The 72,089-nt window shown below is 42.3% G+C and overlaps 3 protein-coding genes across 5 annotated transcripts; all 3 read left to right on the top strand.

Annotated features, from left to right (window-relative positions):
- The first annotated feature begins 24,315 nt into the window (after positions 1 to 24,315).
- On the top strand, positions 24,316 to 29,346 carry LOC121574450 (hepatitis A virus cellular receptor 1 homolog). 3 transcript variants are annotated; one of them, XM_041887072.1, is made up of 6 exons: positions 24,316 to 24,401; positions 24,558 to 24,902; positions 27,671 to 27,811; positions 28,171 to 28,241; positions 28,442 to 28,538; positions 28,804 to 29,346. In XM_041887072.1, exons 1-6 carry the CDS (start codon positions 24,341 to 24,343, stop codon positions 28,944 to 28,946), a joined length of 858 nt encoding a protein of 285 aa, XP_041743006.1. In that variant the 5' UTR covers positions 24,316 to 24,340; the 3' UTR covers positions 28,947 to 29,346. The 3 variants fall into 3 exon arrangements, with proteins under 3 accessions (XP_041743006.1, XP_041743005.1, XP_041743007.1); XM_041887071.1 differs by having other exon boundaries at positions 28,439 to 28,538; XM_041887073.2 differs by having other exon boundaries at positions 28,171 to 28,221; positions 28,439 to 28,538; positions 28,804 to 28,893.
- Positions 29,347 to 29,940: 594 nt separating this feature from the next.
- On the top strand, positions 29,941 to 32,500 carry LOC121574449 (T-cell immunoglobulin and mucin domain-containing protein 4). Its single transcript, XM_041887070.2, has 7 exons — positions 29,941 to 30,086; positions 30,189 to 30,530; positions 30,676 to 30,750; positions 30,862 to 30,905; positions 31,015 to 31,108; positions 31,263 to 31,299; positions 31,821 to 32,500. The coding sequence occupies exons 1-7, from the start codon at positions 30,038 to 30,040 to the stop codon at positions 31,954 to 31,956; spliced, it is 777 nt and encodes a 258-aa protein (XP_041743004.1). The 5' UTR covers positions 29,941 to 30,037; the 3' UTR covers positions 31,957 to 32,500.
- Positions 32,501 to 33,491: 991 nt separating this feature from the next.
- LOC121574248 (hepatitis A virus cellular receptor 2 homolog) lies at positions 33,492 to 42,048 on the top strand. Its single transcript, XM_041886874.1, has 5 exons — positions 33,492 to 33,894; positions 34,091 to 34,150; positions 41,436 to 41,512; positions 41,662 to 41,773; positions 42,011 to 42,048. The coding sequence occupies exons 1-5, from the start codon at positions 33,492 to 33,494 to the stop codon at positions 42,046 to 42,048; spliced, it is 690 nt and encodes a 229-aa protein (XP_041742808.1).
- Positions 42,049 to 72,089: the final 30,041 nt, after the last annotated feature.

The following is a 72,089-nucleotide window of genomic DNA, read 5'->3' as shown; positions in this document are numbered from 1 at the left end:
AGTTGGGCGGCCACTGTGGTGTAATTTGGGATGAATCGCCGGTAGTAACCTGTCAACCCTAGGAAGGCTCGAACCTGCTTCTTATTTAGTGGTCTCGGCCATCCTCTAGGGTTTGATTAACCCTCTTCTCACGGTGTATCCCAGATACTCGGTTTCCTCTAACCCCACGTAACACTTGGCAGGGTTCGCCGTGAGCCCTGCCTTCCTAAGGGCGTCTAGCACTGCTTGTACACGGGGCAAGTGGGATTTCCAATCTGGGCTGTAGATCCCCACGTCATCTACAGTGCCTTGCGAAAGTATTCATTCCCCTTGGCGTTTTTCCTATTTTGTTGCATTACAACCTGTAATTTAAATTGATTTTTATTTGGATTTAATGTAATGGACATACACAAAATAGTCCAAATTGGTGAAGTGAAATGAAAAAACGTGTTTCAAAAAATTCAAAAATAATAATAATGGAAAAGTGGTGCGTGCATATGTATTCACCCCCTTTGCTATGAAGCCCCTAAATAAGATCTGGTGCAACCAATTACCTTCAGAAGTCACATAATTAGTTAAATAAAGTCCACATGTGTGCAATCTAAGTGTCACATGATCTGTCACATGATCTCAGTATATGTATACCTGTTCTGAAAGGCCCCAGAGTCTGCAACACCACTAAGCAAGGGGCATCACCAAGCAAGCGGCACCATGAAGACCAAGGAGCTCTCCAAACAGGTCAGGGACAAAGTTGTGGAGAAGTACAGATCAGGGTTGGGTTATAAAATGTTTTTCCGAAACTTTGAACATCCCATAGAGCACCATTAAATCCATTATAAAAAAATTGAAAGAATATGGCACCACAACAAACCTGATAACACTGAAGGAGCTGAAAAGCTCCACAGGGAGATTGGAGTATCTGTCCATAGGACCACTTTAAGCCGTACACTCCACAGAGCTGGGCTTTACGGAAGAGTGGCCAGAAAAAAGCCATTGCTTAAAGAAAAAAATAAGCAAACACGTTTGGTGTTCGCCAAAAGGCATGTGGGAGACTCCCCAAACATATGGAAGAAGGTACTCTGGTCAGATGAGACTAAAATTGAGCTTTTTGGCCATCAAGGAAAACTCTATGTCTGGCGCAAACACAACACCTCTCATCACCCCGAGAACACCATCCCCACAGTGAAGCATGGTGGTGACAGCATCATGCTGTGGGGATGTTTTTCATTGGCAGGGACTGGGAAACTGGTCAGAATTGAAGGAATGATGGATGGCGCTAAATACAGGGAAATTCTTGAGGGAAACCTGTTTCAGTCTTCCAGAGATTTGAGACTGGGACGGACGTTCACCTTCCAGCAGGACAATGACCCTAAGCATACTGCTAAAGCAACACTCGAGTGGTTTAAGGGGAAACATTTAAATGTTTTGGAATGGCCTAGTCAAAGCCTAGACCTCAATCCAATTGAGAAGCTGTGGTATGACTTAAAGATTGCTGTACACCAGCGGAACCCATCCAACTTGAAGGAGCTGGAGCAGTTTTGCCTTGAAGAATGGCCAAAAATCCCAGTGGCTAGATGTGCCAAGCTTATAGAGACATACCCCAAGAGACTTGCAGCTGTAATTGCTGCAAAAGGTGGCTCTACAAAGTATTGACTTTGGGGGGGGTGAATAGTTATGCATGCTCAAGTTTCCAGTTTTTTGGTCTTATTTCTTGTTTGTTTCACAATAAAAAATATTTTGCATCTTCAAAGTGGTAGGCATGTTGTGTAAATCAAATGATACAAACCCCCAAAAATCCATTTTAATTCCAGGTTGTAAGGCAACAAAATATGAAAAATGCCAAGGGGGGTGAATACTTTCACAAGCCACTGTACATAAGGGTACCCCAAACAAATGTTTGAAAACAGTTGTTTGGGGAATCCTGAGATGATCGGGGGGCATTCAAGGATGGAATGTAAGGTGTATGTCTCAGTCAATCACACCCTCCTCTTTGAAAGGGTAATTGTAAATATGGGCCTCTTTTAATGCTGACTTAAACAGATCATTTTACCCCTTAACAACCTTTTACTGCAATGGGCTAAATCAGGGGCAAACATAGTGTTTCTTGGTAGTCTTAAACAAATCTACTGTGAAACAAAAGTATACACCTCACACACATGGTTATGGGCTTAAAAAGAAGACACCAGTAACATGTCAGATAAAGTGTCCAAAAATCTCTCAAATGTCACATTTTCTAAGCATCTTTATTTTCATGCATATAACTTATCAAAAAGCATTTTTATGACCAAATTCATATTCTTTAGTGTAGAGAATCATTTTTCATGTTTTCATGAGTGTTTGAGATTAAGTCCCTGAATGGTCAAAAACCTCTTCAAATAGAAGTATGTTTGTAGCACAAAATATCACAAAATATCTTTCACTCTTTCATCATGTCACAAGCTGACAGGTAGCCCAGGTGGCACAAAATAATCAAAGGTCTGATCGCATGGAGATGCTTGGGAAAATGGTTAAAACAGGGGATCAGAGTGTTTGTGTCTCAGGTGAAGAGGGTGGATCTGATCTCCATCACCTAGGACTTGACATGGATTAAGTAGATTAATCAAATCTCACATTGTTATCAATTTCTACTCAATCTGCATGCTTTCTCAGTCAGCTTTAACTGTATCTGCACTCGTAGATCAAGTTATTTCTCGAGTTGGGCTCTGGGATATAACAGCTGTTGAGTATCTGCTTTTATGGTGGACTGTGGAGGGGAGGGGTTGAGTGTGTTGGAGTATGTGAGTATGTGCGTGTGTGCTTGTCTGACGTCTGTTGTGGGGGGTGGGGATGTTGGGGGGAGGGTATGGGATGGACCGCAGGGAATTATTTGCTGGGATAATGATTACTTGTCAAGGAATTAAATGTAATACAATGGCAATCCGGGTTATATGTTAGAATCCTACGCGTGAACTGCCGACATTATTACGCATATTAATTGATAATGATGAAAAATAGGATATGCATAATTAAAAAATAAATAAATAGATATATATATATAGAGGTGAAAGCATTGGAAATGCTTTTGGCGGTTGACCTGCTTTTGTTTTGTGGGTGGCACTATGTGCTGTTTTCGATGGATGGGTCCTGGCCTCTCGGGGCCTTAGGGATACGGAGGGACGTGGGTGGGATGCTGATCACGGCGATGACGGCTCAACTTGGGATGGGAAGGGGCTTTAGCGGGGGAATTAGTGGAGAACAATTGAAGGGCTACTCCGTAGCAATGCAAATATCACGGTACAGCTATATGGACACTCAATCATTACGCTATTTTTTATTGGTAAATTTACAAACATATATAATGATAAATAGACTTGAAACTTGTATCTCATTATGGTGTATGGTGAAATAAGTATAGCCAGTTATAATTGTAATGGCTTAGCTGATAATAACAAAAGAAGAACAATATTTACATGGCTCAAAGAGAAGGAATATAATATCTATTGTATACAGGAAACTCATTCAACAATTCGAGATGAAGTAGCGTGGAAAAAAGAATGGGGGGAAATATACTTCTCCCATGGGCAAAGAAATTCAAAAGGGGTGATGATATTAATTAATAGTAATTTCGATCCAAATGTGCAAATTGTACAAATAGATACACAAGGTAGATGGATTATTTTAAATATGTTATTGGACCATAAACAGATATGGCTCATTAACCTTTATGGACCAAATAATGATGATCCACAATTCTTTGACAATATATATAATAAATTATCAAGCCTGCAAGCAACTCAAGACAATATTATTATGGTGGGGGATTATAATACTGTTTTAAATAGCTCAATGGACCGTAAAGGAAATCACACCACAAACAATCACCCACATGCTCTTAAGGAAATTGTGAATGTCATGGATACATTAGAACTAGTAGATATATGGAGGCTTAAATATACTGATCTAGTGAGATATACATGGCGGAGACTGAATCAAGCTAGTCGTCTTGACTTCTTTCTTATCTCATTCTCGTTGGCACCAAAAGTAAAAAAAGTGTTGATAGGGGACAGAATGCGGTCAGACCATCATGTAATAGGCATATATATTACTCTTACTGAATTTCCACGTGGGCGAGGATATTGGAAATTTAATCAAAGCCTATTGGATGATAATTTATTTATAATTAGAACAAAGGAATTTATAACTGATTTTTTCCAACATAACAGAGGTACAGCGAATCCCCTTATTGTATGGGACACCTTTAAATGTGCCTTTAGAGGCCATGCAATTCAGTACTCATCTCGAAAACAAAAGCAATTTAGGTCAAAAGAGTTTATACTAAGAAAGGAAATAGAAAGTCTAACAGAACAGATAGATGGCAATAAAAACTGTAACATAGAGGCTCAGAATAAATTAGAGGAAAAACAAAAAGAAATGGAGAAACTTATTCAAGAAAGATCAAGTGTAACATATTATAAAAATAAAGCAAACTGGATGGAATATGGGGAAAAATGCACAAAATTCTTTTTTAATCTTCAACATAGGAATGCTACCAAAAAGAACTTAATGAAACTGGTTACAATTGACGGAGTCACCCATGATTCACCAAATGACATTTTGAAGGAAGAAACAAAGTACTTTAAGCATATGTTTTCTTTTCAGTCACCTCCATCTCCTCTAACTGAAGCTAATTGTAGAGATTTTTTTTCTATTGATAATGTCAAATTAACAGCCACACAGAAAGACTCATGTGAAGGTGAAATTACAGAGGAGGAACTTCTGGATGCAATTAAAGACTTTAAGTCTGGGAAAACTCCAGGGTTGGATGGCATACCAGTCGAGGTATACCAAACCTTTTTTGATATACTAAGAGGACCGTTATTAGCATGTTTTAACCACTCCTATGTAAATGGTAGATTATCTGACACTCAAGAAGAAGGACTGATCTCATTATTACTGAAACAGGATACAAGTGGAAAATATAAAGATCCAGTCCATTTACAAAATTGGAGGCCCCTTACACTTCAGTGTTGTGATGCAAAAATCCTAGCAAAATGTATAGCGCATAGAATTAAAAAGGTATTGCCGGATATTATTCATTCTAATCAGACAGGTTTTTTACATGGAAGATACATTGGAGATAATATAAGGCAAGTATTGGAAACATTAGAACACTATGGAAAATATGGGAAACCAGGCCTGCTATTCATAGCAGACTTCGAAAAGGCATTTGATAAAGTTCGACTGGGGTTTATATATAAATGCCTGGAGCATTTCAATTTTGGAGAATCTCTTATAAAATGGGTCAAAATCATGTATAGTAACCCTAGGTGTAAAATAGTAAATAATGGCTATTTCTCAGAAAGTTTTAAACTGTCAAGAGGAGTGAAACAAGGTTGTCCACTATCGGCATATCTATTTATTGTGGCCATCGAGATGTTAGCGATTAAAATCAGATCTAATAATAATATCAGAGGATTAGAAATAAAGACCTTAAAAACAAAGGTGGCATTGTACGCTGATGATTCATGTTTTTTTTAAATCCACAACTAGAATCCCTCCACAGCCTCATAGAGGATCTAGATACATTTTCTAACCTCTCTGGATTACAACCAAATTATGACAAATGTACTATATTACGTATTGGATCACTAAAAAATACAATTTTTACATTACCATGTAGTTTACCAATAAAATGGTCTGATGGTGATGTGGATATACTCGGAATACATATCCCAAAGGAAATAAATGATCTCACTTCAATAAATTTTAATAGAAAATTAGCAAAAATAGATAAGATCTTACTACCATGGAAAGGAAAATACCTGTCAATTTGTGGAAAAATCACCCTGATTAACTCATTAGTATTATCACAGTTTACCTATTTGCTTATGGTCTTGCCTACGCCTAGCGAACAGTTTTTTAAATTATATGAGAAAAAAATATTCAATTTTATTTGGAACGGCAAGCCAGACAAAATTAAAAGAGCATATTTATATAATGAATATGAATTCGGAGGACAGAAATTATTAAATATTAAAGCATTAGACCTATCACTAAAAGCTTCAGTCTTACAAAAGTTATACTTAAATCCGAACTGGTTCTCAAGCAAATTAGTAAGATTGTCTCACCCAATGTTCAAGAAAGGCCTTTTTCCCTTTATTCAGATTACAACCTCACACTTTCAGTTATTTGAAAAGGAAATAATCTCCCAAATGTCACTATTTCTAAAACAAGCCATAGAAAGTTGGTTGCAATTTCAATTTAATCCTCCAGAAACGACAGAACAAATAATGCAACAAATATTGTGGTTAAATTCAAATATACTAATTGACAAAAAACCTTTATTTTTTGACAGAATGTTTAAAAAAGGTATAATCTTTGTAAATGATATCATCGGTAGGACTGGTGGAGTTATGACGCACATGCAGCTAACAAAAACATATGGAAATGTCTGCTCTACCCAAAATTACAACCAAATAATGGCAGCATTACCGCAAAAATGGAAGAGGAAAGTGGAAGGGGGGAGAAAGTAAGGAACTTGTCTGTCGGCCTTGCATTAAAGAACATAATTGGTTAAGGAAAACTGTGATAAATAAAAAAATATATCAGTTTCACTTAAGGACCAAAGGATTGACAGCCGTCCCATATAGATTGCAAAATAGTTGGGAAGAGATCTTTGATGTACCGATCCCATGGCATAGTGTTTATGAACTGACACGCAAAACGACACCGGATTCAAAAATTAGAATCTTTCAATTTAAATTACTATATAAAATCCTTGCTACCAATAGAATGTTATTTATATGGGGGATACAATCTTCCCAGCTCTGCAGATTTTGCTGTGAAGAGACGGAATCATTGGACCATTTGTTTTGGTTCTGTCCATTTGTAGCTTGTTTTTGGACACTGGTCCAGGAATGGCTAAAGGATTGCAATATTTACCTGGAACTAACCTTGCAGATAGCATTACTGGGTGATCTGAAAAGTCATAGTCAATCAATCAATAATATAATAATACTTTTAGCAAAGCTGTTTATTTTTAACTCTCAATCTGTAGAAGCAATGAGAATAGAAAGGTTCAGAATTATTGTAAAACATCACAGCACGGTTGAAATATATATGGCAAATAGAAATCCGATATGGATGGTGTTAAGAGATAGATGGGAGGTATTGAATAGAGTTGAAGGATGGGACTAATAACAAATAACAACAAATAATAACAAAGATAGCTAATAATGTAAAGCATACTGTGTCCATAATAAGTATATAGGCTGTATGTTGGGAGCTTTTGGGAAAGAGCACAGTTAGAAAGATATGGCATATAGAAGCAAACCGGATGGACATCATGAAAACGATCGGAGAGGTTGAGAGTAGAAGTAGTTCAGGAGCAAAAAATTAATAAATAATAATAATAATAATAATGATATATATGTATGTATGTATATGTATATATATATGTATATATATAATAGAATTATTGTAAAATTAACTGTGTCCATAAGGTGTAGATAGTAAGTATAGACCGGAAGTAGAGACCTGGGCATTGTTGTTCACTAATTTACTCCAAGTAGGGAAAGGATGGTGGGGTTGAAAAGTAATAAAGGGGAGTATATATAAATAAAAAAAAAAAAAAAAAAAAAATGGGGGATTGGAAGTGATGCAGACAATTACATTGATAGAAGATACAATCTATCTGCAATATTAAGCTGATCCATTTCCCCAAAACAAAAAAAAAAAAAAAAAAGAAAGAAAAAAAAAAAAAAAAATACAGGGAAATTCTTGAGGGAAACCTGTTTCAGTCTTCCAGAGATTTGAGACTGGGACGGACGTTCACCTTCCAGCAGGACAATGACCCTAAGCATACTGCTAAAGCAACACTCGAGTGGTTTAAGGGGAAACATTTAAATGTTTTGGAATGGCCTAGTCAAAGCCTAGACCTCAATCCAATTGAGAAGCTGTGGTATGACTTAAAGATTGCTGTACACCAGCGGAACCCATCCAACTTGAAGGAGCTGGAGCAGTTTTGCCTTGAAGAATGGCCAAAAATCCCAGTGGCTAGATGTGCCAAGCTTATAGAGACATACCCCAAGAGACTTGCAGCTGTAATTGCTGCAAAAGGTGGCTCTACAAAGTATTGACTTTGGGGGGGGGGTGAATAGTTATGCATGCTCAAGTTTCCAGTTTTTTGGTCTTATTTCTTGTTTGTTTCACAATAAAAAATATTTTGCATCTTCAAAGTGGTAGGCATGTTGTGTAAATCAAATGATACAAACCCCCAAAAATCCATTTTAATTCCAGGTTGTAAGGCAACAAAATATGAAAAATGCCAAGGGGGGTGAATACTTTCACAAGCCACTGTACATAAGGGTACCCCAAACAAATGTTTGAAAACAGTTGTTTGGGGAATCCTGAGATGATCGGGGGGCATTCAAGGATGGAATGTAAGGTGTATGTCTCAGTCAATCACACCCTCCTCTTTGAAAGGGTAATTGTAAATATGGGCCTCTTTTAATGCTGACTTAAACAGATCATTTTACCCCTTAACAACCTTTTACTGCAATGGGCTAAATCAGGGGCAAACATAGTGTTTCTTGGTAGTCTTAAACAAATCTACTGTGAAACAAAAGTATACACCTCACACACATGGTTATGGGCTTAAAAAAGAAGACACCAGTAACATGTCAGATAAAGTGTCCAAAAATCTCTCAAATGTCACATTTTCTAAGCATCTTTATTTTCATGCATATAACTTATCAAAAAGCATTTTTATGACCAAATTCATATTCTTTAGTGTAGAGAATCATTTTTCATGTTTTCATGAGTGTTTGAGATTAGGTCCCTGAATGGTCAAAAACCTCTTCAAATAGAAGTATGTTTGTAGCACAAAATATCACAAAATATCTTTCACTCTTTCATCATGTCACAAGCTGACAGGCTCCCAGAGGCAGGGCCATAAAAGGCCCCAGCTCACTCAACTCCCCCTCCCTACTCCAACAGCCATCAGCCCAGAACAGCATGAAGACAGAACAGCTAAAATATCATCTGGGAATCCTTTCTTCATCATGGAGCTTTTTGAAGGTGAGTTGAATATTCAATGTGATGTTAGTATATAGATACAGTGGGGGAAAAAAGTATTTAGTCAGCCACCAATTGTGCAAGTTCTCCCACTTTAAAGATGAGAGAGGCCTGTAATTTTCATCATAGGTACACGTCAACTATGACAGACAAAATGAGAAAAAAAATCTAGAAAATCACATTGTAGGATTTTTTATGAATTTATTTGCAAATTATGGTGGAAAATAAGTATTTGGTCAATAACAAAAGTTTCTCAATACTTTGTTATATACCCTTTGTTGGCAATGACACAGGTCAAACGTTTTCTGTAAGTCTTCACAAGGTTTTCACACACTGTTGCTGGTATTTTGGCCCATTCCTCCATGCAGATCTCCTCTAGAGCAGTGATGTTTTGAGGCTGTGGCTGGGCAACACAGACTTTCAACTCCCTCCAAAGATTTTCTATGGGGTTGAGATCTGGAGACTGGCTAGGCCACTCCAGGACCTTGAAATGCTTCTTACGAAGCCACTCCTTCGCTACCCGGGCGGTGTGTTTGGGATCATTGTCATGCTGAAAGACCCAGCCACGTTTCATCTTCAATGCCCTTGCTGATGGAAGGAGGTTTTCACTCAAAATCTCACGATACATGGCCCCATTCATTCTTTCCTTTACACGGATCAGTCGTCCTGGTTCCTTTGCAGAAAAACAGCCCCAAAGCATGATGTTTCCACCCCCATGCTTCACAGTAGGTATGGTGTTCTTTGGGTGCAACTCAGCATTCTTTGTCCTCCAAACAGGACGAGTTGAGTTTTTACCAAAAAGTTATATTTTGGTTTCATCTGACCATATGACATTCTCCCAATCCTCTTCTGGATCATCCAAATGCACTCTAGCAAACTTCAGATGGGCCTGGACATGTACTGGCTTAAGCAGGGGGACATGTCTGGCACTGCAGGATTTGAGTCCCTGGCAGCGTAGTGTGTTACTGATGGTAGGCTTTGTTACTTTGGTCCCAGCTCTCTGCAGGTCATTCACTAGGTCCCCCCGTGTGGTTCTGGGATTTTTGCTCACCGTTCTTGTGATCATTTTGACCCCACGGGGTGAGATCTTGCGTGGAGCCCCAGATCGAGGGAGATTATCAGTGGTCTTGTATGTCTTCCATTTCCTAATAATTGCTCCCACAGTTGATTTCTTCAAACCAAGCTGCTTACCTATTGCAGATTCAGTCTTCCCAGCCTGGTGCAGGTCTACAATTTTGTTTCTGGTGTCCTTTGACAGCTCTTTGGTCTTGGCCATAGTGGAGTTTGGAGTGTGACTGTTTGAGGTTGTGGACAGGTGTCTTTTATACTGATAACAAGTTCAAACAGGTGCCATTAATACAGGTAACGAGTGGAGGACAGAGGAGCCTCTTAAAGAAGAAGTTACAGGTCTGTGAGAGCCAGAAATCTTGCTTGTTTGTAGGTGACCAAATACTTATTTTCCACCATAATTTGAAAATAAATACATTAAAAATCCTACAATGTGATTTTCTGGAGAAAAAAAATCTCAATTTGTCTATTATAGTTGACATGTACCTATGATGAAAATTACAGGCCTCTCTCATCTTTTTAAGTGGGAGAACATGCACAATTGGTGGCTGACTAAATACTTTTTTTCCCCACTGTATATATTATTGAAGAATTACCCCTTTTTGCATCAGCAGTTGTCACAAAGTGTTTTACAGATACCCAGTCTAAAAACCTAAGACCAATCAATGCATATGCCGAAGCACAGCATCTAGGAAAACAATCCCTAGAAGTCATAAACCTAGGACTAAAACTATAGAGGAACCATGCTCCGAGGGCTGAACTGAGTGCACATTTAAGAGTACATGTGCACCTTATTGTTATTCAAGATGTTCCAACATTCGTAGATGACCAGCAGTGTCAGATAATAACCAGGGTGGCTATTTATTTAGCCTTTATTTAACTAGGCAAGTCAGTTAAGAACAAATTCTTATTTACAATGACAGCCTACACCGGCCAAACCTGGGCCAATTGTGCGCCGCCCTATGGGACTCCCAATCACGGCCGGTTGTGATACAGCCTGGAATTGAACCAGGGGGTCTGTAGTGACGCCTCAAGCACTGAAATGCAGTGCCTTAGACCGTTGCGCCACTCGGGAGCTACAAAGTAGGCAAAAGTTTAACACTCAGGAGTCAATGTCATGTCATTTGTATTTTTCAGAGAGAGAGAGAGAGAGAGAGAGAGAGAGAGAGAGAGAGAGAGAGAGAGAGAGAGAGAGAGAGAGAGAGAGAGAGAGAGAGAGAGAGAGAGAGAGAGAGAGAGAGAGAGAGAGAGAGAGAGAGAGAGAGAGAGAGAGATGCTCTACGACTTCTCTGTACAGCAGCCCCAGACAATCATGTACAGTAACTTACAAGAATGGGTTTACAGGGCAGTGATGAAACAGTTTATATGAGCGCTAATTCAAACATACAATGATATGTTTGATACAATGACCCATTCAAAACTGTCATTACATGCAGTTCTCCCAGGATGGACAACTTGTTTACCATTCATATATGGATTTGCTGAGAACTCTAAAAGTTTAAAGGTTAGGCAGGTTTATTACATTCCACCCTCGGACGCCCCCGGACACAACTGTTTTCAGACAGTTGTTTCAAAGACACACATTTGGTGGCATTTGCGCTACTGAATTCAGAACAACCTAAAATTGTCACTTTGGAGTCTGGACTATATGCCACTGAAGAGATTCTTATGGCTTTCAAATCATCTCGCCCGCAGACTTCCTCTTCCAATGTGTACCCAGGTAGGGATGTTCCACTCAGGGCGTGTTCGATCTGACATAGAGCAAGTCTTATCTTAAGCCATTTTCTCATGCGAAACTCAGGAGAAAAACTCCCGGTTTTTGGCTGAAAAGGGTGTTGAGGCAGCTGTGCGTGAAAATCTTCGCTGTTGACTCGTCCGGTTGGAAAATGTAACCCATATGGCCTTCACTCATATCAATCACACCATTAAAACAATCAGGTGCATCACAAAGAATGGCATCGGTGGTTTTGTCATTGTGGCCCAGACATGAAGGGCACAATACACCTAGAATTGGTCTAGGAGACATGTTTTCTGTAGTTTTCTGTGGTTTATCTGTGTTAGACTTGTCACAGGACAAGTCTAACACTTACTTATACTCAGTCATACCTGCCCAGAAATTACTTTTTAATTCTACAAGGGGTCACAAGCTCACTACACAGCAGCTTCAAACACTTCAAATTCAGGCCTCCCCATTCACTACAAGAATTCCGAACTGTTTCGACTGTTCAAACACATTTTTCTTTAAGTTCAACAAGGTCACTACACCACACATCAATCACCAGGACATTACTTTTTATTTCAAACAGGTGCTTTACTTCAAAGGAATAGCTGCACTATCAAGTTACATAAGCACACCCTCAATAGCGTGAGGGTGTGCTCCCGAGTGATGCAATGGTCTAAGGCACTGCATTGCAGTGCTAGCTGTGCCACTAGAGATCCTGGTTTGAATCCAGGCTCTGTCGTAGCCGGCCGTGACCGGGAGACCCATGGGGCGGCGCACAATTGGCCCAGCGTTGTCCAGGGTAGGGGAGGGAATGGACGCCAGGGATGTAGCTCAGTTGGTAGAGCATGGCGTTTGCAACGCCAGGGTTGTGGGTTTGATTCCCACGGGGGGCCAGTATAAAAAATATAATAATAATAATTGTATGCACTCACTAACTGTAAGTCGCTCTGGATAAGAGTGTCTGCTAAACGACTAAAATGTAATGTAAAATGAGAACATTTGGACAGGATGTCATTAACAGGGTCAAACACAGGACACAGCAATGCTCATCAATCACTTTTTGACAGCAACCGTCTACTATATTCTCTCTGAGATACATCCAGCCTCTTGCGAATTGAAGGAACATTATGAGAACACAGAGAGAAGAAAGATCAATTGATTTTTTCTTGGTACATTTTTGGGGGATGCCTGGCTTCCCTTGTCTATCAGGCCTTTTGTAGAGAAATTACGCATTATGCATTCCCTTTAGGCTAAACTCAGTAGGGGTGATTCAAAGGACAGCATAATTAATTAATGCAGGTGCGTGTCAAGTCCCAGGAATACAAAATGTTCAAGGCCATTGAAACCCTGGAAAATTGGCTTTTAAGTTTTGTTTAGGATTCAAGATGTTTGAGAAAATTAGAAAGAATACAAAAACCAAACCGTCTCCTCAAATCAACTCGATTATTCATATTTTATTTGTTCTGTCTTTTATCTAGCTACAGAATACAACTGTGAATATTAAACTTTATATTAGCATCTTGCTGGTGGGCAACTTGACAGATATCATTTTTTTTTAAACTTGCTTTGATCATATATTTTGGTAAAATAACTAATTGTACTTCATGACAAAACTCTTCACAATGAGTGCTCCTATGAGTCTACCACCCCAGGCAAAAGTGAAGATGTTTTCTACAGATCTGAATTGATGATCTATTACTGGAGATTCACATGTTTGGTTTGTGGAGAAAAACTAAAGAGTATGATCAAAAGAGCCTGTTCTAATGTGCGCATGATCCTGAGGTAGCCTGCTCAAACCCATGACCCTCATTAGCCTAAATATTCCATTTACCTCTGTCTGGAGATCAGACACGATTCAGAGGGTCCCATGTTGCTGCTTTGACCCTAACTACTCACATTTAGACCTAAATTGTCTGCCGAGTATAAACCATAGAAAATATTGATCTGCTGATTTCGTTGAGCCAATCTCGTGCAGCAGTCCTGTGGAAAGTGGTCAATATATTTTGTGCACTAAAATCCTTTAATCTTTCTAATTATATCAAGTAATTGTAAGTACATTTGCTTTTTTGTTTGGTTTAGCAATATCCTCGTGTTTCCCTGCTTCAACATTACATCATGAGAAGAGCATCTCTCTACATTGTAAGTTTACAGAAATACACAATCAAATAACAATACCGAGGCTATATACAGGGGGTACCGGTACCGAGTCAATGTGCAGGGGTACAGGTTAGGTAGGGGTAAAGTGACTATGCATAGATAATAAATACATACATAAGGGCGCTCCAGCTGGTGACGCCTCCACATACAATTTAAGAAAATCATCAAGGATAACACAATAAAGCTTAAAAGCTTATTTCCATTGTGGTCCATTTCAATTGATTGGCTGGGCCTGGCTCCCCAGTGGGTGGGCCTGGCTGCCAAGTAGGTCGGCCTATGCCCTCCCAGGCCCACCCATGGCTGCACCCCTGCCCAGTCATGTGTAATCCATAGATTACGGCCTAATTTATTTATTTCAAATGACTGATTTCCTTATACAGTGAGGGAAAAAAGTATTTGATCCCCTGCTGATTTTGTATATTTGCCCACTGACAAAGAAATGATCAGTCTATAATTTTGATGGAAGGTTTATTTGAACAGTGAGAGACAGAATAACAACAAAAAAATCCAGAAAAACGCATGTCAAAAATTTTATAAATTGATTTGCATTTTAATGAGGGAAATAAGTATTTGACCCCCTCTCAATCAGAAAGATTTCTGGTTCCCAGGTGTCTTTTATAGAGGTAACGATCTGAGATTAGGAGCACACTCTTAAAGGGAGTGCTCCTAATCTCAGCTCGTTACCTGTATAAAAGACACCTGTCCACAGAAGCAATCAATCAATCAGATTCCAAACTCTCCACCATGGCCAAGACCAAAGAGCTCTCCAAGGATGTCAGGGGCAAGATTGTAGACCTACACAAGGCTGGAATGGGCTACAAGACCATCGCCAAGCAGCTTGGTGAGAAGGTGACAACAGTTGATGCGATTATTCGCAAATGGAAGAAACACAAAATAACTGCAATCTCCCTCGGCCTGGGGCTCCATACAAGATCTCACCTCGTGGAGTTGCAATGATCATGAGAACGGTGAGGAATCAGCCCAGCACAGACACAGACACACACACACACACAGGCATTTTTTAAAGGAATCTTGTCCAGTGCCTCTCAAACGTTTACCTTTGTGTCTGGCCAAGAGAGGAAATCCAAATCATAAGTTCTAAGCCTTAGTTGTTTATGGCCTTGGAAGTGCATTCCTGTGGGGGAAGCATGTGAAATATATTTCCTAGCTTATGCTTCTTCACTGATACAGTTCACAAGTATGTGGTACATTTTCACAACGCTTAGTACAAAACTCAAAACAGATCATCAAAAAGACAGTTGTTTCAAAACTCTAAGCACATTTTCAATTGACAAAGTACAACCAATGATGTATATAAACCCTGGATTGCTAATGCTATGTATTGGCCAATGAGAGGCTTTGAAACCACTGGTCGACCATATTGGCTCTCCCCAGAAGGAGCAGTCCTCCGAAAGAACGGAATTCTACAGTATTTAAATTAATGTTTCAAGGACGAAATTATACTTTAAGGAAAACATTCTTTATATGTTTTTGTATTTAAAAAAAAATATGTTTATTTCACAGAATATAATTTACAAGTATGCATTAAGGTGTCTGTAATAGAATAAACGTGGCAAAAACAAATGTAGACATTAATAAATCATTTATATAGCTAACAAAATATATTTTACACCGGTGGGGGAGTGCCTGATGGAGGCATGGTGGTTTCAAAACAGTGCCCCTGTCAGTCATCTAGTGTATATATAAATCATTGAGTACAACACACAAAATCATTACATTTACATTTTAGTCATTTAGCAGACACTCTTATCCAGAGCGACTTACAGTTAGTGAGCGCATACATTTTCATACTGGCCCCCTGTGGGAATCGAACCCACAACCCTGGCGTTGCAAGCACCATGCTCTACCAACTGAGCTACACGGGACTTTTTCACCGAACTTAATCTGTTTTTCATCTAGAATTGCATGTTTCACATTGCAATACATATTCATATAAAGTAATTGATTTTCACAATGCAATGCTCACATTACTTTGATATTATTGTCTTTAGGGCTGTGGCGGTCATGGCATTTTGTCAGCCAGTGATTGTCAAGCAAATAATTGCCGGTTTCACAGTAATTTACCGTTAATGAACATAAACACATTTAGCATCTCCTGGCTTCACACGCATAGCCTACAAGACACTGATGCAGACCTTTGGAACATCTACATTTAAAAAATCCATGTAATATAGCCTACACCATCACAATAAACTATTATTTATTTTAGACAGATCTAAAGAAACATGATATGAAGAAAATGTAGTCTATTTCAGAAGAACAGAATAGCATACTCTGCGTTGTCCTTGTGTTAGGCCCTGATTTGGCTATGTCATATGGCTGTGGGCTACACTCATTCATTTAGCAGACAAGATTAGCTTAGAATTCCGTGGCATTATCTTATATTATTTTATAGTATGAAGAATACAATTGAACAAAGCTCAATAAAACAGAAAGGATATATTCTTCACACATGAGGCTATTCTGTGTTGAGCAGTTAACAAAGAAAACAGGTACTCCTATATGCTTTATTTAGAGTTATGTCTTTAACTTTCATTGTGATACAAACGTTGGGCTATATGTTTGGATATTTTATACATTCTAAGGCTGCATGATGCGACTCTAATGATGATTTGAAAAAAGTTGCATGAAAGGCATGAGCTCTGCTTTGTTTTCTTGCGCAGGCTACACACACGTCATCAGTCTCTCATTCACAATTTGACAAGCACTTGATAATGCCTCGAATTTCCCGGCGGCATCCCCTTTGTGTGGCCGTAACAGATCAGAACGTTTAGCTTAAAATGTTGATAAACTATTAGGCTATTTCTTCACATTATAAGCGCAGCAATGCGCAAAAGGCAGTAGGCTATAAGCGCAAATGTTCCATTAGTGGGAAAACTCTGTTATCCAATGCCATTATGCATGTAAAATCGCTTTGATGGCGCAGTGGTCTAAGGCACTGCATCGCAGTGCTAGCTGTGCCACTAGAGATCCTGGTTTGAGTCCAGGCTCTGTCGCAGCCGGCCGCGACCAGGAGACCCATGGGCAGCGCACAATTGGTCGTCCAAGGTAGGGGAGGGTTTGGCCGTCAGGGATGTGGGTTCGTTTCCCACGGGGGGCCAGTATGAAAAAAACAAAACAAAAAAAACATGTATGCATTCACTTACTGTAAGTTGCTCTGGATAAGAGCGTCTGCTAAATGACTAAAATGTAATGCTTTTATTATAAAGGTGCATTTGTATGGTGAAATTGATCTTCCCCAAACTTGAAACTCACCCGCTGCATATGTATGCCGGTTCGGCTCTACACCCATTGTAAAGCAGATGAATGTGCAACATTTTAAGAAGTTATTTGGGCACTTTAGTTGTGATACAAACTTTATCAAAACATATAGGCCTATGGGCTTGGCTACATGAGGTGTGCGACTATGATTTGAAAAAGTTGCAACAAAAAAAGTAATGCGCTGTTTCTTGCCTTCAGCTGGGCATCATTCACAAGTGATAGGCTAATATTGTCACCCATCAGACTATTCTTGATTTAATCTTTAAATATACTAAATAATATATGTGTGAAATTTGTTTTGATTTAGAATGGACCATTATCATGCACCTGTCTTGAAATAGGGGCAGGGGAAAAAATATATGTCATCTATGCACTTAAATAGCGAATGTAGGATGCTGTTCCTGTGGTTCATTTTCATACCATCCAGGTAGGCTATACTCTTGTTGTAAAGAGAATAAATGTGCTTAATATTAGGAAAGTTGAGAAATAAATATAGTAGGCCTAGCCTATAGAAAGCTGATGGGATCCTCCTCTTTTTATTAGAGGCCATGTTTTCTCACGCAATTGCATAGCCTATGTTGCACAACATGAACTCATGAGCTCTTATGAAGTGTTTGATTACATTTTCGATGACATTTGCATTGATGTCAGAATGAGTAGAGGGACAATAGAGTGCTGGGGAATGCTTTACTAAAATTGCATTGGCCAATACAGTACTGTAATACCATAATATATGCAATTTACCTAGCAGACACTTTTATCCAAAGTGACAACAGTGAGTCCACACATTTCCCTATGTGACCCCAGTGGGAATCAAACCCACATCTCTGGTGTTGCTAGTGACATGCTCTTACTAACAGAGAAACACATGACCACTACAATACAATACAGGTGGAAGGTGTATGATTGCCATCCCCATGAGTATGCCACCCTCTTTCAGACCATGGATGAGGCATGCAATGACATCAGTCCAGACCTATCAGGGTGATCCAATTGACATTTTAGTCATTTAGCAGACACTCTTATCCAGAGCAACTTACAATTAGTGAGTGCATACATTTTTCATACTGGCCCCCCGTGGGAAACGAACCCACAACCCTTGCGTTGCAAGCACCATGCTCTACCAACTGAGCTACAGGAGGGCACAACGATCGCTCACCATTAAAAACGCTGTGTTTTATTTTAGCAATGTTAAAACAAAGAAGGCCAATTCTAGGCCGACACGTTCTATTTTAACTTTGCTTAAATAAAACATTGCGTTTTTAATGGTGAGCATGCGTTGCGCCTTTTCCTTTCTTTAATGATGTCATTTTTCGGTTGCACCTCGACTCAAGTTGGTTGACCGTTCTCCACTTCTTTTTACATCAGTCCAGACCTACAGTATGTCAGGCTTGGATTCACAATACCAAAAGGTTTTTCCACGTGTGCATGAACAATGAGGACATTTACTGCGATGTCGATGAGAACCTTTGGCCAAATGCTCAAGACAGGCTTGATGCAAACTAGTGTCTGCTAAACGTTTTGTTTCTTTCATTCATTTAATTTGTTTCATTTGATTACAGTACCCCTACAGTGCCCTCCAGAATTATTGGCACCCAAGGTAAATATGAACAAAAAAGGCTGTGAAAAAATTTATTTGTTGTTAATCAGCTTGATCTTACACTCAAAATATCATATGAATCTAACCTTTAATTGAGATTTTAAAAAATACAAAAATAATTAAATTGTCATCAAGAAATAATAATTTTATTCAAAACCATGCGTCACATTTATTGGCACCCCTGCATTTAGTGCTTTGTGCACCCTCCCTTTGCCAAGATAACAGCTCTGAGTCATCTCCTATAATGTTTGATGAGGTGGGAGAACAAAGGACGAGATGAGACCATTCCTCCACACAGAAACTCTCCAGATCTTTCAGAGTCCTTGGTCCTCGCTTGTGGACTCTCCTCTTCAGCTCACCCCACAGGTTTTCAATGGGGTTTAGGTCAGGGGACTGGGATGGCCATTCCAAAAGCTTGATTCTATGGTCAGTGAACCATTTTCGTGCGGATTTGGAGGTAAGCTTGTCCTGCTGGAAGATCCAACGACTACCCAGTTTTAGCGTCCTTGCAGAGGCAGACAGGTTTTGGCCTAAAATCCATGATGCCATGTATCCTAACAAGGTTCCCTTGCCTTTCCCATGCTGATGGATGACTAAGGGAGTTTAGCCTGTGTGTCACCTCATATTTATACCCCAGTGAAACACGAAGTCATGGATGACCACTTGAGAGCTCCCAAAGACTCAGATGAACTTTAAAAAATAAAATCTTAATCGGAATATACATCAATTAGATTTTGTTCCAAAGAATTTCTAGGGTTGCCAATAATTGTGACATGCATGTTTTTGAATAAAAATATTATTTGTTGATGTTTTTATTTGATATTTTACAATTTTAACTAAATTTAAGGTTAGATTCATATGCTATTTTGAGTGTAATATCAAACTGATAAACAACAAGGAACATTTCCAGACTTTTTTGTTCATATTTACCTAGGGTGCCAATAATTCAGGAGGGCACTGTAAGTTGTAATTATATCTGAACAATACATTTACTTTTTGCATCAATGATTGTACTGTAAAAACGTCTTCAATGAACACACCGTTGTTTACACATGGGACAGAAATAATGGACATTTCATTTTGATGGGTAGCACTAGTGTATTATCTTATGTGAAAACAGTGTAATGTACTGTCATTCAAAGGGCAATTTTGAAACGTTTCTTGAATTTTTTTGCTGTTGGATTAATTGGTTGTTACAACAACAAAATTGAAAATATATCATGTGTTTTGGTGATTAAATCAATGTTCTCATGGTATTTCACAGTAAACACATATTTTGGATCATTGGTTGTGTGGTGAAAGATGTCTCCAAACTAAATTAATGCACAATTAAAGGTTTTGAATATAAGACTTGCTGCGTTACAAGTGTTATATGATTTAATACCTTTACATCTCAGCACAATAGTTATTTGATTTATTGCTATCATTTAACACTATAGAATACAGCAGGCTACTAGAAAAGTGGTTAACTAGGTTTACTGTATAGCACATCTTCAAAAGAAATTACGCATTTCTCTTTTTCAGAATGGAAATGTTATGAATTGCACAGTAGATCAGTCCTGCTTTTGGCCTCAGGGCAATATTGCTTTTAATTAGAGAGTAAGACTAATTGGCAGAGGAGGTTGGTGGAAGTCTTCCTCCTCATCAAATATGGGGATACAGTGTCCACTCTAATCCCTCATCAACATGTGGCCATAACCTCAAATCACACAACCACCTCCTAATTCACATATTTTACTGTACTTGACTGAACCAACAGTATATAAGGCTATCAGTTACAGAATCCATCGATATGGTAGATGTATGGTAGTACTATTTGTATACTACCAGGAAGGATATCAACGGTCCATTGTACTGGCATGATAAGTGGAATTATCAGAAGAAGTCACAAGTACGCAACTCTGTAATAAAACAAAAAAACAAGGAGAACAAACAGAATAATCTTGGACAAATGATTGAATTAGCCAACGAGAGAGAGAGAGAAAGAGAGTGTGTGAGAGAGAGAGAGAGCGCTGGGAAGAGACAAAAATAAGAGAGAAAAGGCTTTTTCGTATCTTGTTTTCCAGGAATGTAATCAGATTAGGGAACTTCTTATGGGTCAAATGACACAGAGAAAGTAGTTTTGCAACCTGTCTTAAAATAATGCTCTGCTTGTGGAGTAATGTGTCCTTCTGACTGTTACAACCTCTAAGATTGAAGTGTAAAACCTTGTTATGGTATTAAACACACTGTTCCTCTGTCCAGATCAAACTCTGACACATCACCTGCTCTTTTGGTCTTCTTTATTAGGTTACACTGCTAATACAGATCCATTTCAAGATAATCTATTCAAGTTCTGTGCGGTGCTTCAAATTTTGTGTTATTAACAAGCGTGAGAAAGCGTGACTGCATGTGTGTTTCTTGTGTGTGTGTGCGCACACTTGTGCCCGTGTGTGTGTGTACTGTATTATGTGTGCATGATGTGTGTGTAATTAGGTGTGTACTTGTGATTCATCTTAATAAACGTCATTGTTTACAGCCCATCTCCACATGATGGCCACTCAGGAAGTGCCCTTCATTCCAGCCCCATAGCAGCTGACTCAGGGTTTCTGTGATGCTTACTGCTGAACCAAGATAAAAGCGGAAAATCAAAGGGAATGACAAGAGGAGATATCTACTGGGTCTGCTCCAGAGCTTTGTCCCTCTAACCTCTCTTCTGCAGTGTCATCCGCAACACAATGACATAACCGCTTCATTAAGCCAACACTGGCTTTATCTAGACCTCAACGTTTTTCAAAGAGTTGAAAAAGGCACTGGTGCATCAGAGTTCTCCCTCACTAACTTTTCATTAAATAAATGGGATGCATCAGTGGCTTTGCTAAAAGAGGTTCTCAGTCTTTCGCAGTCTCAGTGGTCTCACTGCAATCGAGGAATTAGTATACCTGACTCATGCTCACACAGCATGTGTAGTTTGCAACCACTACAGTGCTTCCTAAACATCCCCCTTTTAGACCATGTTTCCCCTGTGAAGAGAGCGTCTCGTCTCACAGTCTGACAAAGAGCAATGGTGGAGAGCAATCATTCCGTTCAATGTTTCTGGTTAGTGGTCACAATAGGTTGTACAGAGAATGGAAGTCCCCTCTTTTCCCGCTAAAAGCAACAAAATTGAGTGGCTCAAGAGATCAAGGATAATAATATTTAATGCCAGACTCATGGCTTCTCTTCCACAGCAGCACCGCTGTTGAAAGCAACTACCTCTACACCAACACAAAAATCACCTCCCATTTGGTGCCCTTGCTGTTCAGTGCACCCAAAGAGCCTGTAGACCAGGGATAGGTAACTAGATTCAGCTGCGGGATGATCTTTGTCAAAGCGGATGTTCGGGGGGCCGGAACATAATTTAATAATTTGTACACTGCAAATTGACCACAACTAAGCCGAAAAAGAAATTGTATTTGAAAATAACAATCATTTCATACCTTGATTACATTGAGACACGATCACGTCTCTTTTTTTATTCGTGAGAATACTTGGCAACAGATTTCCTAAATTAAACTATTTTTTAGCTGAATTCCGGGTGATTTTACAGTGTTTTTTTTTAACCAAAAACTACCACCCCACCCAAAAAAATGAAACTGTTTCAGCCCCAATGTGAAATTACATACAGTGGTTGGTGTAAAATACACCAGGGCAGCAGACATTTACACAGCACCATGATGTACACGGTGTGTTCTACACAGCACCATTCTGTACACAGTAGCTGTGTTCGAATACCCATGCTAACATACTGTATACTACATACTTAATGTGTATATACCACATACTATTAGTTCATTTTAATATACTGTAAATGAACAGTATCCTTTCAGTTGAGTGTACTAGCGCTTCGCCTGTCTACCGGAAGTTGATGATGTTGCTATGCAACTTCTTGCTAGCTTGTTAGCATAGCTAACAAATTACTAGCTAGACATCTTTCAACTTCATTAACAATGTCCATTGAGAACGCACAACGACTATCCACTTAGCTAAGCTAAGAATGACGTGAATAATCAAGTCAATAAACATTGGGTAGTTAGTTAGATAGCATATAGTTAATATACTGGCAAGTTTGATGTATTAGTAGCCAACTAACGTTAGGATGGTAGCTAGCTAACATACCGGCGGTACATACAAGCAACTGCTGTAATAATATGATATGCTATGCGGTTCATAAGGTTAACAAATTGTCAGCTAACATAACATGTAACGTAACTTATTTGAAAAGGCATTACTTTATTACATTGCTCAACATTTTCTTAACATTTGTCATAATTAGTTAAAGCAATGATCTTGTATCCGCTCTCGTCGGACTTCGGCTGCATGTTTTCCGCCATTTTCTTAAAATCTGAAAATGTTGTGAAGCCACGCCCATTTTCTGATAATTGCATTATAGGCCCCAAGAGCACGAAATATGTCAATAAGCATACTACATACTCAATTTACATCACAAATGGTATGGTTAGTGCGGTTAGTATGAGTATTCGAACACAGTGTGTTCTACACAGCACCATGCTGTACACAGTGTGCTTGGCCAAAAACCACATTTTCCAGACAACCTGCTGCTGTATTCTTAATCTGTGTGTCTGTGACTACAGTATATTAATGCAGAGCCTCTGTACACTGTGTACATCGTGGAACTATGAGACATGAGATGAATAAGGCACTAGAGGGACATGTACTGTTTGCAAATGACTGTAACACTCTCAATTCCAGTGCAGTTAGACAAACTTTCATGACTCATCTGAAACCCCCTCCTAACTTCTTTTTTAGAACAGGGACCTGGTCCTACTGCTTTTCAGTGACTAGGAACACAACTGTTCCGTAACAACAGATCTATTCATAGCTAATATACTGAGTCCCTCAGTCTTGATTTGGAATTTGGCTGTGAACAGTCTCTCAAACTATCTGTGGGATATGTCACACACTATCTTCAAAGAAGATTACTCAGATGAAAAGGACAAGCCAAACATTTGGTCCTGACATTTCTTTCTATCCTGTTCCCACGTCAAATTAGAGATAGATTTTGTTCCTGTCTGAGTGTCTAAACAAACTGAAGGTTGAGATATATCAACCACAGAGTTATCATGGGAAACCATCACTTCACAACAACACTATGAAAGACAGTTATTATGGCATTGTCAAGTCATATTCGTAGAGATGGAGATAAACAAAGAATATGTAGTAAATCAGCCATTTCAAGATCCTGCAAATACACATTTTCACAGTAATGCTGATTTCTGAAGCGTTGGCCGTTGTCGTGGATTTAAAAGTCAGTCTCACTACTCCCCCTGGTGTGTGAATACTGACATCCCTGGCAAGGCTTGTGGGCGATACTAGAGAAGTGTGTGTGCCATTTGAGGTTGACACACACAGTCTGTTTTAAGCCAGCCATTATACAATCAGTTAAAAAGGGAAGTAGTGCTAGACAGTGAGAAAGACAGATTGTCTGTCTGGTTTTAATGAACACAACGAAAATGCTGTCTACACTTCATACCTTTATCACAGTCTCTCTGTTGGCATGTAAGTCCTGTCTGTCTCAATCTCTGTAAACCATGAACCTCAGTCAGTTAAAACTAATCAATCAAAAACTTAAGGAAATGTCTTCTGTTTGTCTGAGCCTGGTGCACTATTGAGGCCCCATTAACGTGTCTGCAATTGTGTTTTTGTTGCCTGCAGTGTGTGATGGTGTCATGGAGACGGTGGTTGGTGTTAAAGGTAGGACGGTATCTCTGACCTGCAGGTATGACGCTGCTACCCTGGGTCTGACAGCGGTGTGCTGGGGGAGAGGAGCACAGCCATCTCTCTTCGGCTGTGAGAACACCGTCATCGCCACTAATGGAGTAGAGGTGACCTACAGGAGGTCCTACAGACACAGGTTACCGGGGAATCTTCAGAGTGGAGAAGTCACTCTCATTATCTACAATGTCAGAGAGGAAGACTCTGGGTTCTACCACTGCCGCGTGGCACTAACAGGAGCGTTCAACGACTTGATGAACACCCTTCATTTAATCGTTCGACAAGGTGAGAATATGTAACTTATCGTGAATACAAAGGTTAGAGCTGGGAATTGCCAGGGACCTCACAATGGTATCATGATATACTACATGGCCAAGAGTATGTGGATACCTGTTCGTCGAATATTTCATTCCAAAATGAGCATTGATATGGAGTTGGTCCCCCCTTTGCTGCTATAACAGCCTCCACTCTTCTTGGGAAGGCTTTCCACTAAATGCTGCAACATTGCTGCGGGGACTTGCTTCCATTCAGCCACAAGAGCATTAGTGAGGTCGGGCACTGATGTTGGGCGATTAGGTCTGGCTCTCAGTCGGCGTTCCAATTCATCCCAAAGGTGTTTGATGGGTTGAGGTCAGGGCTCTGTGCAGGCCAGTTAAGTTCTTCCACATCGATCTCGATAAACCATTTCTGTATGGACCTCACTTTGTGGACGGCATTGTCATGCTTAAACAGGAAAGGGCCTTCCCCAAACTGTTGCCACAAAGTTGGAAGCACAGAATCATCTAAAATGTAATTGTATATTGTAGCGTTAAGATTTCCCTTCACTGGAACTAAGGGGCCTAGCCTGAACCATAAAAAACTGCCCCAGACCATTATTCCTCCTCCACCAAACTTTACAGTTGGCACTATGCAATCGGGCAGGTAGCGTTCTCCTGTCATCCGCCAAACCCAGATTTGTCCATCGGACTGCCAGATGGTGAAGCGTGATTCATCACTCCAGAGAACGTGTTTCAACTGCTCCAAAGTCCAATGGCAGCAAGCTTTACACCACTCCAGCTGACGCTTGGCATTGCGCATGGTGATCTTAGGCTTGTGTGCGGCTGCTCGGCCATGGAAACCCATTTCATGAAACTCCCGACGAACAGTTCTTGTGCTGATGTTGTTTCCAGTAGCAGTTTAGGACTCGATAGTGAGTGCTGCAACCGAGGACAGAAAATGTTTACGTGCTACGCGCTTCATCAATTGCCGGTTCAGTTCTGGGAGATTGTGTGGTCTACCACTTCGCGGCTGAGCCGTTGTTGCTCCTAGACGCTTCCACTTCAAAATAACAGCACTTACAGTTGACCAGGGCAACTCTAGCAGGGCAGAAATTTGACAAACTGACTTGTTGGAAAGGTGGCATCCTATGACGATGCCACGTTGAAAGTCAATGAGCTCTTAATTACGGGCCATTCTACAGCCAATGTTTGTCTATGGAGATTGCATGTCTGTGTGCTCGATTTTATACACCTGTCAGCAACGAGTGTGGCTGAAGTAGCCGAATCCACTAATTTGAAGTGGTGTCCACATACTTCTGGCTATGTAGTGTACTTAGGTGCCGATACGATATGTATTCCGATTCTCTCGATTCTATATGTATTATGATTCGATGCTGTGATTTTATTGATTGATTTGATGTTCCAAACATATTGCATTTGGAAAGTATTCAGACCCCTTTAATTTTTCCACATTTTGTTAAGTTACATCCTTATTCTAAAATGGATTAAATTGTTTTTTTCCTCATCAATCTACACATAATACCCCATAATGACAAAGCAAAAACAGGTTTTTAGAGATTTTTATTCAGACCCTTTACTCAGTACTTTGTTGAAATACCTTTGGCAGTGCTTACAGCCTTGAGTCTTCTTGGATATGATGCTACAAGCTTGGCACACCTATATTTGGGGAGTTTCTCCCATTCTTCTCTGCAGATCCTCTCAAGCGCTGTCAGGTTGGATGGGGAGCGTCGCTGCACAGCTATTTTCAGGTCTCTCTAGAGATGTTCGATCGGGTTCAAGTCCGGGCTCGGGCTGGGCCACTCAAGGACATTCAGAGACTTGTCCCAAAGCCACTCCTGCTTTGTCTTAGCCGTGTGCTTAGTGTCGTTGTTCTGTCAGAAGGTGAACCTTCGCTCTAGTCTGAGGTCCTGAGCGATCTGGAGCAGGTTTTCATCAAGGATCTCTCTGTACTTTGCTCCATTTATCTTTCCCTCGATCCTGTCTGGTCTCCAAGTCTCTGCCGCTGAAAAACATCCCCACAGCATGATGCTGCCACCACCATGCTTCACCGTAGGGATGGTGCCAGGATTCCTCCAAACATGATGATTGGTATTCAGGCCAAAGGCTTCAATCTTGGTTTCATCAGACCAGAGAATCTTGTTTCTCATAGTCTGAGAGTCCTTTAGGTGCCTTTTGGCAAACTCCAAGCGGGCTGTCATGTGCCTTTTACTGAGGAGTGGCTTCCATCTGGCCACTCTACCATAAAGGCCTGATTTGTGGAGTGCTGCAGAGATGGTTGTAACGTAAGGCTGTAACGTAGCAAAATGTGGAAAAAGTGAAGGGGTCTGAATTCTTTCCGAATGCACTGTATGTCTGCTGCAGAGGGACAAGAGAGAACTAGTTTTGATCAGTCATGGAAATAAAAGTGCTGAAAACAAATTGGCTCTCTTTTTAAAGAGAAGATACAGAACACGCTATGAAGGAAACATACTGGAGTTTTGGTGCAGGTACAGCCAACTAGCGCAAAAATAATATTGCAATATTGTCAAAATGATACGGTACGATATAACATCAGAAATAATATACCGGTATGTAGCTTGATCAATTTTCCTCCCCAAGTGTGCCTTCTGTTTCATTGACGCATAAATCATGAATTATTATTCAGTTGCAATAAGGGCCATCGCTACTACTACTATGCAAAATGTGCACTTTTTCCAGAAACAACAAGCCTATAAAAACCATAGTTATAATTTTGAAACCGTCTGTAATGTCACCTTATTTAATGTGTTTTTAAAGAGAAATCGACGTTGTTTACTCCTGTCATCCCAACTGTCATCCCAACTGTCATCCCAACTGTCATCCCAACTGCACCAGCACACCTACTGCCCATCACAGACACACCTGGTTCCTCTGTTATACCGGAAAAGAGCAGACAAGGTATATTTTGTCTGTCACTGTCTTTAACGTAACCTTGTGTTTCTCCTTATAGTTTGAAGATTCCTTCAATGTGTTAGGCTATATATTTGTAAATATAAAAAATATCCCATCAAATCTATGCTTTCATTTCTAGCACCTTTTCTCACAATTTCTTAAACAGAAATCTATGTTGCTGTTAGTTTTTTTACTCCTGTACCACCTGTCATCCTAACTATTGTCCCAACTGCGCCAGCACAACCGCTGCCCATCACAGAAACATCTGGTGAGCCATTGGTATCGCCCATGATGATAGATCAGAAAAAGTAATTGATGCTACAGTTAGTCAAGGTTTGAGATGTCTGCATCTTTTTTCTTACTAGGTGAGCAAGGTCCTGATATCCTTCATGACTGCACTACAGGCCCCATAATAGGTATTGTCAAGAGAATTAAGGTACAGTACTACTGGATATGAAGTAAATTCTATCCAAAATGTCCCTAAGCTACATACAACCAGAATATTGTACTTAAAACATAAATGCCTTAAGATCTTTTGTGGAGCAAAATGCAAATCTTATGCAAATACTTAAACATTTCTATCTATGTCTTCAATCACTATGCCTGAAACAAAACTATGACTATAACCCACAGCAGAAAATGGCATCTCCTTCTCTGGAAAGCTACATAGGAAACACAGTCCGAGTGGGAGCAATCGTCTTCATCCCTGGTCTGATCTTAGCAGTTCTTCTTAGTGAGTGGTGGAGCAGTCACAACAATTCATTTTTGTTGTTGTCAATCATTGCATGAATATATTACTTTCTTATTCAATCAGGGCATTAGCTTAGTTAATGTGTTGCAACTGTCTGTTCTGAATCCTATTGTACCAATTCTTTGTTGAGGGGCTAATAATGGCAGAGATGAATTTAGCTGCTTAAACAGTTTGCCTCTCAGTGTGGATGTGGAAGAGGTGACAATTTCTGCTTAGTGTGCATTAAAAGCCCCCCCCCCCTGCCTAGGTCTGAGGCGGTCCAGAAATAGCAGAGCCAGAGGAGAACCTGCCAGTTCCCCCAGTGTCAGCAGCAGGAAACCTAGAGTGGAAATACCCCTCAGTCACCATGATGCAGATGCCTGGATCTATGATGCTTCTACAGACGTATAGAGTCATCAAAATATATGATCCTGTATACTATTTCACTCAATAATGTATTAGATGTTGAGAGAACTAAACACAATTTAGCGTAGGTATACTCAGTTCTTCGGTTTTTCAACAGGTTGTGTGCTACTAATGCTGCGTTTTTTGTCTTGCTCATTCAGATGGTGAGTGGGCAAGACAAAAAACTCAGTATTAGTAGCACACAACCTGTTGAAAAACTGAAGAACTGAGTACATAATCCATGTCTCAGTTGTCTCAAGGCTTAAACATTCTTCTTTAACCTGTCTCCTCCCCTTCATCTACACTGATTGAAGTGGATTTATTTTTATTTTTTTTATACTCAGTGTATGTTATCTAGCTATGTTTTCTTGTGATGAGGTGTAAATGAAAAGATGAATAAATACCACTCAAGAGAAAGTTTGTTCCCTTGAGTCTTGATTCTACACTACATAACATTAAATGCAACCTTCCACAGAATTGACATGAGCAAATGGTTTTGGTTTCCCGAGTGGCACAGTGGTCTAAGGCACTGCATTGCAGTGCTAGCTGTGCCACTAGAGATCCTGGTTCGAATCCAGGCTCTGTCGTAGCCGGCTGCGACCGGGAGACCCATGGGGCGGCGCACAATTGGCCCAGCGTCGTCCAGGGTAGGGGAGGGAATGGCCGGCAGGGATGTAGCTCAGTTGGTAGAGCATGGCGTTTGCAACGCCAGGATTGTGGGTTCGATTCCCACGGGGGGTATGAAAAATTAAAAAATACTGTAAGTCGCTCTGGATAAGAGCGTCTGCTAAATGATGTAAATGTTTTAATTTCTTTTCAATTAAGAACTATGTGATCTTGCCAAAACCTGTGCAGTTCTATGTGTTATATCATTTGGATGTGAAACCTACAAAAAAATAACCACAATGACCATCTCTGCCTTTCTGAGTGCAACGGAAATATCTGAAAGCAGATGTCAAGGAGATTAAGTCATGTGCACAGGCGGTTCGACTTGAGTTTATTAAAGAGCTAACACATGAAAGAGAGAGAGTTCAGATGACTGTGTATATGTGCAGTATGTATTTGAATGGCAAGGTTTGAAGTTATATAACCCCATCATGGAGACTCGCTGCGTTTTAGGCTGGTTTCTCCTCTGTCTACTTTCAGGTAAATAATGCACTTTTAGGCTGGTTATTTACTTGATAAAAAGTTCATTCATAATTTACAATTTAAAGCATCTCTGTCCTCCTCTCCCTCGCTCTTTTCCAGCCAGTGAATGCATTGACCGAAAAGTCATCGGTATTGAGGGCCAGAATGTCACTCTGCCATGTAAATATAACCCCAAAAAGCATGGTGTATCAGCCATATGCTGGGGGAGAGGACCCATACCGAACTCTGGTTGTTACAAGGAAATCATCTCAACTGATGGCACTGAAGTGACAAAGAGATCTTTGGTTAGATATCAATTATTAGGTGAGCTGAAGACAGGGGATGTCTCTCTAACCATCTTCAATGTCACTGAAAAAGACTCTGGGCAATATGGCTGTCGTGTGCATGTTTACGGATTGTGGAATGATGAGAAATATCATGTCAGCCTGACCATTGAGAAAGGTAAGGAATGCACAACATGCCAGGATATACAATAACTTGATGCTTTACAGATGATCATTGTCAGCCTAATGAGTGATGTTATGATTTCCTAGCATCTATACTTTTCAAGCTGAGCAGTTAGTATTGTAATGCTGTCTGATTTCAGCCCCTGTCCCGACAACATCCCAGGCACCTGCTAATGTGACCATAACTCGACAGACCATGGACAACCACACACACGGTACGGAACACAGCATACAGAATAACATCAGTCCATAAAAATCATACTTTTATAGAGTTTAAATTGCAGCATTATTCTTACATCTGAAAATAAGACCTGTACGTTCTATAGAGTATTCAGACACATCCACGCCAACATACAGCAAATCAGAATCGGTAAGCATAGTTCCACACTGCAAATTTTGGCAAATAAGAAATCCCACTGTGTGATCTGGTACTGTGTTGAGATGTCGTTTTAACTTAAATGAATCTGTGATGTTAACAGGAGCAGATGAGAGGCAATAATCTGCCTGTGATCCTGGTGTCCATTCTACTGGTTCTGACAGGCGTGGTGATTGTGTCTGTACTTGTTGTCTTGAGTAAGTACACACATCTCTACATTTGCCTGTATACTAAGTACTAACTCTCGTGAATATATCCCTAATGGTGTTGACAAAGTGTTACAGGAAGCAATAGTTTGCTATTGAAGTTTTTCTGAATACTTTAACACAGTCATTGTTAATGTGGTTACAGGAAAGCGATGGAAAACAATTGCTACGGTAGTCCAAATGTAAGTATGCTAATCATGACTATACCTCTTCCAACTGACAGAATAGATGAATTACCACAATATGCCAATAGAATAACTGAGTCACATGTCATCCTATTTTAGCAAAACCATTATGGCAACTGATCTGAGGTAACACTCAAACTATGACTAATGAGACCCAAGACCACAACATACTGAGGAAGTGAAACAATAGGGCTTCTTCTGTACACTCATGTGAACATCTTGTGAGCCATTGGTACTCTTGTCTGTGTCGTTAAGAAATATGACTTGAGATGACCTAACTGGCCAATATGTCATTGCTTTTAGAATCTAATACACAATACACATACAGTATTCTCAATAGTCACAATGCAGAGCAAAATAATTATCTTAGATCAATAAAAACTTGATTTGCTATGTCAGCTTGTACACTAACCACTAGAGTGGAACTAAGCAACATAATGCAGTCAATAAAAGCACACATGTCTCCCTTAGCTTGCATGTCTCCCTTAGCTGTCATTTAATGTTCTTTCCTTTATCAGACAACAGCACTCTGGCAGCTCAGTCCTGTACAGGAACTCAGAGTCCAGCTTGGGAGTGCATACTCGAGAGATGGCGGTAGAGAACGTCTATCAAATAGATGACAACGAGAGAGACGACTATGAGGAATGCCCTTGACAAAGCATGGACACATTACCACAGTCATGCTGTTAACACAGTCTAGTGCATAGCGCAGTAGCTCTGTGTTACGAAGCTGAGGCTGACTTATAGGCTAATGATTCAACCGGACAAGACAAGCTACTACAAAATCGGATGTTTTTTGGTGATAAATGAGTAAAACTTTACTTGATTTGTATTTTTGAAAGGTTTGTTTGAAGGGAAAGGCTCACTAATATGGCTATCTATGTGTATTCAGCACTAAGAGTGTAGTTTGGAATTAAGATGACTGTATTATTTTGATGCAACAAAAAGTACAAAAAAATGCCATCAGCTTTAAAAGCAATGACTTTGCAGAAAGTGTGATATCGCATTTCCTTTAACCATGACATTTAGCTTCACCCATCTGCAACAGGACCCAGGCAATCAAAGGCAGCCAAGTGAAAGGTCAAACATAACCACAGCATTCTTCGTAAATTGTCACCACCAAACTTTGTGGTATACTGTCTTGTTCAAACCCAACCTGTTGCAAGATATGAATAAAAACTCTAACTTGAAACTCAAACGTGTCTTATTATTGATAGGTTAGCAATGTTGTTCCACTTATACATTGTAATAAACTACTAAAAGCCCTACAACATCAATTTAAGGATTTTGGGCACTGGCCAGCCTTGCTTGTACTAGCCTCAGGCTAGGGGCTAGCTTTTAAAAAGTCCATCCCTGTGTACCGTGAGAGATGAGCCTCCTAACTCATCAATGCAGTTTGTTTACGCTGGAAAATGCAGATGGAAATCCCATCAACAATGGGAGGAGGTTGACAGAAGGTTCAAAGCGACTCTGGCTGTCCAGCCTGGAGATGTCACAGGCAGTGGCCCCGAGAACACAGTTGCCCATTCAGATGCCCTGTCTCTGAGCCACCCTGCCCGCGCCCAGCACAACGCAGTGTCGTGTGCACCCTCCACTCCTACACACTGGATATACAGAATGGCTGCTGGTTCTGGACCGTCTCTCCTGCTTTGGATCCTTGTCTTCCTAACAGTCTCAGGCAAGGACATTTAATCTAAAACACTACAAATAATTGGAGCTTAGGCTATTGTGTGATTGGGTACATTGGTGTAGTATCAATTGGATGCCCCCGTAATTTGACTTAAACACCACAGAAAGGACAGCCTCACTCTTTGTGTTCTTTGTTTACCACTATATAGTGATAAGCTCTCCAATGGCTTTGTTCTAGACATGCAGGTTGGCAGCAATGGCCTTTGCTGTCTGTAGCTGCATTGACTAGGCCTAACTATTCAACTAGACATGGCAGTTTTTATACAATTAGGCTATGTGTTAAGATGTTACTTTGAGTATTTAGCATGGCTGTGTATTAGCTTTTTTTCCCACCTACATAGCCCTAACCTACATACTATTTCGAAGACTACCCTACTTTTAATTTAATTATAGCAACCGAATTGAGGGGCCTACCTAGCAAGCTACAAAATATAGCCTTTTGACCATAACTTCAGGAAATATTGAGAAAGTTTCGTAGTCAACCTCGGGATGTTGTCAACATGTGTATGGAACTCGGGAACAAGGAAATAGCCTTGTCAAACCTGTGTTTCTTTACCCGTTCAACAGCCAGGTGTTCGGTGTTGGCGTTCAAGGTGATGGAAGGTGCTACTGCGACATTGTCCTGTCAATATTCAGTGGGCCGTTTGGGTTTGAGCCGTGTGTGTTGGGGCCGAGAATGTGGCACATTCTGGTGTAATAAAATCCTCGTGCAGACAGACGAACATGGGGTCATCTCCAAGGTGTCGGACAGATACAGAATGACAGGTGATGTCCTGGCAGGAGAAATGGACCTTGGGATTCTCGATGTCAAGCAGACAGACAACGGGCCATACTGTTGCAGAGTGGACATAGATGGAATTTTCAACGACAAAAAAGTTATCCAAAACTTGAGGGTCATGAAAGGTAATTTGTGCCAAAATATTATTTTATGTCACTATTCAAAATTCTTGGGCAAAAATGGGGATCGATGGACTTTCCAGCTTTCGTTTGCTTTGTACAGCAGACGTATATAGTGAACTCAGAACTTTAGGCCTATAATGCAATCGACTCTCCCAATATGTCTATTGTGAATTTGTTTTCTGTTTTCTTGCTACTCCAGTAACCATTATGCCAACCCCCACTGTAGGCCTACATGTCACAGAAGCTAACCCTGCCACAGGTGAGTATATTGTAAAGAAAAATTTGAACTAATGTGATCCAGGTGTGTGTGTGATGCATATTCCTTATCAGAGATTATATTAAAATGAATGTTATTTCTGCGTCGATAAAGTGCACATTCAGTGGAACCTATAGGCCTGGTTTTCCAGCCAGTTGAGTTGAAGGTCATGATGATGATGATGATTCATGTGTGGTTAATAGAAATCCTAACGAGATGGGGAAGAGGAAAGAGAAGAGTAATTTAAAGATGGTGGAGGACGGGAAAATGGCGGAAGAGGATGTTCTGTTTGAATCAGATGGCGTGTGGAGTAGAGATGAGAGTGAGAAGAACTGGATTACAGTGGAGAATGTCAAAGGGAATACGAGAAGTAAAGTGGTAGTGGGAACTAGTAAATCCAACCCTAGTTCTGAGTCTTTTTTGGTTGGAATAAGGGTTTTGGACCGATGTTGTTCCCTGGGAGATCCGTTTGAAGTCTCTTTTTTGTGGATGCGTTGGATGAGGTGGCATCGATGAGAATAACAAGAAGTGGGCTTATTTGAATTTTTTTGTGTTTCTATGGAACAGAAGGCGTGTGCTCTGCGCCTCAAGGAGATGTCGGATTGGAATGTGTCGTGTGTGGATCTTCGAAGCAGGGCGCCTATCAAGGGTGTTATCTCTGGGGTGGCGCTAGAAGTAAATGCAAAGGATATACAGTACCAGTCAAAAGTTTTGACACACCTACTCATTCAAGGATCTTTCTTTATTTTTTACTATTTTCTACATTGTGCAATAATAGTGAAGACATCAAAACTATGAAATAACACATATGGAATCATGTAGTAAACAAAAAAGTGTTAAACAAATAAATATATTTTAGATTTTAGATTCTTCAAAGTAGCCACCCTTTGCCTTGATGACAGCTTTGCACACTCTTGGCATTTCTCAACCAGCTTCACCTGGAATGCTTTTCCAACAGTCTTGAAGGAGTTTTCACATATGCTCAGCACATGTTGGCTGCTTTTCCTTCACTCTGCGGTCCAACTCATCCCAAACCATCTCAATTGGGTTGAGGTCGGGTGATTGTGGAGGCCAGGTCATCTGATGCAGCACTCCATCACTCTCCTTCCTGGTCAAATAGCCCTTACACAGCCTGGAGGTGTGTTGGGTCATTGTCCTGTTGAAAAACAAATGATAGTCCCACTAAGCCCAAAACAGATGGGATGGCTTATCGCTGCAGAATGATGTGGTAGCCATGCTGGTTAAGTGTGCCTTGAATTCTAAATAAATCACAGACAGTGTCACCAGCAAAGCACCCCCACACCATCACACCTCCACCTCCATGCTTCAAGGTGGGAACCACACATGCAGAGATCATCCGCTCACCTACTCACAAAGTCTCACAAAGTCACGGCGGTTGGAACCAAAAATCTCAAATTTGGACTCATCAGACCAAAGGACAGATTTCCACCGGTCTGATGTCTATTGCTTGTGTTTCTTGGCCCAAGCAAGTCTCTTCTTCTTATTGGTGTACTTTGGTAGTGGTTTCTTCGCAGTGCAAATAGTCCGGGTAGCAATGATTAGCTGTTCAGGAGTCTTATGGCCTGGGGGTAGAGGCTGTTGAGAAGCCTTTTGGACCTAGACTTGGCGCTCCGGTACCGCTTGCCGTGCGTTAGCAGAGAGAACAGTCTATGACTAGGGTGGCTGGAGTCTTTGACAATTTTGAGGGCCTTCCTCTGTCACCGCCTGGTATAGAGGTCCTGAATGGCAGGAAGCTTGGCCCCAGTGATGTACTGGGCTGTACTCACTACCATCTGTAATGCCTTGTGGTCGGAGGCTGAGCAGTTGCCCTACCAGGCGGTGATGCAACCAGTCAGGATGCTCTCGATGGTGGAGCTGTATAACTTTTTGAGGATCTGAGGACCCATGCCAAATCTTTTCAGTCTCCTGAGGGGGAATAGGCTTTGTCGTGCCCTCTTCGCGACTGTCTTGGTGTGTTTGGACCATGATAGTTCGTTGGTGATGTGCACACCAAGGAACTTGAAGCTTTCAACCTGTTCCACTACAGCCCCGTCGATGAGAATGGGGGCGTGCTCAGTCCTCTTTTTTTCCTGTAGTCCACAATCATCTCCTTTGTCTTGATCACGTTGAGGGAGAGGTTGTTATCCTGGCACCACACGGCCAGGTCTCGGACCTCCTCCCTATAGGCTGTCTCATCGTTGTCGGTGATCAGGCCTACCACTGTTGTGTCGTCAGCAAACTTAATGATGGTGTTGGAGTCGTGCCTGGCCATGCAGTCATGGAGTACAGGAGGGGACTGAGCACGCACCCCTGAGGGGCCCCCGTGTTGAGGATCAGCGTGGCAGATGTGTTGTTACCTACCCTTACCACCTGGGGGCGGCCCGTCAGGAAGTCCAGGATCCAGTTGCAGAGGGAGGTGTTTAGTCCCAGGATCCTTAGCTTAGTGATGAGCTTTGAGGGCACTATGGTGTTGAACGCTGAGCTGTAGTCAATGAACAGCATTCTCACGTAGGTGTTCCTCTTGTCCAGGTGGGAAAGGGCAGTGTGGAGTGCAATAGAGATTGCATCATCCGTGGATCTGTTGGGGCGGTATGCAAATTAGAGTGGGTCTAGGGTTTCTGGGATAATGGTGTTGATGTGAGCCATGACCAGCCTTTCAAAGCACTTGATGGCTACAGACGTGAGTGCTACGGGTCGGTAGTCATTTAGGCAGGTTATCTTAGTGTCCTTGGGCACAGGGACTATGGTGGTCTGCTTGAAACATGTTGGTATTACAGACTCAGTCAGGGACATGTTGAAAATGTCAGTGAAGACACTTGCCAGTTGGTCAGCACATGCTCGGAGTACACGTCCTGGTAATCCGTCTGGCCCTGCGGCCTTGTGAATGTTGACCTGCTTAAAAGTCTTACTCACATTGGCTACGGAGAGCGTGATCACATAGTCATCCTTAACAGCTGGTGCTCTCATGCATGCTTCAGTGTTGCTTGCCTCGAAGCCAGCATAGAAGTGATTTAGCTCGTCTGGTAAGCTTGTGTCACTGGGAAGCTCGCGGCTGTGCTTCCTTTTGTAGTCTGTAATAGTTTTCAAGCCCTGCCACATCAGACGAGTGTCAGAGCCAGTGTAGTATGATTCAATCTTAGTCCGGTATTGACTCTTTGCTTGTTTGATGGTTCGTCAGAGGGCATAGCGGGATTTCTTATAAGCGTCCGGGTTAGAGTCCCACTCCTTGAAAGCGGCAGCTCTACCCTTTAGCTCAGTGTTGATGTTGCCTGTAATCCATGGCTTCTGGTTGGGGTACATACGGTCACTGTGGGGACGACGTCATCGATGCACTTATTGATGAAGCCAGTGACTGATGTGGTGTACTCCTCAATGCTATCTGAAGAATCCCGGAACATATTCCAGTCTGTGCTAGCAAAATAGTCATGTAGCTTAGCATCTGCATCATCTGACCACTTTTTTATTAACCGAGTCACTGGTGCTTCCTGCTTTAGTTTTTGCTTATAAGCAGGAATCAGGAGGATAGAGTTATGGTCAGATTTGCCAAATGGAGGGCGAGGGAGAGCTTTGTAGGCGTCTCTGTTTATGGAGTAAAGGTGGTCTACAGTTTATTTTCCTCTGGTTGCACATTTAACATGCTGGTAGAAATTAGGTAGAACGGATTGAAGTTTCCCTGCATTAAAGTCCCTGGCCACTAGGAGCGCTGCCTCTGGATGAGCGTTTTCCTGTTTACTTATGGCCGTATACAGCTCATTGAGTGCAATCTTAATGCCAGCATCAGTTTGTGGTGGTAGATAGACAGCTACAAAAAATATAGATGAAATCTCTCTTGGTAAATAGTGTGGTCTACAGCTTATCATGAGATACTCTACCTCAGGCGAGCAAAACTTTGAGACTTCCTTAATATTAGATTTTGTGCACCAGCTGTTGTTTACAAATATACACAGACCGCCACCCCTTGTCTTAACGGAGTCAGCCAATCTATCCTGCCGATGTAACGTATATATCCCGTCAGCTGTCTGTTGTCCATGTCGTCGTTCAGCCACGTCTCATTGAAACATAAGATATTACAGTTTTTAATGTCCCGTTGGTAGGATAACCGTAATCTTAGGTCGTCCAATTTGTTCTCAAGTGATTGAACATTGGCTAATAAGATTGATGGAAGAGGCAGTTTACTCGCTCGCCGTCTGATCCTTACAAGGCACCCTGACCTACGTCCACGATATCTCCGTCTCTTTCTCATGCGAATGACAGGGATTTGGGCCTTGTCGGGTGTCTGTAGGATATCCTTCACGTCCGGCTCGTTGAAGAAAAAAATCTTAGTCCAATACGAGGTGAGTAATCGCTGTCCTGATATCCAGAAGCTCTTTTTGGTCATAAGAGACGGTGGCAGAAAATGTATGTACAGAATAAATTACAAATAACGCGAAAAAACACACATACAGTGGGGAAAAAAAGTATTTAGTCAGCCACCAATTGTGCAAGTTCTCCCACTTAAAAAGATGAGAGAGGCCTGTAATTTTCATCATAGGTACACGTCAACTATGACAGACAAATTGAGAATGTTTTTCTCCAGAAAATCACATTGTAGGATTTTTTATGAATTTATTTGCAAATGATGGTGGAAAATAAGTATTTGGTCACCTACAAACAAGCAAGATTTCTGGCTCTCACAGACCTGTAACTTCTTCTTTAAGAGGCTCCTCTGTCCTCCACTCGTTACCTGTATTAATGACACCTGTTTGAACTTGTTATCAGTATAAAAGACACCTGTCCACAACCTCAAACAGTCACACTCCAAACTCCACTATGGCCAAGACCAAAGAGCTGTCAAAGGACACCAGAAACAAAATTGTAGACCTGCACCAGGCTGGGAAGACTGAATCTGCAATAGGTAAGCAGCTTGGTTTGAAGAAATCAACTGTGGGAGCAATTATTAGGAAATGGAAGACATACAAGACCACTGATAATCTCCCTCGATCTGGGGGCTCCACGCAAGATCTCACCCCGTGGGGTCAAAATGATCACAAGAACGGTGAGCAAAAATCCCAGAACCACACGGGGGGACCTAGTGAATGACCTGCAGAGAGCTGGGACCAAAGTAACAAAGCCTACCATCAGTAACACACTACGCCGCCAGGGACTAAAATCCTGCAGTGCCAGATGTGTCCCCCTGCTTAAGCCAGTACATGTCCAGGCCCGTCTGAAGTTTGCTAGAGTGCATTTGGAGGATCCAGAAGAGGATTGGGAGAATGTCATATGGTCAGATGAAACCAAAATATAACTTTTTGGTAAAAACTCAACTCGTCGTGTTTGGAGGACAAAGAATGCTGAGTTGCATCCAAAGAACACCATACCTACTGTGAAGAATGGGGGCGGAAACATCATGCTTTGGGGCTGTTTTTCTGCAAAGGGACCAGGACGACTGATCCGTGTAAAGGAAAGAATGAATGGGGCCGTGTATCGTGAGATTTTGAGTGAAAACCTCCTTCCATCAGCAAGGGCATTGAAGATGAAACGTGGCTGGGTCTTTCAGCATGACAATGATCCCAAACACACCGCCCGGGCAACGAAGGAGTGGCTTCGTAAGAAGCATTTCAAGGTCCTGGAGTGGCCTAGCCAGTCTCCAGATCACAACCCCATAGAAAATCTTTGGAGGGAGTTGAAAGTCCGTGTTGCCCAGCGACAGCCCCAAAACATCACTGCTCTAGAGGAGATCTGCATGGAGGAATGGGCCAAAATACCAGCAACAGTGTGTGAAAACCTTGTGAAGACTTACAGAAAACGTTTGACCTGTGTCATTGCCAACAAAGGGTATATAACAAAGTATTGAGAAACTTTTGTTATTGACCAAATACTTATTTTCCACCATAATTTGCAAATAAATTCATAAAAAATCCTACAATGTGATTTTCTGGATTTTTTTTCCTCATTTTGTCTGTCATAGTTGACGTGTACCTATGATGAAAATTACAGGCCTCTCTCATCTTTTTAAGTGGGAGAACTTGCACAATTGGTGGCTGACTAAATACTTTTTTTCCCCACTGTAATAGTACAATTGGTTAGAGGGCTGTAAAACGGCAGCCATCTTCTCCGGCGCCACTTCCACATGGTGGATGGAGTGAGGAAGCCCACATAGTTTTTTGATGAAGAGTCTCTCCCTTCTCACGTGTATTTGGGTTATATGAGATTCTCTGTGAGAGCCTTCGTGCCCAAACCCATGAAATGTGATAAATGCAAATTATTTGGTCATATGTCAAGTGTATGTAGACGGGAGGAGTATCGTATGCCAGCTGAGCCTAAATGCTGCAACTGTGGTGGTGAACATGCACCCCCCGAATTCCTGAAGTGTGTCTTGTTAGGGGGAAGGAGACAGATGTGGCAAGAATAAGGGCTGTCCAGAATGTCTCCTATCCGGAGGTGGTGAGAAGAGTGGAAGGATGGAGTGATGTTGAAGAAGTAATGGTAGTAGGAGTAGAGACACAAGATGATATTCCTTGTCAACAGTGGGATTCTGGCGTGTTGCATGTTAAGAAGGTTGACTTTGTAGCATTTATTACTTTGGTTATCAACTGCACAGTGGAAATGGGAGAGGATATTGGAGAAAAATAGGGATCATTGTGAGTCCGGCTGAACGTTTTTTGGGACTCAGAAACTTTTCTGGAGAGGCATTACAAGGAATCCTATCGATGAATGTTCCATCCTCACAGGCACCTGAGCATTGTAGGTGTAGTCTGCCATAAAACTTTAAAGAAGAAGAAGAGATAGGGAAAAAAACTGCCTTAAACCTTTACCCCTCATTCACATCAATGATTAAACTCCTTGCCTCCCACAGTTCCAGGATGTGCTTACTAATCAAATGGAGTGAAGTGTGCAAACAACAGTCCAACCATTATGCCTTACAAACCTTCACTTTAAAAATGACTATGAGGAGACCCTTCTCTGAGAATAGTTTCAGACTAATATTCTAACTCCTTTTCTAGGGCTGGTTGATCACTGAAAGAGCCTCATCTCAAACATAACCTTGATGAAACAGGGTGTGCTGTTTTGCTGTGCAGTATTTTCTTGAATCACATTATGTTGCTCAGTGCAGTGCAGCTCTCAAGCAATTTCATAGGAAACCACAAACAAGTTCAGAAATTACAGCTTTCATTTTAAGAGCATCAAGCAGCAGTAGTCGATGATGTCTCAGGGGTGATAAAACGGCATGATTTCCTGCCAAGTGATGGGGAAGAGATGACTTGCTTGTGCCATCACCATCTCCATTGTGACGTTTCTCTCTTTGTAGAACACTGGAAAGCTGTTGAATCATCACACATAGCCATTCCAAGACAGAACACCAGTGTTCTGCATTCTGTAACACTGGTGAGTAAACTGTATACCATAAACTAACACCACCGGCACATAACCAAACTTCACTCACCCTTTACTCAGATTTATGGAAGACTATGAGAGACTAAAGAAGCCCCCGAGAGTTTAACCCACTCGCTTCTCTCTCTGTGCTCTGTAAACAGGTGGAGGACCCTCTCCCCAGCCTCTCTCTCCAGATCAACGCTCCAGTGCTCTCTCTTTCCCTCAGTCTACTCCTACTCATAGTGGGGGCATTGGTCATACTGGGGTTCAAACGTATGTACCACAAACTCACATCCTCTGTAGAAAGGCCTAGTGTGCCAATGATCACTTATTCAGACATATTGCTGTGATGTGAAATGTTTGCACATGGAAAAATGTATTACCACTAACTAAGTAAGAGTAAGCATTTCATTGAACTGTGTACAGTATGCTGTATGTATCCTCCTGTGCATATGACTAATAAACTTTGATTTGACTTAAGTTGATTTGAACTATTTATTTTCTTCTCAGGGGGGATTCACAGAAGAGCTCTAAAGACAGGCTGGTAAGCAAACACATGATAAGCATGACAGACATGTAAACATATTGAACACAAAACATAAATAATAATTGTCTTGGTAAATGTTTATGTTTTGTGTTCAATATGTTTACATGTCTGTCATACTTATGTGTACAAGAATGTACTGTACTAGGTTACAATTAGACCTATCTATGATCAGCATATGATGATGTTGTGCTGCTTCCCTAGTTTGCCAGCCAAGGAGCTGCCCCACATCATTTACATTTTAGTCATTTAGTAGACGCTCTTATCCAGAGCAACTTACAGTTAGTGAATACATATATATATTTTTGTATTTTTTTGTATTTTTTTTCATACTGGTCCCCCGTGGGAATCAAACCCACAACCCTGGCGTTGCAAACGCCATGCTCTATCAACTGAGCTACATCCCTGCCGGCCATTCCCTCCCCTACCCTGGGCCAATTGTGCGCCGCCCATGAGTCTCCCGGTCGCGGCCGGCTGCGACAGTGCCTGGATTCGAACCAGGATCTCAAGCGGCACAGCTAGCACTGCGATGCAGTGCCTTAGACCACTGCGCCACTCAGGAGACACATCATCTGTGAGATTCGCATGAGTAGACCTGTGGAGGAGAACGTCTATGCTCCTGACTAGGGTGGAGGGACCTATTTCCAATATAGTGCTAAATACAGTATATAGGAAATACGGTACCTTTTGGGACACAATCACTGTGACACTCAGTCTGGCTGTCCTCACATCATCATGTTAACTGACATCCATTGGACTGATCACTGTCGCCTGACACCTGCCTCACAATGATCACCTATCTCAGAGGCTCTATTTTTACCTACTGTATTTATGAGGGAACTATTGTACAGGGAGACACCTTGAAGGATGAATCGAACTATTGAAAAAGAGTTTGGGTTTTTCCCCCATGTAAAATGTATTTATTCAACATTTTTATACAGTGTTATTGTACTGTGTGATTTTTTTCTTGATACACAGTATTGGATTGTTTTCACAAGCTGTCTAACTTTATCCTCCTTCTAATAAAAAGAATCAAGTAAACCCAACCAGTAATTTTGTTAGTGATTAACATGGTGTTCAGCTTTAGTATTTCTAGAGGCTATTCCCCCGAGAAAACAAATAACCTATTTTTTCCTCTAGTCGTCTCTCTTTTATAACAAAGGCAGAAGCATAATGAATGTATGAGAAAAGGAATGGTGATGCATGCTAAATTCACCTGCCAAATTCTTATTCATAGCCACGTATTTTAAGTTGAATCGATGGTCTCCTTTTAGGAGTTTTATAAAAATGTTATGAGTCATGACAGTGGTAGTAAAATCTTGATGAGCAAGATTTAGCATCAGGAGTCAGGACACGGCTAAATGTAATGCAATTTCAGTTTTGCCCACATGATGGAAGCACAATCTTTACAGAGAGTGTTGGATAGGCAAGCAGAGAGTGTTGGATTGACTCTGTGCAAGTTCGTCTTCCTGGCAAATGTGTGTTAAAATAGATGGAACATTAGGTAACTACAGTGTAGGCTACATGGTATACTGATGATTTCTCAGTCAAAATAGCCTAAGATACTGCCTTTATTGAAATAGTTATGAAAGTGCATCATTACAAAGTATACGTTATTTTTAGGGTCAAAGTCATTGAGCTTTTGAAGTATAACCCTGAGGGTCTGTTGCTCAGCTGTACAGTAGGTGCTTTAACATGTCCATATGCTTAATTCTGCCTGTAACATCAACTTCTATTAGACTTTAATATGACAGTTCATTTACAGAATGAGGATACTAACCCAGTATATATTTTTCTACAACGAATTGTTGAATCTATAATGTTTGCTGAATCTGACTACCACCCAATTCATTGTGTTTCTGACAGACAAACAAACCAATAAAATGCCTGTCTGGATGTGTCAGATCAGAGTGACCTCAAGAGCCTCAAGCTGACAACCAAGATGCCTCAGCGGCAAACTGGATGGAAAATCCAAAGGATGTACACTACCAGTCAAAAGTTTGGACACACCTACTCATTCAAGGGTTTTTCTTTATTATTTGCTATTTTTAGCATTGTAGAATAATAGTGAAGACATCAAAACTATGAAATAACACATATGGAATCATGTAGTAACCAAATTAACTTTTAAGAAGGCACACCTGTTAATTGAAATGCATTCTAGGTGACTACCTCATGAAGCTGGTTGAGAGAATGCAAAGAGTGTGCAAAGCTGTCATCAAGGCAAAGGGTGGGTCCTTTGAAGAATCTAAAATATATTTTGATTGGTTTAACATTTCTTTGGTTACTACATGATTCCATATGTGTTATTTCATAGTTTTGATGTCTTCACAACTATTCTACAATGTAGAAAATAATAAAAATAAAGAAAAACCCTGGAATGAGTAGGTGTCCAAACTTTTGACTGGTACTGTAGATATACATACACAGTGCATTCGGAAAGTATTCAGACCCCTTGACCTTTTCCACATTTTGTTACGTTACGTTACAGCCTTATTATAAAATTGTTTTTTTATTTTTTAAATCCCTGATCAATCTACACGCTACCCTATAATGACAAGCCAAAACAGTTTATACATTTTTGCAAATGTATTAAAAATAAAAACAGAAATATCTTATTTACATAGGTATTCAGACCCTTTGCTATGAGACTCGAAGGATTTATAAGTTATTTCAGTATGATCAATTTGTCAATACCCTCCACTTCAATACATCACAACAAATTGTGACTAAGTCCCTTTCATCCAAAGCAAAACAGCATCATAAAGCAGCACTGCAGTGCTCTCGTCCTCTGAAGTGGAGGCTTTGAATGAAGTGGATTCAGCGGGCAGTTCGTTGACTCATCATAAACAAACACATCAGGAACATACAAACCACGAAGGTCATCATGAAGTAACATTGTGACATAACATCAGATGGAAAGACCTTGTGTGCTGCTTTGACTATCAGTATCAATACACTTTAACATGGCATAATATAATATAATATAATATGCCATTTAGCAGACGCTTTTATCCAAAGCGACTTACAGTCATATGCGCATACATTTTTACGTATGGGTGGTCCCGGGGATTGAACCCACTACCCTGGCGTTACAAGCGTCATGCTCTACCAATTGAGCTACAGAGGGGGCATGGCCCCGTGTAGCTCAGTTGGTAGAGCATGGCGCTTGCAACACCAGGGTTGTGGGTTTGATTCCCATGAGGGGCCAGTATGAAAAGAAAAAGGAAAAAAAAAAGTATGCACTAACTGTAAGTCACTCTGGATAAGAATGTCTGCTAAATGACTAAAATGTCAATGTTAACATGCATAGGCCTTCTCACTCACTGCACTTTCATCTGGTTCGTGCATTCCACAAGAGGAACGCCATGTTGTACAACACATAATAACTAACCAGTAGAGTATTTGAGTCAATAGGCAGTCAGAAATCCTATCATTGCGACCCTCTGAAGACATACTTAGAGTAAGACCAGATAATTATCTCTCCAACAAAAAAGAAGTGCAGATGTCTCCTGTGCTCTTTAACTTCAGTCATAATTATGTAGCTCTTCTGTACAAAAAATGCAAGTAATGACAGCGTAGGTATAAAGTTACTGACTTTACAACATGACTCCTCTGTTATGAGGTATGTGTTTGAGGGGGAGTTGCTCCCTGAGGTAACCTTCCACCTGCGGAGTGGAGCTATACGCCACAGCCACACCATCAGCCTGTGGTCTGTTCCACCGCAACATTGAGCTTTGTAATGTGTAGGTCACTGCTATCCTCTTTTGCAAGGAAAAAGAGACAAACAGAAAGGTGTTTCCCGCCTTTCTCTTTCAAAAGCATACACTTTTTGATATATGTTTTAATGCAGAATTACAGAATATTTCATACTGTTATACATATCATTGAGCAGATCGGTCAAATAAATGTAATAAATGAAATTAAATGGATCATTACAGCATATCCTAGCATTATGGTCAGAATAATGCTTTTGTATCTAATTAATAACATTAATCACTTCTTCCTCTATTCCAATCTCTCTAAAACGTTCCACTAATCCCCTCATTCAGGGAATCGTTGAGGAGCTATTTTTGGAATAGCTGTCCACCATGTTTAAGCCCAGAAATTGCATTACAGCCACTATTTGTGGCTGGATAATGTGAAGTTTCCCCTTTGTCAACAGTTGATCAGTGAGATCAAGTAGCTAAAGGCGTACCTACAAGAACAATAATATTATGTACGGTGCATTTATTGTGATTAGAAAACATTCACAACAATTTCAATCAGGCACTTGATCTTGGTATTGCCTTTTGTCTCTCTCGCTCTCGTTCTCATTCTCTCTCTCTCTGTGTGATGTGTGTGATGGAAGGAGTCAGGCGCAGGAGAGTAATACGCATCCAAAAAGTTTATTCCGTCGATAAACAGTTGCGCAAGCATGCGACAACAAAACTCAGGCACAGGGGAAATATCTACCCTGGCAACAAGATAAGGGTAGCTCAACCGAGCTACACACAGCTCACAACAAACAATCACCCACACAGACAAGGAAGCAGAGGGAACACATACAATGACTAATTGGGGATAAGGACCAGGTGTGTGTGATTAATTAGACAAGACAAGTGGAGTGATGATAAATGGATCGGCAGCAGCTAGTAAGCCGGTGACGACAAAACCTGCCCGAACAAGGAGGGGTGGCAGCCTCGGCGGAAGTCGTGACTCTCTCTCTCTCTCTCTCTCTCTCTCTCTCTCTCTCTCTCTCTCTCTCTCTCTCTCTCTCTCTCTCTCTCTCTCTCTCTCTCTCTCTCTCTCTCTCTCTCTCTCTCTCTCTCTCTCTCTCTCTCTCTCTCTCTCTCTCTCTCTCTCTCTCTGCATGTGTCTGGGCTCAGGCCCAATTCTCTGAGTTCCCATGGAAACAGATTAGGACTTTTATTGGTGGTGTTTGTCAAATATTTGACAGCTAGCTCTGACAATCTCATACTGATCTGAAATGTAGGTTTGTCGCAAGTCCTACTGCTCCTACTGATATGGTAATCTCTAATTATTTCCTAAAAACTCTCATGAGGAATCAATATGAACTTGTTACAATGGCAACTATCACTATTATTTCTAGACATATTCACTTAGAAATCAACACAAACTTTATTGAATAGAACAGTAGCACAATTCTAAAGATAATTCCTCTTTCCCCACTAGCCCTTTAGAGTTTGAGGTCATGGTGTATTGATAACAGAGCACTGATAGGGTGAAAGGGTGCTAATGGTTTAGTCCAGTTCTGGATCAGTGGGCTTTGAGAGCGACGTTGTCTGGCATAAATCGATGCGCTGCAATAAGAGGAGAACAGTGTAATCTCATGAGCTGCAATAAGAGGAGAACAGTGTAATCTCATTAAAGGATTACCACCAAAGATTAATGATCACCATCTTCCTAGATCTGGTCATTTCCATGTAAAAGGACCCATGAGCACAAACGTGAAGTTTAGAGGAGCATTTAAAATTGGGTGTCAAATGAAAGAGACTGCCCACTGGGCACAGGCATCAGTTCAACGATTTACATTTGATTGAGTTGTCAACTAACGTGAATTCAACGTGAAATCAACAAATAAATTCACCATGTCATTGGACTTAGGTTAAAAGTTGGGTGATAGAAATACGAAATTCGCTTACCTTGATTACTTTTTTCAAATCCACTCAGTTTCCCACATTAATACTTATACATATATATATAAAAAAATGTTTTAGATGACTTGGAAACAATGTTGATTCAACCAGTTTTTGCCCAGTGGGTAAGAGTCTATATTTTGGGGAAATGAAGGCATAGATACCAGTGGTACACGGGTCAGCTGTTTGTTCACCTGCACCCGCCCGCAATTGTAACCTATCCGCAACCGCCTGACTATACAGTGCATTCGGAAAGTATTAAGACCCCTTGACTTTTTCCATATTTTGTTACGTTACAGCCTAATTCTAAAATTGATTAAATAAATAAATATCCTCATCTATCTACACACAATAACCCATAATTACAAAATGAAAACAGCTTTTTAGAAATGTTTGCTAATTTATAAAACCATTTAAACTGAAATATCTCAGACAGTTTGCTATGAGACTTGAAATTGAGCTCAGGTGCATCCTGTTTCCATTGATCATCCTTGAGATGTTTCTACAACTTGATTGGAGTCCACCTGTGGTAAATTCAATTGATTGGACATGATTTGGAGAGGCACACACCTGTCTATATAATGTCCCACAGTTGACAGTGCATGTCAGAGCAAAAATCAAGCCATGAGGTCGAAGGAATTGTCCGTAGAGCTCCGAGAGAGGATTGTGTCGAGGCACAGATCCGGGGAAGAGTAAAACGACGCCGGATTCAAAACTTAGAATTTTTCAATTTAAATTATTATATAAAATTCTTGCTACCAATAGAATGTTATTTATATGGGGGATACAATCTTCCCAGCTCTGCAGATTTTGCTGCGAAGAGACAGAATCATTAGATCATTTGTTTTGGTACTGTCCATTTGTAGCTTGTTTTTGGACACAGGTCCAGGAATGGCTAAAGGATTGCAATATTTACCTGGAGCTAACCCTGCAGATAGCACTACTGGGTGATCTGAAAAGTCATAGTCAATCGAGCAATAATATAATAATACTTTTAGCAAAAATGTTTATTTTCAATTTACGATCTGTAGAAACAATGAGAATAGAAAGGTTCAGAACTTTTGTAAAACATCACAGTACAGTTGAAAAATATATGGCAAATAGAAATCCAATATGGATGGTGTTAAGAGATAGATGGGAGGTGTTGAATGGAGCTGAAGGATGGGACTAATAACAACAACTAATAACAACAAGATAACTAATGTAAAGCATACTGTGTCCATAATAAGTATATAGGTTATAGGTTGACAGCTTTTGTGAAAGAGCACAGTTAGAAAAATATGGCATATAGAAGCAAACCAGTTGGACAGCATGAAAATTATCGGAAGGTGATTCAACAAAGTACTGAGTAAAGGGTCTGAATACTAATGTAAATGTGATATTTCCGTTTTTTTTATTTTTATAAATATGCAAAGATTTCTACAAACTGGTTTTTGCTTTGTAATTATGGGGTATTGTGTGTAGATTGATGAGCAAATAAAGATGTAACGTAACAAAATGTGGAAAATGTCAAGGGGTCTGAATACTTTCCGAATGCACTGTATGTGAAAATGTGAAAATCTGAGGCCTGCACCCAACCCTACACCGCTAATATACACTGCTCAAAAAAATAAAGGGAACACTTAAACAACACAATGTAACTCCAAGTCAATCACACTTCTGTGAAATCAAACTGTCCACTTAGGAAGCAACACTGATTGACAATAAATGTCACATGCTGTTGTGCAAATGGAATAGACAACAGGTGGAAATTATAGGCAATTAGCAAGACACCCCCAATAAAGGACTGGTTTGCAGGTGGTGACCACAGACCACTTCTCAGTTCCTATGCTTCCTGGCTGATGTTTTGGTCACTTTGAATGCTGGCGGTGCTTTCACTCTAGTGGTAGCATGAGACGGAGTCTACAACCCACACAAGTGGCTCAGGTAGTGCAGCTCATCCAGGATGGCACATCAATGCGAGCTGTGGCAAGAAGGTTTGCTGTGTCTGTCAGCGTAGTGTCCAGGACATGGAGGCGCTACCAGGAGACAGGCCAGTACATCAGGAGACGTGGAGGAGGCCGTAGGAGGGCAACAACCCAGCAGCAGGACTGCTACCTCCTCCTTTGTGCAAGGAGGAGCAGGAGGAGCACTGCCAGAGCCCTGCAAAATGACCTCCAGCAGGGCACAAATGTGCATGTGTCTGCTCAAACGGTCAGAAACAGACTCCATGAGGGTGGTATGAGGGCCCGACATCCACAGGTGGGGGTTGTGCTTACAGCCCAACACCGTGCAGGACGTTTGGCATTTGCCAGAGAACACCAAGATTGGCAAATTCGCCACTGGCGCCCTGTGCTCTTCACAGATGAAAGCAGGTTCACACTGAGCACGTGACAGACGTAACAGAGTCTGGAGACGCCGTGGAGAACGTTCTGCTGCCTGCAACATCCTTCAGCATGACCAGTTTGGCGGTGGGTCAGTCATGGTGTGGGGTGGCATTTCTTTGGGGGGCCTCACAGCCCTCCATGTGCTCGCCAGAGGTAGCCTGACTGCCATTAGGTACCGAGATGAGATCCTCAGACCCCTTGTGAGACCATATGCTGGTGCGGTTGGCCCTGGGTTCCTCCTAATGCAAGACAATGCTAGACCTCATGTGGCTGGAGTGTGTCAGCAGTTCCTACAAGAGGAAGGCATTGATGCTATGGACTGGCCCGCCCGTTCCCCAGACCTGAATCCAATTGAGCACATTTGGGACATCTTGTCTCGCTCCATCCACCAACGCCACGTTGCACCACAGACTGTCCAGGAGTTGGCGGATGCTTTAGTCCAGGTCTGGGAGGAGATCCCTCAGGAGACCATCCGCCACCTCATCAGGAGCATGCCCAGGCGTTGTAGGGAGGTCATACAGGCACGTGGAGGCCACACACACTACTGAGCCTCATTTTGACTTGTTTTTTAGGACGTTACATCAAAGTTGGATCAGCCTGTAGTGTGGTTTTCCACTTTAATTTTGAGGGTGACTCCAAATCCAGACCTCCATGGGTTGATAAATTTGATTTCCATTGATAATTTTTGTGTGATTTTGTTGTCAGCACATTCAACTATGTAAAGAAAAAAGTATTTAATAAGATTATTTCATTCATTCCGATCTAGGATGTGTTATTTTAGTGTTCCCTTAATTTTTTTGAGCAGTGTAGAAAATGCACTGCAGGCTACAGTCAGAGACAGCAGACTGATGGGATGCAGTATATATTTTTGCCCGATTTAGATATGTTTCTGCTTATAATTCCTGACATTTTGGTAGGCTAAATGTTAGTCAACTACATGCAACTTCTCTTCTATCATCATACACTGAGTGTACAAAACATTAAGAACACCTTCCTAATGTTGAGTTGCAATTTCATATGATATGTTACGAATTAAGGTTTGTACAATATGTTACAAATTAGCAAAAGGTACTATATGTTACGCATATGCAAAACTTATGATATGATATATCACCAGAGGAACAGAGGAGGACTAGAATAAGGATACGGCTAAAGGCTTTAAGAACTGGTCTTCTAGTGCGTTGGGTACATAGAATAAAGGGGGCAGATTTCCGGGTGTTGTAGAAAAGATTCAGGGCATTATGTACAGACAAGGATATGGAAGGATATGAGTAAAGTGGAGGTAAACCTAAGCATTGGGTAACAATGAATGAGATAGCATCACTGGAGGCACCGATTGAGTCAGTCTCCGCGTGTATGGGTGGGACAAAGGAGCTATCTAAGGCAGGTTTAGCTGGGCTGGGGGATCTACAGTGAAATAGTACAATTAGAAATAACCGAAACAGCAATAGGCAAACCATATTGACATGGGAGAGAGGCACAAAGCAATCACAGGGGTAATTTGAGAGAGCTAAGACAACAGCTGGTAATGACGACACAGTTTGGGCTGAGGCTAAACATAAACAGGATGCGGTACCGTAAAAAGGAACAGTCCAGCAGGCATCAGCTGTATAGCTGAGTTATCATAAGGTCCGGTGAACAGCAATATGATAGTTTGGAGGTAGTTCGGGGGCTGCTAAAGCACTAGCGAGCAAGAGGCCACGGCTAGCGTGTGCTAGTGGGCCGGGGCTAGCAGATGGAATCTTCGTGGTCGACGTCGTAACGGGAAGCCTGTTGTAACCACATCAGACGATTTCGTTGGCAGACCAGTCGTGTAGGATCGGCGGGGCTCCGTGTCAACACTAGGTGGTCCCGTCCGGTTGACAGAGAGGTAGATAGCCGGGAGATGGGCCTAGCTCAGGATGATTAGCCAAACCACAACGTCCATTTTGTTGCAGCTAGCTGGTAGCGATGAATCCGGAGTTAAAGGTCCAGTGATTCAGTGATTCCGGCAGAAAAACTGATATGTTCTGGGTCGATAACGCGCTGTGCAGACTGGCCGAATAATAGTCCAGGCTAGAGCTGGCTGGTAGGTGGTGAAGGCCACGGACAATGGTGAAAAACCGCTAACGGTAGCTAATAGCAAGTAGCTAGTTAGCTGGCTACTCCCGTCCGGTAGACCGAGAGGTAGATAGCCGGGATATGGGCTCTAGGCTAGCTCGAGGCTAACTGGTGCTTGCATCGGGGGCAGTGGTGATTAGCCAAACAGCAACATCCATTCGGTTGCGGCTAGCTAGTTGCGATCCGGTGATTAATGTCCAGTGATTAAATTATTCTGGCAGAAAAATCCAATGTTCTGGGTGAAATACCGCTAACTGTGGCTAATAGCAAGTAGCTAGTTAGCTGGCTAGCTAGTTTCAATTGGAGATTCTAGATAAAAGGTAAGTCAATAATATAATCCGTTCCACATTGAGTGAGGCGGGTTGCAGGAAAGTATATTTTGTAGAAGGATGAAAAGTCTGATAGGGAAATATGTACGAAAAATACAAAAAAAACTGGGTATTTACAGGCTATTTACAGACACACGACAAAAACAGGACTGTACTACTACGCCATTCACCATCTGAATGGCACACATACACAATCCATGTCTTAATTGTCTCAAGGCTTAAAATCCTTCTTTAACCTGTCTCCTCCCCTTCATCTACACTGATTGAAGTGGATTTAATAAGTGACATCTATAAGGGATCATAGCTTTCACCTGGATTCACCTGGTCAGTCTATGTCTGTATATGTCATGTACTCTCAGTGTACTGTAAGTTGCCCCAGAAGACTAAATAAACCCTTGCTACCAGAATAATGTCATAAATCGATAAAGTGAATGATTAAATCTAGTTGACATTGGTAAAGTTTCCTCTGTCATCTCTACTTCTTTCACGGAGCAAAGACTGTTAGGGGATAAAATGCATTAACTCAACAAAAAAAGAAGGACAATTTCCAAATGATATACACATTTCCAAATGACCTCACAGAAAGCTGTGAAAACAACCCAACATGTTTCTGATAAGATTTCAGTTTGGCTTGGATGCATAGCCTATTTTATGTGATTTAAATACTATCAGCTTTTATGATGCTAATAAAGATGGCACCACTACAGATGGAATCTTAGTGCGCATTCACACTCAAGATGCTGAAAGAAATAAATCATATTTCTCTTGTTCCCGAGTCAAACTTTTGCCTACATTTGGTGTATAATTTTTTTCAAGAAATGCTTAATTCTGCAGGAGTTGATATTAAAGCTATATGAGAGGTTATAGACCTACAGTCAGTGTCCAGATTTCAGTTTCCATTTAACTCATCTAAACAGTAGGCTACAGTTCCCTTGACGTGGCATAGGCCTATTTGAAGTCCCCGTCTTGTGACTGTCAAATTTGTATAGCGCCTCACAAACATCACACATAACATAGACACTGCTATCATCCTCTTTTACCACTTCACCAAATATTTTCCAAACATTACTTTTCTGGCCCTCCCTTCTCTTTATTTTCAAATCTCAATTTCGCTGTATTTCTCTCATTGAATGAACTCTGACTTTGTCCTTTTTTGCCTCTGTGGATGACAATAACTTTTTCTGTCCATTCCCAAAAACATTTGTCGTTTGCATGTAGGCCTACAGTTAGGCCGTAAAGCACTAATGTCAGATAGCCTAAAAGAATGAAAGAAAACCCTCAATGTAGCCTATAGATATAAATTGCACAAGAATAATTCATTTATGGATTTTTTAAAGTATGGTTTACTCTTTATTCAATCCACCCGCCTGCCACCCAGGCGGATTATGAGTCAACCCACTAATAGATACTTTTTGTTTGACCATTTTCCATCTTAAAAATGAGGCATAGGTAATGGCTTTGATTTCTGGTCAAACAGAACATCTACCAGAAAAAGTCTTAAAAGGTGTTAGAAATACATCAAAACACAATAATGTTGAAGTAAAGACCACTGCCAACTACATTGAACTAAAATATAAAAGCAACATGTAAAGTGTTGGTCCCATGTTTCATGAGCTGAAACAAAAGATCCATACGCACAAAAAGCGTATTTCTTTCAAATGTTGTGCACAAATTTGTTTACATCCCTGTTAGTGAGCATTTCTCCTTTGCCAAGATAATCCATCCACCTGATAGGTGTGGCATACCAAGAAGCTGATTGAAAAGCATGAGCATTACACAGGTGCACCTTGTGCTGGGGACTATAAAAGGCCACTCTAAAATGTGCAGTTTTTGTCACACAACACAATGCCACAGATGTCTCAAGTTCTGAAGGAGCGTGCAATTGTAATGCTGACTGCAGGAATGTCCACCAGAGCTGTTGCCAGAAGATTCTATGTTCATTTCCCTACCATAAGCCGTCTCCAAAGTCGTTTTAGAGAATTTGGCAGTATGTCCAACCCTGACAACCACAGACCACGTGTAACCATTTCAGCCCAGGACCTCCACATCCAGCTTCTTCACCTGCGGGATCATCTGAGACCAGCCAACCGGACAGCTGATGAAACTATGGGTTCGCACAACTGAAGAATTTCTGCACAAGCTGTCAGAAACCGTCTCAGGGAAGCTCATCTGCGTGCTCGTCGTCCTCACCAGGGTCTTGACCTGACTGCAGTTCGGCGTCATAACTGACTTCAGTGGGCAAATGCTCACCTTCGATGGTCATTGGCACGCTGGAGAAGTGTGCTCTTCATGGATGAATTCCAGTTTCAACTGTTCCCGGCAGACAGCGTGTATGGCGTCTTGTAGGCGAGCAGTTTGCTGATGTCAACGTTGTGAACAGAGTGCCTTATGGTGGCGGTGGGGTTATGGTATGGGCAGGCATAACCTATGGACAACGAACACAATTGCATTTTATTGATGGCAATTTGAATGCACAGAGATACCATGATGAGATCCAGAGGCCCATTGTAGTGCCATTCATCCACCGCCATCACCTCATGTTTCAGTATGATATTGCACAGCCCCATGTCGCAAGGATCTGTGAACAATTCCTGGAAGCTGAAAATGTCCCAGTTCTTCCATGGCCTGCATACATGTCACCCATTGAGCCTGTTTGGGATGCTCTGGATCGAAGTGTACAACAGCGTGTTCCAGTTCCCGCCAATATCCAGCAACTTTGCACAGCCATTGAAGAGGAGTGGGACAACATTCCACTAGCCACAATCAACAGACTGATCAACTCTATGTGAAGGAGATGTGTCACACTGCATGAGGCAAATGGTGGTCACACCAGATACTGACTGGTTTTCTGATCCACGCCCTTACCTTATTTTCTAAGGTATTTGTGGCCAACAGATGCATATATGTATTCTCAGTCATGTTAAATCCGTAGATTGGGGCCTAATGAATGTATTTCAATTGCCTGGTTTCCTTATATGAACTGTAATTCAGTAAAACCTTTGAAATTGTTGTATGTTGCGTTTATACTTTTTTTTCAGTGTAATAAGTGATTAAAACTCTGTAACAGAATTACAGGAAAATCAGTAACGGAATTACTGCAATTGAATTGGCTACAATAGGAAATCATAGTAGCCACAAACCAAAGTTGGGTCACCTGCTACTGTCCTCCCTTCCACTGGCATACTGTTATGTTCAGCTCATAACTGTTTTCTTTCTCTTTCTGTTTTCTGGTGGTGAAAACAGTCTGGACATCCCCTCCATCTCTCTGTCTGCCTCTCTCTTCTCTCTCTCTCTTCAGTTAATTTTACCTATCCTGGCTATTATTGACGGTTACTCATGAGCCTTCTCTCTTTCCATTTATTGTAACCAGCATCCGCACCCATTGAGCACTGACCGACACCGGACGTCCATGGACGTTGAAAAGTAGTTCAATTTTGGTCAGTCCACCCTGGCCTTGATTTCAAGATAGACAGACATCGTTTTTTGGTCCGGGCCGGCCTTGATTTCAAAGTCTAAAGATGTAGACCTTCAATGCTGCAGACATTTTTTGATACGTCTTGACTTGGCTCAAACATAGATGTCCATGATTGGTGACCGGACCAAATCTGAACCAATCATTGACGTCTATGTTTCACAAGTTTGGACAGCACAGCACAGTAGAGTGCATTCCAGTAAATAAAAGTAGAGTAGAGTTCAGTATAGTACACTAGATTACACGAGAGTAGAGTACAGTATAATATACTCTACGCTATTGTACTCTACTGTACTATACTGAACTCAACTGCACTGAACTCTACTCTACTGTGCTCTACTGTGCTGTACTGTGATGTCCAAACCTGTGAAACATAGACGTCTATGATTAGATCAGATTTTGTCCGGTCCAGACCAACCAAATTTGGTCTTGTTTGGGGGCGGAGCTCATTCGAATAATAGCCAGTGTGTAGAATAATACCCAAATATGCAAAGGATGACATTGCACATGTCTACCTTTGTGTACCTATTCAGGATACATCACCATGAAGAGAATGGCATTCATATCCATAATGATGCATTTCTGTGTATTACAGATCAGGGACCCATGATGTAATTCCGTTACCATAATTCTGTTACAGGGTGTAAATACACTTCACTTACTGTAGTTTAATAACCCAAAATAGATTTTTTCAAACTCAAGGTATCATGTCATAGCTGACTCCCCATTTTTCCTGCAGACATATTTCAATCTTAATTCGTAGCAGATATTTAACAGAGTTTTTGGAAAATGTGGTCGCATAAAAAACCGAGGGAGATTTTAGCGTAATTCTGTTTCCAAACTTTGCATCTGCATATGTGTTTTTGTGACATTTTCTGTGTAAATTATTCAAAGTAGTCCTCGTGCATAGAGTTGTATGGATTGTTAAACTTTTAAATCAATGTTTTTTGTTTGGCACACATTTTAAAGTGAAAATCTGAGTCTCAGCATGAATCTGTTACCGTGGAATTTCCCATCTGTTTTTTTTCTCTCTCTCTCTCTCTCTCTCTCTCTCTCTCTCTCTCTCTCTCTCTCTCTCTCTCTCTCTCTCTCTCTCTCTCTCTCTCTCTCTCTCTCTCTCTCTCTCTCTCTCTCTCTCTCTCTCCCCCCTCCTACTCTCTCACATCTCACAGATGTTGTGCTGTTCTGTTCAGATCTGCCTCCCCAGCAGTTGCACTTAGAGGATTTGCCCCACAGTCATGCTTGACTACATGTCTCTTTAATGAATAATCTTGCTGCCTTTCACATGTGCCCATGCAGCTGTATGTGAATCGCTGTGATTTCTTTCCATGGTGGTGAAGGGATTCTTATCACACCAAGTAATCACTTTGTCTGAAATAGCTCCAAATAAATGTTGGTCAATAATTTACCTAATAATGTACTCGTTAATTAAATTTGATGAATAAATATTTTAAAAAATGGGTCGACATTGATAAGTGAAAGGGATGGAGTTTATTTGATTAATGCGCTAAATGTGTATTTTTCCCAAATTATTTGAGAGCAGGTAGCCTAATGTTGCATCTGTGCCTTGCACAGTTTTCTACAGCTGGGATAGAGCTAACGTAGTAGACGTAAATCTGTCTCCCTCCATTTAGTATGATATGTCATTTTTCATATGTTATGTATTAATTTGATGGATGTCCATCATCCATTTAGTATGATATGTTATGAATTTGCTATTGTCACGCCCTGGCTCTGGGGACTCTTAAATGTTGAGCCAGGGTGTGGACTTGTTATGTTTAGTTTTCTATGGGTTTTGTTCTAGATCGTTTATTTCTATGTTGGCCAGGGTGGTTCCCAATCAGAGACAGCTGTAGCTCGTTGTCTCTGATTGGGGACCATACTTAGGCAGCCTGTGTTCACTAGTTTATTGTGGGATCTTGTTCCATATGGTTTGTTTTATTACCTAGGACTTCACGTATCGTTTTGTTGTTTTTGTTCGTGTTGTGTACACTTAATAAAAGTATGTACGCCTATCACGCTGCGCTTTGGTCCGCTTCTCATAACGATCGTGACAGAAGATCCCACCATAAAAGGACCAAGCAGCGTGCCAAACAGGAGAAGTTGGCGATGTCCCAGGTGGGCGAATGGTGGTCTTGGGAGGACATATTCGCGAGCAGAGGGCCATGGGCAAAAATAAATGCCCAGGCAGGAGAGGAGAAATGGCGCCAACCGTGCCGACGACGGACACGCGAGAGGCAACCCCAAGTAATTTTTTTGGGGGGGCACACGGCGTGGACGACGGGGCTGCTGGAGGCAGCTACAGGGCGCATCGGCGATCTAGGAGAGGAGGCCACCAGGTTTGGGGGGCTGGAAGGGTGGTTGGCGGAGCCTAGAGGTAGAGCAGAGCCAACTCCCCATACTCAGGCTAGGCAGCGTGAGACTGGACAGGCTCCGGGTTATGCGGAGCCACTTACTGTGCCGCGAGTGTTCCGGCACAGTCCTGTACGTCCTGTGCGAGCACCACGCACGTGTCGTGCTAAGGTGGGCATGCAGCCAGGACGGAGTGTGCCGGCTCAACGCTCTCGTGGCCTCCAGTACCCTTCCTCGGTCCCGGATATCCTGCGCCAATGCCACGTGCTGTAGCGCCAGTACGAGTGCACAGCCCTGTACGTCCTGTGCTGATGCCTCACACACAGGGTGTGGAGATAGGCATTCAGCCAGGACGGGTTGTGTCAGCTCTCCGCTCCAGACCTCCAGTCCGTCTCCACAGCCCGGTCCGGCCTGTTCCTGTCCCTCGCACCAAGTCTGGGGTGCGCGTCGTCAGCCCGGTCCGGCCTGTTCTTGTCCCTCGCACCAAGCCTGTGGTGCGCGTCGTCAGCCCGGTCCGGCCCGTTCCTGCTCCCCGCACCAAGCCAGTGGTGCGCGTCGTCAGCCCGGTCCGGCCCGTTCCTGCCCTCCGCACCAAGCCAGTGGTGCGCGTCGTCAGCCCGGTCCGGCCCGTTCCTGCTCCCCGCACCAAGCCAGTGGTGCGCGTCGCCAGCCCGGTCCGGCCCGTTCCTGCTCCCCGCACCAAGCCAGTGGTGCGCGGTCGCCAGCCCGGTCCGGCCCGTTCCTGCTCCCCGCACCAAGCCAGTGGTGCGCGTCGTCAGCCCGGTCCGGCCCGTTCCCTGCCCTCCGCACCAAGCCAGTGGTGCGCGTCGTCAGCCCGGTCCGGCCCGTTCCTGCTCCCCGCACCAAGCCAGTGGTGCGCTGCCGCCAGCCCGGTCCGGCCCGTTCCTGCTCCCCGCACCAAGCCAGTGGTGCGCGTCGTCAGTCCGGCACGGTCCGTGCCTGTTCCACCTGTGCCTGGTCCGCCACCGGTCAGCTGCTCCACTCCGGAGCCAGAGCAATCCGCTCCACCGGTGTCCAGTCCAGCTCCGGCCAGCGGGGCCAGACCAGACCAGGGGCGCTACGGGGGGGGTAGAGGGAGAGTGGTGGTCACGCCCGGAGCCGGATCCGCCTCCGAGGCGGAATGCCCACCCGGCCCCTCCCCTGTTGTGTTTGGTTGGCGCGGTCGCAGTCCGCGCCTTTGGGGGTGGGGTACTGTCACGCCCTGGCTCTGGGAACTCTTAAATGTTGAGCCAGGGTGTGGACTTGTTATGTTTAGTTTTCTATGGGTTTTGTTCTAGATCGTTTATTTCTATGTTGGCCAGGGTGGTTCCCAATCAGAGACAGCTGTAGCTCGTTGTCTCTGATTGGGGTCCATACTTAGGCAGCCTGTGTTCACTAGTTTATTGTGGGATCTTGTTTCGTATGGTTTGTTGTATTACCTAGGACTTCACGTATCGTTTTGTTGTTTTTGTTCGTGTTGTGTACACATAATAAAAGTATGTACGCCTATCACGCTGCGCCTTGGTCCGCTTCTCATAACGATCATGACAGCTATGTACTGTATAACATATAATACGAATTCCACTTTGTTGTGGGTTAGCCACAATAAAGTGGAATTCGTATGTAAGTCGCTCTGGATAAGAGCGTCTGCTAAATAACGTAAATGTAAATGTAAATGTAATACAGTTATACAGTATATTAGCTACTGTAGGTGGCTAGGTGGCTAATGTTAGCTAAACTGGGGATTAGGGTTAGGGGTTAAGGTTAGGGTTATGGTTAGGGGAAGGGTTAGATAACACGCTAAGTAGTTAAAAGTAGTAAGTAGTTGCAAAGTTGCTAATTAGCTAAAATACCAAAGTTGTGCGTGATGTGATTCGACCACACAACCTTTGGGTTGCTAGATGTTCGCATTATGTGCCCTCCCATCCTCCTCGACCAACCTCCCTCCCTCCTTTCATTTTGTTTTATATTTACTATGTTACCTTATCTCACCATGGGGTCAGCCAATCACAGGCAGTCATCTGGGGTCACAGATCTCTCATAAACCTCTGCCCTGCACACCAACAGATGGGCCACAACCAATTAACCTTTCTCCTGCAGCCCTGGACTCTCACAACGCTCGCTAGTATGACCTACGTAAGTGAACTCTGCTCGGACAGGGCACCGTTATTTATATATGAACAGTTGTGTATGTATGGTTTGACTGTTCTTTATTACTATGTAACAACCTGTCTATGGCCCATTGTTGCCTAACCTAATATGGCTACTCCTATGGTTATATCCTAGAGGCCTACTGTTTACATATTAGCATAGCCACCTAGCATGCTAGCACTTTGCTTGCTGCTAATTGTATACTGCCATATCATTGATCTATGCCCCACTGTGTAGCCTAGCCTAGTGTGCTAGCCAACAATGCTAGCCTTGCTGACTCTAGTTTCTTTGTATATACCATGCACTGTATTTAGCCTACTAGCCAATGGCCTAGTGTAGGTCACTAGCCCATTGCCAATGCATAGCTGCTGCTTTAGCTATTGTATATATTGTCTCTATTGTGTGCTATGTTTAGCTTGTTAGCATGTTGATACCATCCCTTAGCACTGTATGTACACTACCGGTAAAAGGTTTTAGAACACCTACTCATTCAAGGCTTTTTCTTTATTTTTTCTATTTTCTACATTGTAGAATAATAGTGAAGTCATCATAACTATGAAATAACACATATGGAATCATGTAGTAACCAAAAAAGTGTTAAACAAATCCAAATATATTGTATATTTGAGATTCTTCAAATAGCCACCCTTTGCTTTGATGACAGCTTTGCACACTCTTGGCATTCTCTCAACCAGCTTCACCTGGAATGCTTTTCCAACAGTCTTGAAGGGGTTCCCACATATGCTGAGCACTAGTTGGCTGCTTTTCCTTCACTCTGCGGTCCGACTCATCCCAAACCATCTCAATTTGGTTGAGGTCGGGGTATTGTAGAGGCCAGGTCATCTGATGCAACACTCCATCACTCTCCTTCTTGGTAATATAGCCCTTACACAGCCTGGAGGTGTGTTGGGTCATTGTCCTGTTGAAAAACAAATGATGGTCCCAATAAACCCAAACCAGATTGGATGGTGTATCGCTGCAGAATGCTGAATTCTAAATAAATCACAGACAGTGTCACTGCAAAGCACCCCCACGCCATAACACCTCCTCCTCCATGCTTTACGGTGGGAAGCACACATGCGGAGATCATCCGTTCACCCACACCACATCTCAGAAAGACACAGCGGTTGGAACCAAAAACCTCCAATTTGGACTCCAGACCAAAGGAAACATTTCCACCAGTCTAATGTCTATTGCTCGTGTTTCTTGGCCCAAGCAAGTCTCTTCTCCTTATTGGTGTCCTTTAGTAGTGGTTTCTTTTTAGCAATTCGACCATGAAGGCCTGATTCACACAGTCCCCTCTGAACAGTTGATGTTGACATGTGTCTGTGACTCGAACTCTGTGAAGCATTTATTTGGGCTGCAATTTCTGAGGCTGGTAACTCTAATGAACCCTGCAGCAGAGGTAACTCTGGGTCTTCCATTCCTGTGGCGGTCCTCATGAGAGCCAGTTTCATCATAGCGCTTTATAGTTTTTGCGACTACACTTGAAGAAACTTTCAAAGTTCTTGACAAAGTTTCTCTTTGCTTATTTGAGCTGTTCTTGCCATAATATGGACTTGGTCTTTTACCAAAGAGGGCTATCTTCTGTATACCCCCCCCCCACCTTGTCACAACACAACTGATTGGCTCAAACACATTAAGAAGGAATGATATTCCACAAATTAACTTTTAAGAAGGCACACTTGTTAATTAAAATGCATTCCAGGTGACTAACTCATGAAGCTGGTTGAAAGAATGCCAAGAGTGTGCAAAGCTGTCATCAAGGCAAAGGGTGGCTATTTGAAAAATCTCAAATATAAAATATATTTTGATTTGTTTAACACTTTTTTGGTTACTACATGATTCCATATGTGTTATTTTATAGTTAGTCTTCATTATTTCAACAACGTAGAAAATAGTAAAAATAAAGAAAAACCCTTGAATGAGTAGGTGTTCTAAAACTTTTGACCGGTAGTGTATATAAGCCATTGTCCCTTACTGCATATATGTACACTACTGTTATACCACTGTTACCATAGCACATTGCTATCACCTTATTACCACTGTGTAATATGCTCTTTATTCTCTTTGTTCATAGAAACCACTACCACTAGTTCCCTCCTACTTGCTGTTTGCTGTGTGGGTGTGCTTGTTTTGTGGGTGCAATAAAGTGTGTTCTGTACATATGTCTCTTACTGGTCATTGCCACACCTTCTAACAGAGGCACTGGGTGTAAGGTTCTGTATTTGTTTTCTTAGTTCACCTTTTGTTCTTGTACGTAGCCCTGTTTCTTTGTGTTCTTGAACGTAGCCCTGTCTTTCATTTTTGTTCATTGATTTCACCCGTGTTAGTTACTCACCTGGTCTCATTAGCTCCTTATTTAGTTCAGTTCTTTCTGTTTGTGCCTTGTGAGGTATTGTTTGTTTTGACTGTACTAAGAATTTTTATAGCTTGTTTGTGAGAACAAGTTATAGCCTTCAGTCCTAGTTTTTGATTCTCCTGCCTGTTTGCCTACCTGTGTATGACCATTGCTTGCCTGTGACCACGATTCCTGCCTTTTGCAAAGGCGAAATAAACACTTGCCGCGCTCTTCGCGTGAATCTACTCCTTTTTCTCCCTGAGTATTCATTACAGAATACCTCACCAAAAAACGGAATGGATTCAGCGGAGCTACAGTGGCGCCTAAACCGGCAAGAGGAGCGTATGGAGGTAATCGGCCATCTTGTCCGCCAGCCTATCCCTACTCCTCCGATGCCAGGTATCGTAACCCATAGCCCTCCTTCATTCTAATCCATGCCTGACGGTTCACCTGGGAAATGTCAGGGATTTCTGATGCAATGCAGCAAATACATTGAGCACAACCCCACTAACTTCGCCACCGACAAGAGCAGGGTGGATTTTGTTGTGTCTCTACTCACAGGCAAAGCCCTGGATTGAGCCACCGCAATATGGACTGACAACAGCACAGAACTCGGATCCGAGACCCATTTCCACACCCTCTTCAAAGAGGTATTCAATCACTCTCCTTCCGGTCGTCCTATAGGGGACCTCCTTATAGACCTTCAACAAGGACGCAATTCAGCTGCCGAGTATGCCCTCGAGTTCCGCACTATGGCTGCAGGGAGTGGATGGAGTGAGGCTGCTTTACTTACCGTCTAGCAAAGAGGGCTCAACAGGGAACTTCAGGCGGAGCTGGCCTGTAGAGGTGACCTTCAGGATTTAAATCAATACATTTGTATGTCCATCTCCATCGACCACCTCATCGCCGAAGAACTCTGCCTCCCAGGAACCCAAAAACGTATCTTTCCATGATTCCGTAATCCCGTCCGAGTCTTCCAGAGCCCATGCAGTTGGGTCATGCTCCTCTCCCGTGTATCGAACATCAAAGGCGGATCCAAGAAGGGCTCTGCCTATACTGTGGAGGGAAAGATCATCCACTCAGCCATTGCCCTGTTCACCCCCCACGGAGAGATGAGAAGGTCCCTCCGCTGCCATTCAGGTAGGCGGGTCTGTATTTCTAAATATTTCCCAGAAGCAATTCTCCATCCCAGTATTGATAACCGTGAAGGGGGTTACGAAGTACGGGGGCTTGATAGATTCGGGAGCAGCAGGTAGTTTTATCGATCACCAGCTAGTACATGAGCTTGACATTGATCTTACACCTGTCACCCTCCCTTAAGGATTAACACCCTGGACGGGCAGCCATTGGGCACGGGCTTCATTACGCACCTGACACAGAGCGTTACCCTCCAGATTGGAGTCTTACACTGAAAACATTCAACTCATGGAACTCTCATCCCCCAAACAGCCACTTATCCTCGGACACCCCTGGCTTTGTCGTAACGACCCTGCCATCTCGTGGCGACAAGGTGAACTACTGTCCTGGTCTTCTACCTGCCTCACCAGTTGTCTCAGCCTACCCCGTAGAGCCACCACCATTGAGGACCACCCACTATACCATCTGAATATGCCCAGTACAGCAATGTCTTCAGCAAAATCAAGGCCTCCACTCTGCCACCACATTGCCCAGGGGACTGTGCTATTGACTTACTCCCTGGAGTGTCCCCACCAAAGGGCCGTGTTTACCCCCTATCTATCCCGGCAATGGAGAACTACATTGATGAAGCACTCGAAAACGGTTTAATTTGTCCTTCTTCTTCCCCATCTGCGTCCAGCTTCTTCTTTGTTGGAAAAAAGGATGGTGGTCTTTGTCCATGTATTGATTACAGTTCCCTGAATGACGTTACGATCAAGAACCGTTTCCCTCTTCCTCTGATCCCAGCGACCCTTGAACAAGTGGGCCACACCAACATCTATACAAAACTCGACCTGCGGAGTGCTTATAACCTTGTCCGTATACGTGAAGGCGACAAATGAAAGACGGCCTTTATCACTGCACAAGGGCACTATGAATACCTGGTCATGCCCTACGGCCTTACTAACGCCCTTGCCGTCTTCCAATCCTTTAGGAACAAGGTTTTCCAGGATATGATCAACCGCTTTCTCATCGTCTACATTGATGACATCCTGATTTACTCCCACTCCCTGAAGGAACATATACAGCATGTACAAAGCGTTCTTCAACGGCTCCTTGACCATAACCTTTATGTGAAGACTGAAAAGAGCACCTTCCATGTAACCTCAGTAAAGGTTTCGTACTGACACCTGGAGGGGTCAGCATGGATGAGAACAACGTCACCGCCATCAGTAACTGGCCCAAACCCACCACCATTAAGGAACTCCAACGTTTCATTGGGTTCTCCAACTTCTATCGCTGGTTCATTCGGAACTTCAGTTCTATTGCCGCTCCCCTCACTGCCCTCACCAGCCAAAAGACCCGAACCCTTCAATGGACTAATACCGCACTGACTGCTTTCAACCCCTCGAAACGCCTCTTCACCTCAGCTTCTGTCCTTCGCCAACCTGATCCGACCCTTCCTTTCACCCTGGAGGTGGATGCCTCTGAAGTAGGAGTGGGAGCCATACTCTCTCAGCGGGTGGGAACACCTCCAAAATCACATCCTTGTGCCTTCTTCGCCAGGACGTTATCCCCCGCTGAGAGGAATTATGATGTGGGGAACAGAGAACTCCTCGCCATCAAGCTGGCCCTCGAAGAGTGGCGGCACTGGTTGGAGGGCGCACAACATCCCTTTCTCGTCCTAACAGATCATCGTAATCTGGAATATATCAGAGGGGCCAAGAGGTTAAACTCCAGACAAGCCCGCTGGGCTCTCTTCTTCACACGCTTCCATTTTCATGTTACTTACATCCCTGGAAAGAAAAATGTAAAAGCTGATGCTCTCTCCCGCCAGTTTGACCTTCTGACCAGTAATTCAGACCCTACACCCATTCTTCCTTCCTCTTGCATTATGGGACCGGTACAGTGGGAGGTTCACTCTGCCACACAGGAAGCCCTAATCTCAGACCCGGCTCCTCTGAAACACCAGCTGGGAAGAGTTACGTACCAGCAGCTGGTAGACCCCAACTGATGCAATGGTGTCCACGTCCTTGGGGTCAGGACATCCGGGCATTACACAAACCACCAAACTTCTAGCCTGTAAGTTCTGGAGGTCCTCACTGGCATCCAACGTCAGGGATTACGTACTCTCCTGTCCAGTCTGTTCCCAAACCAAAAGCCCTCGTCATCTCCCTTCCGGAAGCTTCGACCTTTGCCAATCCCTCACAGACCCTGGTCCCACATAGCTGTTGACTTCATCACAGACCTTCCTGAATCCTCTGGTAACACCACCATCCTTGTCATAGTAGACCGTTTTTCAAAAATGTGTCGTCTGGTTCCTCTTCCTCATTTACCTAACGCCATGGAAATGGCTGAGTGTGTGTTCCGTTTGTATGGGATTCCGGAGGACATCGTCTCTGACCGCGGGCCCCAGTTTGTCTCCCGGGTGTGGCGAGCCTTCTGTGACCGACTGGGGGTCGCCCTCAGCCTCTCCTCCGGGTACCATCCCCAGACCAAGTACCTCCACCAACAATGTTCTGCCTCTCCACATGACTGGAGTCGCTATATGGCCTGGGCCGAATACGCTCAGAACTCACTCATGCATTCATCCCTCTGCCTTACTCCGTTTCAGTGTGTCCTTGGTTACCAACCGCCCATGTTTACCTGGGAGGCGGAGCTTGGTACTGTCCCAGCTGTCGATGACTGGTTTCGGCATAGTGAGCGGGTATTGGAGACCACTCACCGGCATCTGCAGGAAGCCTCTAATACCCAGAAACGCTTTGCCAACAGACGCCGCCGACCTACGCCACTCTTTCACCCTGGACAGCATGTGTGGCTCTCTACCAGAGACATCCGCCTCCCAAAAAGTTCTGTCCTCGCTTCATTGGTCCCTTCAAGATAACCCATCGCATCAACCCTGTCACGTACCGCCTCCAGTTACCCCGTCAGTATAAGATCTCCTCGTCCTTCCATGTGTCTCTGTTAAAACCGGTCACCTACAGTCCTCTTCATCCTCCAGTCTCAAGCCACAGTGCGCCCCCACCTTTGGATGTCGGAGGGGAACCTGCCTACGCCATTCAGGCCATCCTTGATTCCAAACGCCTGAGAGGTCGCATCCACTATCTAGTGGACAGGGAAGGTTATGGGCCTGAAGACCGGTCCTGGGTCCCCGACCATGACATCCTCGACCCAGAGATGATTGGGGGGGGGTACTGTAAGGTTCTGTATTTGTTTTCTTAGCTCACCTTTTGTTCTTGTACGTAGCCCTGTTTCTTTGTGTTCTTGAATGTAGCCCTGTCTTTTATTTTTGTTCATTGATTTCACCTGTGTTAGTTACTCACCTGGTCTCATCAACTCCTTATTTAGTATTGTTTGTTTTGACTCTACTAAGCCTTTTTATAGCTCGTTTGTGAGAACCAGTTAAAGTCTTCAGTCCTCGTTTTTGATTCTCCTGCCTGTTTGCCTACCTGTGTATGACCATTGCTTGCCTGTGACCACGATTCCTGCCTTTTGCGAAGGCGAAATAAACACCTGCCGCTCTCTGCGTGTGAATCTACACCTTTTTATTCCTGAGTGTTCATTACACTGGGATAATTGTACCTATAGTTAACTGGCACCTCTTCCAGAGACCATCACCAGTTGGTGGTGCTCTCTTACATAATTAAATGCATAAATTGCATAATTTTCTAACCTTAAAGGTATTTAGGGAACGTGATACATTGTATCAGAAAGACAACCAAGTTGTTACTATCATGCATACAGTGCTATGAAAAAGTATTTGCCCCTTTCTAATTTTCTCTACTTTTGCATATTTGTGCTACTTAATGTTATCAGATCTTCAACCAAAACCTAATACTAGATAAAGGGAACATAAGTGGACAAATAACACAACAATTACAGTGGGGAAAAAAAGTCTTTAGTCAGCCACCAATTGTGCAAGTTCTCCCACTTAAAAAGATGAGAGAGGCCTGTAATTTTCATCATAGGTACATATCAACTATGACAGACAAAATGAGGAAAAAAAATCCAGAAAATCACATTGTAGGATTTTTAATGAATTTATTTGCAAATTATGGTGGAAAATAAGTATTTGGTCACCTACAAACAAGCAAGATTTCTGGCTCTCACAGACCTGTAACTTCTTCTTTAAGAGGCTCCTCTGTCCTCCACTGTTACCTGTATTAATGGCACCTGTTTGAACTTGTTATCAGTATAAAAGACACCTGTCCACAACCTCAAACAGTCACACTCCAAACTCCACTATGGCCAAGACCAAAGAGCTGTCAAAGGACACCAGAAACAAAATTGTAGACCTGCACCAGGCTGGGAAGACTGAATCTGCAATAGGTAAGCAGCTTGGTTTGAAGAAATCAGCTGTGGGAGCAATTATTAGGAAATGGAAGACATACAAGACCACTGATAATCTCCCTCGATCTGGGGCTCCACGCAAGATCTCACCCAGTGGGGTCAAAATGATCACAAGAACGGTGAGCAAAAATCCCAGAACCACATGGGGGGACCTAGTGAATGACCTGCAGAGAGCTGGGACCAAAGTAACAAAGCCTACCATCAGTAACACACTACGCCGCCAGGGACTAAAATCCTGCAGTGCTAGACGTGTCCCCCTACTTAAGCCAGTACATGTCCAGGCCCGTCTGAAGTTTGCTAGAGTGCATTTGGATAATCCAGAAGAGGATTGGGAGAATGTCATATGGTCAGATGAAACCAAAATATAACTTTTTGGTAAAAACTCAACTCGTCGTGTTTGGAGGACAAAGAATGCTGAGTTGCATCCAAAGAACACCATACCTACTGTGAAGAATGGGGGCGGAAACATCATGCTTTGGGGCTGTTTTTCTGCAAAGGGACCAGGACGACTGATCCGTGTAAAGGAAAGAATGAATGGGGCCATGTATCGTGAGATTTTGAGTGAAAACCTCCTTCCATCAGCAAGGGCATTGAAGATGAAACGTGGCTGGGTCTTTCAGCATGACAATGATCCCAAACACACCGCCCGGGCAACGAAGGAGTGGCTTCGTAAGAAGCATTTCAAGGTCCTGGAGTGGCCTAGCCAGTCTCCAGATCACAACCCCATAGAAAATCTTTGGAGGGAGTTGAAAGTCCGTGTTGCCCAGCGACAGCCCCAAAACATCACTGCTCTAGAGGAGATCTGCATGGAGGAATGGGGCAAAATACCAGCAACAGTGTGTGAAAACCTTGTGAAGACTTACAGAAAACGTTTGACCTGTGTCATTGCCAACAAAGGGTATATAACAAAGTATTGAGAAACTTTTGTTATTGACCAAATACTTATTTTCCACCATAATTTGCAAATAAATTCATAAAAAATCCTACAATGTGATTTTCTGGATTTTTTTTCCTCATTTTGTCTGTCATAGTTGACGTGTACCTATGATGAAAATTACAGGCCTCTCTCATCTTTTTAAGGGGAGAACTTGCACAATTGGTGGCTGACTAAATACTTTTTTTCCCCACTGTACATGTTTATTTCATTTATTTCATAAACAAAGTTATGCAACACCCAATTCCCCTGTGTGAAAAAGTAATTGCCCCCTTACACTCAATAACTGGTTGTGCCACCTTTAGCTGCAATGACTCCAACCAAATGCTTCCTGTAGTTGTTGATCAGTCTCTCAAGTCACTGTGGAGGAATTTTGGCCCACTCTTCCATGCAGAACTGCTTTAACTCAGTGACGTATGGGTTTTCTAGCATGAACTGGTTCTCACAAAACTGCTCTGTGGAATGCAGAGTTTGGTTTTCGCCAGGCATTACTGGAACCATGTCGTCCAAAAAGTTATACTTTTGAATCATCTGTCCATAGAATGTTCTTCCAAGAGTCTTGATGATCATCCATGTGCTTTTTGGCAAACTTTAGTCAACTTTTTGGATGAGATGGGTCCCATTATGCCTGGCGAAAACCAAACACTGCATTCCACAGTAAGAACATCATACCAAAGGTCAAGCATGGTGGTGGTGGTGTAATGGTTTGGGGATGCTTTGCTGCCTCAGGACGTGGACGACTTGCCTTAATAGAAGGAACCATGAATTCTGCTCTGTATCAGAGAATTCTACAGGAGAATGTCAGACCATCCGTCTGTGAGCTGAAGCTGAAGCGCAGCTGGGTCATGCAGCAAGACAATGATCCAAAACACACAATCAAGTCTACATGTAAATTGCTAAAAAGCAACAAATTGGATGTTTTGGAATGGCCTAGTCAAAGTCCAGACCTAATCCCAATTGAGATGTTGTGGCAGGACTTGAAACGAGCAGTTCATGCTTGAAAACCCACAAGTCACTGAGTTAAAGCAGTTCTGCATGGAAGAGTTGGCCAAAATTCCTCCACAGCGACATGAGAGACTGATTAACAACTACAGGAAGCATTTGGTTGGAGTCATTGCAGCTAAAGGTGGCACAACCAGTTATTGAGTGTAAGGGGGCAATTACTTTTTCACACTGAGGAATTGGGTGTTGCATAACTTTGTTTATTAAATAAATATGTAATTGTTGTGTTATTTGTTCACTTATGTTCCCTTTATCTAATATTAGGTTTTGGTTGAAGATGTGATAACATTCAGGATCACAAATACGCAAAAGTAGAGATAATTAGAAAGGGGGCAAATACTTTTTCATTGCACTGTATATTTTTACAAGAGAAACATAAGTTTCTCATATATTACATGCACTTATTTAAGTATTTTTAAAGACTTCATCATTGGCAAATGAAGATAACAGCAATATGGGCATTACACAACAGAACACATTAACTTGAACAACACTCTCAGTAATGGTTGTAGAAAAATAACTGTATGCATGCCCCCAAATATTTGAATGAGCCCCCGCCTCTAGCTGGGCTTGGTGTGGGCTAGCCCATGTTGGGTTGGTGTGGGCTAGCCTGTGTTAAGGTGTTGCTACGCCAGGGTTGTGGGTTCAATTCCCACGGGGGGCCAGTATGAAAAATGTATGCACTCACTAACTAACTCGCTCTGGATAAGAGCGTCTGCTAAATTACTATAAATGTAAATGTAAAATGTAGGTTAGCCTGTGTTGGGCTGGTGTGGCGCAGTGGTCTAAGGCACTGGTCTAAGGCTAGCTGTGCCACTAGAGATCCTGGTTTGAGTCCAGGCTCTGTCGCAGCCGGCCGCAACCGGGAGACCCATGTGCGGTGCACAATTGGTCCAGCGTCGTCCAAGGTAGGGGAGGGTTTGGCCGGCAGGGATGTGGGTTCGTTTTCCACGGGGGGCCAGTATGAAAAATTAAAATAAAAAAATATAAAGGTATGCATTCACTAACTGTAAGTTGCTCTGGATAAGAGCGTCTGCTAAATGACTAAAATGTAAAATGTAAAAAAAATGTGTGGGCTAGCCTGTGTTGGACTTGGTGTGGGCTTGCCCTTCTTGGGCTGGTGTCAGTTGTCTGTGTTGTGCTGTTGTAGTCTAGCCCATGTTGGGCTGGTGCGTTATGCTTGGTGTGGGCTGGCTCGTGTTGGGCCGGTGTGGGTTGGGCTGGTGTGGGATTGGTGTGGGCTAGCCTGTGTTGGGTTTGTTGTGGGCTAGCCTGTTTCAGGCTTGTGTGGGCTAGCCCGTGTCCACCTTGCCCACCGAATACCCACATGGGAATAATTGGGTCATGTTTGCTAGGTACAGCTGCTACAGCTGGCCATGGGGTATGGGGATTTATCCCCTAGATAAAAACTCTGCATGTATCTTCCATAGCGCTTATAGTACAACATGAGATATGAGCATACATTTTATCTTCTGCTGCCCAACATTTATCATACTATCATAGTTGAATCTTTAATACCGCCTGCTGAGCTGAGGGAAATAATGCATTTGGACTGCTCTTGGTGCTCTGCCAAGAATAAAACAGGATTATCTCCTCCCAAAGGAAATGAAATAGGGCAGATTTATACAAGATAGATCCAGACATTCATCATAGAGGCATCCCTAACACAGTTTGACACAGACACACTACTGCTGCTGCTCTCTTCAGAGAGAGGGAGAGAGAGGGCACAGCCCGGTTCCCCTCTGCTACTCTACTACTGACTTACTGACCACAACACAAGACTACCAGGTCTAGGGATGAGAGAGGGACAGACCCATTCGATGCATTTTATCTATCCAATTCCATTCCTTCAGTACCTTCACTCTGATCCACAGTTATCCTGTATTTGATCTA

The sequence above is a fragment of the Coregonus clupeaformis genome, chromosome 9, assembly GCF_020615455.1.
Source record: "Coregonus clupeaformis isolate EN_2021a chromosome 9, ASM2061545v1, whole genome shotgun sequence".
NCBI lineage: Eukaryota > Metazoa > Chordata > Actinopteri > Salmoniformes > Salmonidae > Coregonus > Coregonus clupeaformis.
Note: the sequence above shows the minus strand (reverse complement) of the source record. Positions and strands in the feature narration are given on the sequence as shown.

Bases quoted from the DNA above. Each gene is read 5' to 3' on its own strand.
- LOC121574450 (XM_041887071.1), top strand. From the start codon at position 24,341: ATGAACACAACGAAAATGCTGTCTACACTTCATACCTTTATCACAGTC. The intron at 24,903-27,670 runs GTGAGAATATGT...GTGTTTTTAAAG, and splicing joins TCATTTAATCGTTCGACAAG to AGAAATCGACGTTGTTTACT. The intron at 28,242-28,438 runs GTACAGTACTAC...TATAACCCACAG, and splicing joins GTATTGTCAAGAGAATTAAG to CAGAAAATGGCATCTCCTTC.
- LOC121574449 (XM_041887070.2), top strand. From the start codon at position 30,038: ATGGAGACTCGCTGCGTTTTAGGCTGGTTTCTCCTCTGTCTACTTTCA. The intron at 30,087-30,188 runs GTAAATAATGCA...GCTCTTTTCCAG, and splicing joins TCTCCTCTGTCTACTTTCAG to CCAGTGAATGCATTGACCGA. The intron at 30,531-30,675 runs GTAAGGAATGCA...GTCTGATTTCAG, and splicing joins CAGCCTGACCATTGAGAAAG to CCCCTGTCCCGACAACATCC.
- LOC121574248 (XM_041886874.1), top strand. From the start codon at position 33,492: ATGTGTATGGAACTCGGGAACAAGGAAATAGCCTTGTCAAACCTGTGT. The intron at 41,513-41,661 runs GTGAGTAAACTG...CTCTGTAAACAG, and splicing joins TTCTGCATTCTGTAACACTG to GTGGAGGACCCTCTCCCCAG. The intron at 41,774-42,010 runs GTATGTACCACA...TTTTCTTCTCAG, and splicing joins GGTCATACTGGGGTTCAAAC to GGGGGATTCACAGAAGAGCT.